This window comes from Myodes glareolus, chromosome 7 (genome assembly GCF_982192425.1).
Source record: "Myodes glareolus chromosome 7, mMyoGla1.1, whole genome shotgun sequence".
NCBI lineage: Eukaryota > Metazoa > Chordata > Mammalia > Rodentia > Cricetidae > Myodes > Myodes glareolus.
In genome coordinates this window covers 62219337-62288427 of record NC_142032.1, presented here as the reverse complement: position 1 = coordinate 62288427, position 69091 = coordinate 62219337, and the positions used below count along the sequence as shown (strand labels likewise).

Genomic DNA, 69091 nt, shown 5'->3' with positions numbered 1-69091 from the left:
AGGGAGGCCTGAAGTGAGGACTGAGTAGCCCATGGGCAGCCCAGGATCAAGCACGTTCCTCACTCCAGTGCTCAGAGCTCCAGACCTCATCAAGGGCAGGCACATGGAGGGCAGCAGGGTGAGCATCCCTAGAGCAGACACTTTAGAGGGGGGTAATATGCCTTTTGGACCCAGACATTTGCTTGGAGGCTGGAGCTATCTCTTGGCAGGGCAGGTGATAAACAGTTAGACCTTGTTGGATGCCCGGAGAGATCCTGGGGCTCAGGCTAGGGTCTTCAGATCTGCAGTCACTGGGCAGGTGGGAGGTGTGTTCCAACTGTCTAAATGTCTCTGGTGCGGCATGAGGGGAAGAACACAGTTCCCACATCCAGGTCTTTGTCTCACCCACCAAGGCAGCATGCTGGTGGCCAGCCTAGAGTACACGGGAGTCGGGACTCCTGTATACAAACCCAGCCTCCAGGAATCCAATGTCCATTGCTTCTATTTTATGCTGCCTCAGATATAAGAACCAGGCTCAATTGGTCTGGTTTGGGGCCTAGTGGCCTGTAACCCTTCATGGCCTGTCCGGAAACCTGCTCTGGGAGTTCAGCTGTGTTCCTCAAAGCCGCCATAAGGTGGTGCAAGCTCAGCTCCGTACCTTTGTAGTGTTCTGGATCTGGGCTTTTGTTCTTGGGTGGACTGTCCCTTGAGAACAGCCCAAAGCAGAACTGAAGCGCCAGAGGGGACAGGCATTTCCCGGGATCTCAGGGCTCCAGGGCCCGGAGGAGAGAGTAAGGACAGACCTTCAGTTCTTCCCAGGCATTCCCACTGGACAGGCAAGCTTTGAGTTCAGCTGGAGAACCACAGTCCTTCCATCCGTCTGCCTGCTCTGCCAGTAAGGCTTGGGCTGGCCCCTAAGGCACCTTCAGGTCCTTTCTGCCTGAGTGTAGCCTTCAAGCTTAGGAAATCAGGGGTCACCAGAGACACACCCAATCCCTATCGGATTCCTTGGTCACAAAGGGTTTTGCCCTAATGGCCAGTCTCACAATATTTCCTGGCACTGGGTTTCAGGCAGACAAGTCCTGCCTGTGAGTTATTAGGAGTTCCATACTTCTAGGTGAGTCCTGCAGCTGCTCTGCTTGCATGGACTATTTACTTACAGTGGCACGGGCCCCCTCAAAACCTGATTCCTATCCACGGTCAGTGCTGATACGGCCACTCCCTGGCTGAGACCCTGTGACCCTTTGCATGAACCCTGAAGCTCGCTGGCTCTGCAGGTCTGCTTGGCTGCCTGGCTCACCCCCTGACCTCTCAGTGGCTGCCAGGCTCTAATCAGTGTCATTGCCCCTGGAGAGGATCAGGTATCCTAGAGAGCCGCCTCTTCCTCTCAGAGTGGGTAGTGCGGTGGTGACTAATCCCCTAGCTCTTGGAGTACCCGTAGGCTGAGGTCCTCCGTCTGCGTCACTTCTGCCTAGAACCATGGCAGGTGTGCTGGCAGGAAGCTACCGGATCGCATGCCTCTGGGTGGGAGTGGTTACCTTCTTTACCTGTACACCCTGCCCACCGCAGCCTCGGCCAAATTGTGCAATGCACTGTTTCTGGAAAGAGCTGAGGAGCGGGACAGGGGCCCACACACACCTTGGTAGTCTACACCCTGACCACAGGGGTAGCCCACACCCTGACCACAGGGGTAGCCCCTTGACCCCCACACCCTGCACTTTACACGGAACAGGGAAAGAAAAACATATCTGAATGAGGCCCCCTAGACCTGAGCTGCCCGCCTCTCGAGCAGCTCTTGAGAAGAACTAACTTTAGGAGCTTGTAGGAGGCACAAAGTTGAGTTCCACCCTCCATGTTTTGGGAGCTTCCAAGTTGAGAACAGGATAGACAGAGGGCTGGGTAGGATCCTGACCCCTCATCCAGTACCCCCAGCACCTTGCTTTACCGCAGTGGGAAACCTGCTTAGTCTGAGGCCAGTTCCCTGTGACTGCCCTGGGAAGGCAGAGTGGAAAGGGAACCCCAGTCTAGCTGTCTGTGGGCAGAGGGAGCAGCAGCACAAAGCTGAGAGAGGATGGTGGCCCTGGAGGGTCAGTCCCATTGCCTAACACCAGTGGATCTGTGGTCTTCCAAAGGTTAAGATAATGATAGGCTGGCACTTGAGCCCTATGTCCTATGCCCTATGTCCAGAAGTGGGGATACAGGGCTACACTTAGGTCTGCCCCTGACCCCCACGACTGAGTTCTGGATTTCTGGGACCAGGTGGGATTGTCAAGGAGAGTATAGGCATGCAAATGTCCCCAGGATGGATCACAGCTGACACAGCCAAGTAAACTCATCTTCCTTCAAGGCAAACAACTTGGGGTTCTGTGACACTCTAGCTCAGCTGCCAGCAAGCAGTGACCAAGTGCACTTTCCCATCAGCAGGTCCCCAGGCCTGTGCCCAGCTCAGGCCCACCTGACGATATCCTTTCGCAGTATCTCAGCCCATTTCCCCATCTAAGAGTACAAAGGGTTCCGGCCTTAGAAGTCTGAGCTGGGGACACTGAGGGTGACAGAAGTATCTAAGGGCACCTGCCGGGACAGCTTCATTGTACCCACACCCTGGCTCCATTCTCGTCCTTCCACCCAGAGGGGCCCAGAGAGCACCTCAGCTTTGCTGAAGAGTGGGCTAGCCCCCCAGAGACCACACCTCTGACATTTCCCAGGGAACAGGGATGCCTTACCTCACATACTGAAACACAGGGGGATAGGACAATCAGATGTTCCTGTCGCTTCTGGAATCAGTAATACCAGGATGGGGCAGATTCATCCCCATCCAGCCTTGCTTAACATGAAGCCAGATCTGGGGCTACATCAGTGACTCTGTGACTACATCAGTTTCTGACTGATCCACTGCCCAACAAACTCCCACAGTCTGAGGCTGTGTCCATCTTCAGCAGGCAGCTCTCAATCCCTAATGAGCACCCCTGAGACTCCCTTTCCTACTGTGAACCCTGGGGGACCTGGGAAGAAGGACTCCAGTATAGAAACCATGTATTCAGAATGTGCTTTAGGCCTACGTTCCTGGTTCCCTGGTAAGGCAGCCCTGGTGGGACCAGAGCCTGTGTTAGCTTAGGAAGTCCCTGGCAGCTCCCTGAAACCTGGGATGTTAAACAACTGTCCTGAGATTGCATCCACACCTCCAAAACGTCTCTGCAGTGAAGATTGGGCTGGTTTGCAAATTCTGCTTCTAGAGAGCTCGGTGCCGTTGCTCACTTGTTTGCATGCGGGGGTGTGTTCGGTCATACCTGCAGGTCTCAGGCTGATGTGTGGATGTGGACGCTCAGGTTCACCTGGGCAGTCTGGGCCCCGCAGGAAGGAACTCCCTCCACTCCTCAGACAGTAACACAATTTCTCTTCTTCTCAAGGAGGGACGTGGCAGTAGCTCCGAGGTGATTACCTCTGGGCCTCTGCTGGCAGCCCCTCTCCAGGCACAGGAGTCTGAACTGTCTGGGCAGGAGACCCTGTGACTAAGTCATCCTTCAGGTATCCATCGTATCCTTTTGACTTTCTCATGACGACACTGGTGACAGCTCAGAACATTCTGGCCTCAGGCAGCGCTGACCTTGTGTCCCTGGGAGCATAAACTCACAGGCCATGTGCTTCTTCTCCTTGCCCCTTCCCTGCTGTGGGGGGACATGAGAGGGCCCTGGGACAGGGAGCATCTGAACATGATAGTGGAGTTCTCTGGATCCATGTCTCCGACAAGAGACCAGTTGTGCAGGATGGCTATGCCTTCCCTTTCCCAGTGCCCGGACCTGAATGGGGTGTGTCCTTTGGCTGGATTGGGGCCTCCATAGCCCAGTCACCACAGGGGCCCTGAGACTTGGTGGTATGAGCTTGTTGGGGAGAGGCCAGTGCAGCCTGGATGTGGGTATCCAGCTGGCTTTTGCACCAGACATCTCTCTCAGCACAGGGCCATAGCGGGAGGAGGTCAGCTTCTCAGTAAACCTCGCGGGTAGCAAGTCAACAACGGGGTTCCTGGAGGGGAGGGAAGGGCCTGTTTGTCCACTTGGCATCTCTGTTCAGGGACAGGACATTGAGGTCCTACTCTTGTTTGCTTCCCTCGATCTGCCTAATCCTGAGCAAACCCAGGAGCGGGGGGCTGCTTCTCACTTTTTCCTCTACACCAACCCCACACATGTTGCAATCTGCCCATCAGGGCCAGAGTCAGACTGCCCAACTGCTAAGAGCTACCATAAGGCCTTGGCCCTGGGTAGGCATGCTGGGAATGGGCAGGGGCCCTAGGCCATGGTTGGGACATAGGCTGTAGCTGGGACACCTGGGACACCTGCCCCATCCTTTAGCTGCCTTGACTCCTGGACCACCCACTCCTGGATGTCAGCCTGGAGACATACCCCTCTCCTTTTCTGAGACCCCACTTTCTCCCTGGCCCTTGTCTACATCTCAGCTGGGCATTCATGTCCAGGTGAGGTCTGAGGCTGCCCCTTTCTGTTTTTCTAGCCACCTGTTCTTCAAATCACAGTCAGTACTATACATTCTGAGGGACTTTTTAATCCTGATGGGATTTTGAATTTCCAGGTATGTTGCAAAAATATAACCAAGAGCTTCCGTGTGCTCCCTCCCTGGATTCACCCATGTGTGCCTTGCCGCATGCGTCACCTTTTGCTTACACACACTCTCTTTGTACATAATAGTCCTTCTTTCTAAACCACCAGAGTTTAAGACGTGTGCCCCTTCACCTTGTAGGTACGGGTGTGTATTTCTGGAAACAGGACAGGGGTGACACCAGAGGAGCTCACTTGACCACAATGCCACCATTCAGACCTGCTGGGCTTCCACTGTGGCTTCATTGGTCACTGCAGCTGTTCACTCCCATGTGGAGCCTCTCATCTTGTCCTTTGTACCCTACACCCCAACCTGCTCATCCATGCTAGGGCCAGGCTACCCCATTGCTGAGAGCCTTTGCAAGACTTTGACCCCTGCCCCCAGCCGCTGCGGCTGCGTTTGTCAGGGTTATTGACTCATGACTAGAGTCACAGAAGTGCCTGTGGGTAGTTCCTTCGCCCTGGGATCTGTCCTCAGTGCAACTCTGTTTCTTCTTTCTTTTTGTTCAAGGCCAGAGGCATCGGATTCCCCACAGCTGGGATTATAGGCGGCTGTGAGCTGCCCTACATAGGTGAAACTAAACTCAGATCCTCGGCAGGAGCAGTGCATGATCCTAACCCCCGAGCCACCTCTCCAGCTCAGCTTCTGTGTTTCTGAACCTTGATCTCTTAAGGGGTGCAGGTTTTTGCATAGAACCCTAAGATCTAGCTCTCTGTGTTAGGGAACATGAGTTTAGCCTGATCTTCCTTCCCTCTCAAGTCCAGGGGTGTCCCCCAACTCGAGCCAGACAGTCACTGGGACACTTGGCTTATGTCACTTGGCTCACGGTTTTCTCACTGAGAAGTTGCTCCCCTGGAATGTGTAAGTGCCACGTGGGGATATGTGGGGCCCAATGTCCCTTCTGACTCTGCCTGAGTAGCACCCACCAGGATTTCCTGATCCTTCCCCTTTTCTTGTTGACTTTCTTCTATAGGAAAGATTTTCTCTTTCATCCCATTATTTATTATTTTTAAGAGTTTCATATATATAAACAATGAAATATAATCATATCTACTCCTAATTTCCCCCTGTAATCCCATTACCACACCCCCTCAACTTCATGTCTTTTTTTTTCTGATTACCCACTAAGTCCAGTTAATGCCTGCATGGGTGTAGATCATCCATTGGATCATGGGAAGCTAACCAGTACCCACACGCTTAAAGAAGAATGATTCTCCCTCCCTCAGGTGCTATAACTGCCAATAGCTCTACTTTCTGCCTCTGTGCCAGAATTTTGGCTGCCTGGTTCTGGTGCAGACAACCATGGACAGCCATCGTGAGCTTGTGAGTGTGGGAGCCATGCTGTGTCTAGCAGACAGCATTTCCCGGCATTCCTTCCATTCCTTTGACTCCAATATTTTGCCCTCTCCTCTTCCACAACCTTCCCTGGGCCTTAGTAATGGGCGGTGATATAGATGTCCTGTTTAGGGCTGAACACTCAGGCACTGGTCCTCAGAACTGTGACTAGTGATGGATCTCTCTGATGTATCTCACTGTTGTCGGCTATAAAATCAAAAGTGGTAGTTTGAATCTAAATGACCCCTGCAGTCTCACAGGGAGTGACACTGTTAGGAAGTGTGACTTTGTGGGAGTGGATATGACCTTGTTGGAGGAAGCGTCTCACTGTAGAGGTGGGCTCTGAGGTTTCCTATGCTCAGGATACCGCCCAGTGTCTCCATCGATTTCCTGTTGCCTGCAAGATGTAGGACTCTCAGTAACCTCTCCAGTACCATGTCTGCCTTCACGCCGCTATGTTCCCACCATGGACAGAATCTCTGAAACCATAAGCGAGCCACTCCAATTAAATTCTTCTATATAAGAGTTGCTGTGATCATGGTGTCTCTTCACAGCAAAATAAGAACTCTAAGACAAGTTTCTCTCTAACCGAATTTCTGAGGCGCCCATACCTGCCAGCATTGGGAGCTGGGTAGACACCAGATGTTTAGGCCTTATTTATTTATTTATTTACCCAGATTCATAAATTTTTATTTTTATAATCTTTAAAAGGAATTAACCAGTCAACAATAATGGCGTACTGGAAAACTTTGCACACCTTCTTCCACAGATATGCCAGGGTCGGAGCAAAAGCAAGACACTGCCTAAACGGACTTGGCCAGAGTTCTAGGAAATTGTCCATTTTCCAGAAATAAAGCAAAGAATCGAGAAGACTCCATCTCTAAAACAGTGTCACAGGTCTGTACTTGTGCACTGGCAGATCAGGCGCTGAACACCAGGGTCCTGCCTCCTCCATCTCCCTACACCAGGAAGAGCAAGCAGATGGTGCTTAAAGGGCACCGTGTGCGTGTGTTCTGACCTGCCAGCATGTACTAAGGTGACACAGTTGCTTCTGTTCTGCTTGACTTGGAACTAGGGCCGGAAGAACAGCTTACACAGCTTATAAATGCTTCTAGAGATCACAGACTCCTGGAGCAAAGGACACAGCTGGAAAACCTCCTGCGAGCCATCTAAGGCCTGGGGGAGGGGCTGGAGGAGGTGTCTTTGAGAACCGAGAGCATCTACAAGCATCTCCGTACTAGAAATACACCGCTAGGGTCCATCCCACCTTGGGCTTGACAGTGTGGTAGGAGGCCTCAGCGTAGAACCAAGGTGCAGATCTGGGAGAAGCCCCTGGCATTCAAGAAAATATCTGTCAAAAATACTAGTGGAGGTGTAAGTTAAAGAAACCACATAATGACTTCGGGGCAGAGAGCTCAGGAGGTGTAACACTTGCTGAGGAAGTGTGAGGGACTGATATTGAATTTCCAGAATCTATGTAAAGTCGGGCACGGTAGCACACACCGGCAATTCCAGTGTCCTGTGGTGAGATGGGATGGATCCAGAACAATCTCTGGAGGTTCACGGACCAGCTAACTTAGGGTATGCAGTGGCAACTCACAAAAGAGACCTGTGTCAGCCAAGATGGAAGATGAGGCCCCATACCTGAGGTTCTCTCTGACCTCCTGCACTCATCCAAATAAACACACATACGTGTGCTCGTACACATCCATGCACACATATCATAAATGCATAGCGCCTTCAGTGACCACACAAGATGAAGACAGTTTTTGCAAAACTAATTTGGAAGCATCTCAAACAAACAGACCAAACAAAACCCAAGAACCGAGCATGTCCTTCTTTGGGTTCCATATCCAGGCCCACACCTTCGACTCCTTTAATGGCGGCCAGGCTGTTCCTAAGGAACTCAGGTAAGACATTGCCCACTGCCTGCGGCACCTCTTAAAGCCTATCCAACAACTCCAGATTTCTTTCCCTCCACTGGGCTCCATATTTTGGCAAAAACTTTTGGCAGAAGACTTCTTCTTTACTAGAGGCCAAGCCGGATCTAGGACTCAAGGTAAGACACCACCCGCAGCCCACTAACACTACTTAAAGCCCTCCCAGCATCCCCCAACAACACCCCTAGCCCCATATTCCAGTCCACAACTCTGACAGCTTTCCTGAAGGCCAGGTGGATCCCAGGGACTTCATGTAAGACATCACCCACTCCCTGCTAACACAGCCCCAGACTGCACTCCTTCCTCTGGGCTCAATATTCTGGTCCCACAGCATCAGTGGAACACTTCTGCCTTATCTGAGGTCAAGTGAATACTAGGAACCCATGGTAAAACGCTGCCCACAGGCCAGCTAACACTGCCTAAAGCTAGCCTAACAGCCTCCAACTGTGTCCCCTCCCCTGAGCCCCATATCCCAGCCCACAATCTCAGCAGGAAACTTCTGCCCTGCAGGAAGCCACACTGCACTAGGAACCCCAGAGGCAAAGTAGACACTCAAAAACCCAAAGGTCTTGCAAGCCACAAAACTCCCCCTGGAGACACCCTACTGGACCAGAAACCCTTGGTCACTTAGGCCAGAAGACCAGAGAGAAAACAGAAACCAAGGAACAAAACGCCCATTCAACAAAGACAAACTCAGGAACTAACACCTAGACCTACAATCATCCCCAGCCCAGATGCCTAAACACCTAAGAACACAATCAACAACAGAAAGGACAATAGGGCACCACCAGAGCACAGCTACCCTGTGACAGCAAGACCTGAACAGCTCAACACAGCTGAAGCACACACACACAAAACGACCTTCCCAGGGGGATCCATAGACAAGATCTCCTGAGAAAATTGGGTGTGTGTGGGGGGGGAGTAAAAAGGGAAGGGAGAGGGGAGAAGGGGAAGGTGGAGAACATGAGGGAATGGGATGGTTAAGATGGGGAAGGGCAGAGAGGGAGAACAAGGAAAGAAATAGCTTGATTGAGGGAGCCATTATGGGACTAGAGAGAAACCTGGAACTAGGGAAATCCTCAGGAATTCACAAGAATGATCCCAGCAAAGACCCTAAGCAATAGTGGAGAAGGAGCCTGGACTGGTCTTCCCCTGTAAGCAGATTGATGACGACCCTAATTGTCATCATAGGACCTTCATCCAGCATCTGATGGAAGCAGATGCAGAGATCCACAGCTAAGCGCTGTACCGAGGTTCCAGAGACCAGTCAAAGAGAGGGAGGAGCGACAATACAAATGAAGGGGTCATGACTATAATAGGAGCACCCACTGAAACAGCATACTTGACTAGTGGGAGCTCACTGACCCCGGACTCATAGCAGTTGAACCTGCATAGGACTTAACTAGGCCACCTGAATGCAGGTGACAGTTGTGTGGCTTGGGCAGTCTATGGGGCCACTGGCAGTGAGACCAGGACTAATGCTTTAATTGGCTTTTTGGAGCCCATTCTCTTTGGAGGGATACCTTACTCAGCTTAGATAATGGGGAAGGGTCTTGGTCCTGCCTCTATGTGAAGTATCAGACTTTAATGACTCCACTTGGGAAGTCTTACCCTCTCTGATGAGTGGATGGGGGCTTGGGGTGGTGGGAAGGTAGGGGGAGTCAAAGGAGGAGAGGGAATGGGAACTGGGATAGGCATATAAAATGAGAAAAGATTTTTTTTAAACAAAATTAATTTAATTTTTTAAAAATAGGTTTTTAAATATTTATTTATTTATTATGCATATAACATTCTGTCTGCATGTATGCCTGCAGGCCAAAAGAGGGCACCAGACCCCATTACAGATGGTTGTGAGCCACCATGTGGTTGCTGGGAATTGAACCCAGGACCCCCGGAAGAGCAGGCAGTGCGCCCAACCTCTGAGCCATCTCTCCAGCCCAATAAATTTAATTTTAAAAAGAAAAGAAAATGACTTTAAAAGCAATTTATTTATTTATTTATTTATTTTTAAATATTTATTTATTTGCTTATTATGTATACAGTATTCTTTCTTCAGTCCAGAAGAGGGCACCAGGCCTCATTTCAGATGGTTGTGAGCCACCATGTGGTTGCTGGGAATTGAACTCAGGACCTTTGGAAGAGCAGGCAATGCTCTTAACCTCTGAGCCATCTCTCCAGCCCCTTTAAAAGCAATTTATGAAGAGGTCCCTAAAGAGGAAATGAAAAAAAATCTCTTAAAGAAATTGGCAAAAAGACAAGCAAAAAATTGAAGAGAATCAATAAATCTCTTAAAGAATGCCAAGAAAGCCAAGAAAAAAACAAACAAATAAATGGAGGAAACTGTTCAAGACCTGAAAATGGAAATAGAAACAACAACACAAACACAAACAGAGTGAATTCTAGAAAAGGAAAATCTGGGTAAGTGATAGGAACTACAGACACAAGGTTTAAGAATACAAGAGGTGGAAGACAGAATCTCAGGTGTTGAAGATACAATAGAAGAAATAGATTCATTGGACAAATAAAATATTAAATCTAAAAAATTCCTAACACTAAACATCCAGGAAACCTGGGACGCCATGAAAAGACCAACCTAAAGAAGGATATCCCTAGGAAAGAACAAGAAGCTTACAGAACACCAAGTAGACTGAACCAAAAAGTCACCTCACCATATAATAATCAAAACACTAAACATACAGAATAAAGAAAGAATATTAAGAGCTCCAAAGGAAAAGGGTCAAGTAACATATAAAGGTAGACCTATTAGAATTTAGATTTATACCTTACTTCTCAGTGGAGACTCTAAAAGCCAGAAGAGCCTGGACAGATAGATGTCTTGCAGACTCTAAGAGACCATGAATGCCAGCCCAGACTACTATACCCAGCAAAGTTTTTAGTCACCATAGATGGAGAAAAGATATTTCATGACAAAGTCAAATTTAAACACTATCTAACCATAAACCCAGTCCTACAGAAGGTACCAGAAGGAAAACTCCATCCTAAGGAGGTTAATTACATCCACAAAAAACAGGCAACAAATAACCTCACACCATCAAAACCCAAAGAAGGAAAACACACACACACACACACACACACACACACACACACACACACACTATCATCACCATCAACAACAAAATGACAGGAATTAACAATCATTGGTCATTAATAACTCTCAGCATTGATGGACTCAATTCCCTAATAAAAGACACAGGCTAACAGAGTGAATATAAAAACATGATCCATCTTTCCATTGCATACAAGAAACACACCTCAACACCAAATATAGACATTACCTCAGAGTAAAGGGTTGGAAATTTTCTCTTTCTAAGTAAATCAACCTAAAAAACAAGCTGCTATAACCATTCTAAAATCTAACAAAATAGACTTCTAACCAAAATTAATAAAAAGAGATGGAGAAGGACATTGCACACTCATCAAAGAAAAAATCCACCAAGAAGAACATTGTAATTCGTAACATCTGTGTCACAAATGCAAGAGCATTCACATTCATTAAAGAAATATTACCAAAGCTTAAATCATGCATCGGACCTCACACTTAATTATAGGAAACTTCAATACCCCACTTTCACCAATGGACTGGTCATCCAGACAAAACTAAACAGAGAAATAATGTTATGACTCAAATGGACCTAGCAAATATCTACAGAACATTGTACCTAAACACAAAAATATACCTTCTTCTCAGCATCTCACACAATATTCTCCAAAACTGACCATATACTTGGTCACAAAGCCAGTCTCATCAGATGAAAGAAAATTGAAATAACCCCTTGTTCCTTATCAGACCACAATGGGTTAAAGCTAGATTCCAACAACAGAAACAGCAGAAAGCCCACAATCTCATGGAAGCTGAACAGCTCACTAGTGAGTCAACAGTGGGTCAAGGAAAAAACAAGGAAATTAAAGACTTCCTAGAATTCAATGAAAATGAATGCACAACAAACCCAAACCTATGGGACACAATGAAAGCAGCCCTAAAAGGAAAGTCCTTAGCACTGAGAGTGCTTTCATAAAGAAACTCGAGAGATCTTACAGTAGGGACCTAACAGCACACATGAAAACTCCAGACCAAAAAGAAGCAAGCTTATCCAAGAGGATAGAAGTCAGGAAATGATCAAACTGAGGGCTGAAATCAATAAAATAGAAACAAAGAGAACAACACAAAGGGTCGATGAAACAAAGAGTTGGCTCTTTGAGAAAATCAACAAGATAGACAAACCTTTATATGAACTAAAAGGCAAATGGAGAATTAAAATTAACAAAAATCAGAAATGAAGAGGGAGCTATAACAACAGACACTGAGGAAATCCAAAGAGTCATTAGATCATATTTTAAAAAACATATACTTCACAAAATTGGAAAAATCTGAAAGAAACGGACAGTTTTCTCAATAGATACCACTTTCCAAAGTTAAAGTAAGATCAGATAAACAGCCTAATTAGACCTTGTACTGGATGGTTTTGTGTGTCAACTTGGCACAAGTTAGAGTCATCAGAGGAAGGAGCCTCAGCTGAGGAAATGCCTCCTGGAGATCCAGCTGTAAGGCATTTTCTCATTTAGAGATTAATGGGGGAAGGCCCAGCCTATTGTGGGGTAGTGCCATCTCTGGGCTTCTGGTCTGGGGTTCTATAAGAAGGTGGGCTGAGCAAGCCATGGGAAGCAAGTCGCTCTCCTCCATGGCCTCTGCATCAGCTCCTGCCTCAGGGATCCTGCCCTGTTTGAGTTCCTGTCCTGATTTCCTTCAGTGATGAACAGCAATGCTGAAGTGTAAGCCAAATAAACCCTCTCCTCCCCAATCTGATTTTTGGATGGTACTTTGTCACAGCAATAGAAACCCTAACTAAGGCAGACCTATAACCCCTAAGGAAATAGAAACAGTCATTAAAAGCACCCCAAAAGTTCAGCACCAAATGATTTTAGAGCAAAATTCTACCAACTTTCAAAGAAGAGCTAATTCCAACACTCCTCAAATTATTCCACAAAATAGAAATAGAAGGAACATTGCCAAATTCATTTTATCAGGCCACACTTACCCCGATATGCAAACCACACAAAGGCTCAACGAAGAAAGAGAATTGCAATTTCCCTCATGAACATTGATGCAAAAATCCTTAATAAAAAATAATGGCAAAGCAAATCCAAGAACACATCAAAAAAATCATCCACCATGATCAATTTGGCTTCATCCCAGAGATGCAGGGGTGGTTCAACATATGAAAATCTATCAATGTAATCCACCATGTAAATAAACTGAAAGAAAAATAACATGATCATCCCTCTAGATGCTGAAAAAGCATTCGACAAAAATCAAACACCTATTCATGATAAAGGTCTTGGAGAGATCAGGGATACAAGGAACATAACTAAACATAATAAAATCAATATGCAGCAAGCCAACAACCACCATCAAATTAAATGGAGAGAAACTCAAAGAGATCCCACTAAGATCAGGAACAAGACAAGACTGTCCACTCTCTTGATATCTATTCAACATAGTCCTTGAAGTTCTGGCTAGAACAATACGACAACAAAAGGAGACCAAGGGGATTCAAATTGGAAAGGAAAAAGTTAAACTTTTGCTATTTGCAGATAACATGATAGTATACATAAGTGACCCCAAAAACTCTACCAGGGAACTCCTACGGCTGACAAATACCTTCAGTAATGTGGACGGATACAAGATCAACTAAAAAAGAAAAAAAAAAACCCAGTAGCCCTCCTATATACAAATGATGAAGAAGCTGAGAATGAAGTCAGAAAAACATTACCCTTCACAATAGCCACAAATAACATAAAATATTTTGGGGGTAACACTAACCAAAGAAGTGAAAGACTTATTTTGCAAGAACTTTAAGTCTTTGAAGAAAGAAACTGAAGAAGATACCAGAAAATGGAATGATCTCCCATGCTCTTAGATAAGCAGGATCAACATAATAAAAATGGAAATTCTACCAAAAGCAATCTATAGATTCAAAGAAATCCCCATCAAAATCCCAATACAATTCTTCACAGACTTTGAAAGAATAATCAATTTCATATGGAAAAACAAACAAACAAAAATCCAAAATAGCCAAAGCAATCCTGTACAATAAAGGAACTTCCAGAGGCAACACCATTTCTGACATGAAACTCTATTATAGAGCTTCAGTAAGGAAAACAGTTTGGTATTGGCACAAAAACAGAGAGGTTGACCAATGGAATCAAATTAAAGACCTGGATATTAATCCACACACCTATGAACACCTAATTTTCTTTTTAACAAAGAAACAAAAACTATACAATGGGATAAAAAGCATCTTCAACAAATGGTGCTAACATAACTGGATATCAACATGTAGAAGAATGCAAATAGATACAGATCTATTCCCATACACAAAATTCAAGTCCAAATGGGTTAAAGACCTCAACATAAAACTAACCACTCTAAACCTGATAGAAGAGAAAGTGGGAAATAGCCTTCAATGTATGGGCACAGGAGACCATTTCCTAAATATAACACCAGTATCACAGATACTGAGAGCAAAAATAAATAAGTAGGACCTTCTGAAGCTGAGAAGCTTCTGTAAAGCAAAGGACACAGTCAATAAGACAAAAAGGCAGCCTACTGAATGGGAAAAGATCTTCACCAACCCCACATTAGACAGAGGTCTGATATCCAAAATAGATAAAGAATTTAAGAAAGTAGACATCAAAATCCCAAATAATTCAATTAAAAATGGGGTACAGAACTAAACAAAGAATTCTCAACAGAAGAATCTCAAATGACTGAAAGACACTTAAGGTAATATTCAACATCCTTAGACATCCAGGGAATGCAAATCAAAATAACTCTAAGATATCATCTGACACCAGCCAGAATGGTTAAGATCAAAAATACCAAAGATACCTTATGCTGGAGAAGATGTGGAGTAAGGGGAACACCCATCCATTGCTGGTGGGAATGCAAACTTGTACAACCACTCTGAAAATCAGTATGGTTGTTTCTCAGAAAATTGGTAATCAGCCTACCTCAGGACTCAGCAATACCAGTCTTGGGGATATAGCCAAAGGATGCTCAATCATGCTACAAGGACATTTGTTTAACTATGTTCATAGCAGCATTATTTATAATAGCCAAAACCTGGAAATAACCTAGATGCTTCTCAACTGGAGAATGGATAAGGAAAATGTGGTACATTTATACAATGGAGTTCTTTTCTACTCAGCTGCTAAAAACAATGACATCATGAAATTTTCCAGCAAATGGATGGAACTAGAAAAGATCAGCCTGAGTGAGTTAACCAAGACTCAGAGAGATGCCCATGATATGTACTCACAGGTGGATATTAACTGTAAAGTAGGATAACCATGCTATAAACCACAGATCCAAGAGTTCAAGGGGGAGGCATATGAATCTCACTGTGTAGGGGAAACAAAATAGCCATCACAGGTTGATGGGGGGAGAGGTCTCAGTGTGGGGTGGGGTGGGCATGGAGACAGAAGGAATCCGGTTGGGGGAAAATGGAGAGAGAGAGAGTACTGGGAAAGACAACTGGAATCCAGGACATCTCGGGGATGAGCTAGAAACCCAGCTCAATGGAAACTCCCAGGAATCTATGAGGGTGACCCTAGCTAAGACTCCTAGCAATGGGAGATACAGACACTGAACTGGCCATCTCTAGTAGCTAGGGAAGACTTCCAGTGGAGGGATTGGGATCCCAACCCAGGCACATAAGCTCTGACCTAAAATTTGCCCTGTCTACAAGATATGATGGGACAAAGGTGGAGCAGAAATTATGGGAGTGGTCAGCCAATAACTGGTCCAACTTGAGATCCATACTATGAGAGGGAGCCCACTCCTGCCAGTACCTGGAGGGTCAGGGCCCAAAGGCTAAACAGTTCAGAGACTTAGGATAGAACTAAACATGACTGGCAGAAAGGGAAAAGGTCAATGAAATGATATCCTAATGATATCTGCTATACTCATAGACCATTGCCTAACCCAATTTGTCACCAGGAAGGCTTCACCCAGAAACTGATGGAAGAAATAGATGCAGAGACCTATAGCCAAACATTAAACAGACCTCAGGGAATCCTGTGGAAAAGGGGAAGGAAGGATTATGGAAGCCAGAAGGGCCAAGGACACCATAGGAAAACACAGTCAATTGACTCGGCTTGTGGGGATACATGGAGACTGAACCACCAAACAGAGAACTTGCACGGGACAGACCTGGTCCTCTGCACATGCAGTTGTGTGGGTTGGTCTTGTGGGACTCCTGGCCGAGGGAATGGAGGCTGTCTCTGACTCTGGTGCCTGCTCTTGGGACTCTTTGCTCCCGCTGGGTTGCCTTGTCCAGCCTTAGTAGGGGAGGAGGTGCCTAGTCTCGCTGCAACTTGATATCCCACAGATGGCTGATGTACACAGAAGGCCTGGACTTTTCTGAAAGGAAGGGAGAGGGAGTGGGTGGGAGGTAAAGTGGGGAGGTTGTGGGGAGGGACTAGGTGGAAAGAAGAGAGGGAGGGAGGATCGAGGGGAAACTGTGATCAACCTGGGAAAAAAATTAATTAGTTGATTAATTAATTAAAAAAATCTATAAACCACTGTAACGTCCAACAATGTTGAAGAAAGAGAAGAAAAGGCACAGCAACACTGGAAGGTGGAATCGGGTTTGTAGTCACTACATTCTTACAGTGAACTCCCGGCTTTCAACATAAAATCACAAGGCTTAATGGAAACTGATTCAAGATGTGGCTCCTGCTAGGTCAAACACGCTCCAGTGACGGCCTCATATCCGAGAGGATATGGGAAGTACAAATTGGATTCCATAGCTTAAGAGAAAGAGAACATGATGTTGGCAGTGGGTAGGGTTAAAGGGCATGGATCTGAGAGCACTTTGATGGAAGAGTAGGGAATAGATTGTATGTGCATGTGAAATTCTCAAAAGGTTAACAAAAATACTACACGAGGATCATAAGGCCTATAAAGAAAGAAGGAAATTGGAAAAAAAACATATAAGTTGACAGGAACCTTGGTTATTTTCAGATGCTCTAGCAAAATGACCCTTCAGAAAACAGGGAGAAATCATTACCTTCTCAGACCAAACGCTGAAGGGATCGACTGACACCAGAACCGCCCCGCAAGAAATGTTACAGAGGTTCCCAAGTTGAAATAGAAGACCTTTAGACAGCAGCTCATAGCTGGACCAAGAAATGAATATCTTCTATGAAACTAAATATGTGGACAAGTACAAAGGCTGGTATTGTTATAATTTTGGTTTGTAACTCCATCATTCCATTTATGTTTTCAGCAGGCTTTAGAAGACGAAGGCATAAAATAGTTATACATCGTTGAGTGCACAAGGCTATAAAGATAAAATTATGACACCAGCCACATAGGAGACAATGGGTAGAGTTTCCTGAAGTTCAAGTTAATTTGGCACTGATTTGAGATGATTATATCTTTAGGGTGCTACACGCGACTAAGGAAGCAAGCACACATCTACAAGAAACATACAAAAGGAGATGAGAAGGATGTCAGAGAGAGCCGCTTTAAAGTCCAACTAAACCGAAAAGACTGGCAAACAGAACCAGGAGCAGAGAGGCTAGAAGACGACAGATATGGAAGAGGGGACGCCAATCTCTTTGTCTTTTTAAAAGACTTAACTTTTATTCTCTCTTTCTTTCTACTTCTCATTCTTTCTCCCTGAGAGAGGGAGGGAGGAGGAGAGGGGAGGGAGGGAGGGATGGAGGGAGGGAGGGAGACAGAGAGAATGCGTGTACACACAGATGCACCATACGAAGGCGCCCACAGAGGCAGAGGAGGGTATCAGAGGTATCAGAACCCTTGAAACTGGAGTCCCTCTCAGTTGCCCAGCAATCATGTGGGTACTGGGAAAGGAACTGGGGCCTCTGCAGCGACAGCAGGTGCTCCAACTTTACAGAAGGAAAAATGACAAAGAGAATATTCTGAACAACGTATGTCAACACACCTGATAATCTAGAATAAATGGACAAATTCCCAGAAATACACGACCGGCCTGAGAAGGAGCTGGTAGGTGAATAGACAAAGCTGCTACAGATCGTGGGAGGAATGCAAAGCTCCCTGGGACCTGATGCCTATATTGGTGAATGTGACAGTCCTCGTTTGCTTCCTCTTGCTGTGATAAACCACCACAAGCACAGCAGCCTGGGGGAGGAGAGGGCTTCGTTCACTTGTATTCCATGTCACCGTCTGTCACTGAGGGCGGTCGGGGCAGGAACTCTAGGCAGGAACCCTGAGGCAGAAACTGCAGCAGAGACCATGGAGGAGAGCTGCTCGCTGGCTTCCTAGCCTTCTTTCTAGGAAAGAATCTTGAAAGCAGTTGGAGAAGAATGGTTTATCATGTTCAAGGGATTCTCAGGAAAACCAGCAAAGGATTATCACCAGAATCTGGGGAGGCCAGAAAGATAGCCTCATTGGTAATTTTACCTTAAATATGAATGCGTTTAAACTCCAGGGATTCTCAGGAAAACCAGCAAAGGATTATCATCAGAATTCGGGGAGGCCAGAAAGATATCTGGTAATTACCTTAAATGTGAATGCATTGAAACTCCTCCTAGGCGGGCAGAGACAGGAAGAATTGATTAAAAACTGCTGATCACACCAGACATGAAGGAAATCTACAGGACCTTTCTTTTAGTACTAAAGATACAAGCATGCTGTAAGTGGTACAATGGAAGAGACAGTTCTTACAAATCATAACCAAAGGAGGGTTGAGGGGTCATACAGCCATACAAGACAGTTTACACAAAATGTTCTGGTTTCCTTTCGGTTGCGATAAAACACTCTAGCCAAATGCAACTTGGGGAAGGAAGAGTTTACTTGGCTAAAACTTCCAGGCTATAGTCCATCATTGAGAGGAATCAGGGCAGGACCTCAAACATCTTTCCCAGGGAACGGTGAACCCACAGTGTACTGGGCTCTTCTACATCAATTAATAATCAAGACAATCCGCAACAGACATGCCAATCACATCAATCTGACTTGGGCAATCTCTCATCTGAGACTTCCTTCTTGAGTGACTAGGCTGTGTCAAGTTGACAACCGAAGCTAATTAGGAACAAAAGTTTATGTGAGACAAATAAAGGACTCATGTGTTGACAAAAGCAATGACTCAGTGGAAGACAGATCAGTTGTGAACATGTATGCACCAAAGAACGGAATCTTTTTTTTTTTTTTTTTTTTTTGGATTTGAAAGTTGAGAATTTGTATTTTTTTTTCCTGTTAATTTTTTTTTTTAGTAAATTTTATTAAATTATAAAAGTTTCCATTTCCGCCCCCCCTCCCAACACCCTCCCACTCCCCCCACTCCCCCCCTCCTTCCCCTCCGTCCCCCAGGGCAGTCAGGGTTTCCTGCCCTGTGGGAAGCTCCAGCTCCCTCCCCCTCCCTCCAGGTCCAGGAAGGTGAGCGTCCAAACAGACTGGATCCCCAAAATCCAGCATATGCAGAGGAAACAGGTCCCAGTGTCATAGTCAATGGCTTTTCAGAAAGACCCCGGGCCAGCCACAGTCAGAGAATCCGGCCAAATTCCGAGAATCTGGCTAGATCACGTCCTCGTTCAGTCCCAGTCCGACTGGCCCTGGTAAATTCTCATCAGATCCGTTCCCTTGTATCAGTGGGTGATAGCATCCCTCGCAGTACTGATTTCGTCTTTCATGTTCCTCCTCCTTCCGCTCCCCCTCCGGACCTCGGGGGGCTCAATCCGTTGCTCCAATGTGGGCCTCTGACTGCATAGCCGTCCTTCGCCAGATGAAGGATCTATGGTGATAAGCAAAATATACATCAGTATGGTCATGGGCCACGGCCGATTCAGGCACCCTCTCCTCTGTCCAGAGAGCAATCTGGGGGATTTCTCCTTGGACCTGGGATCCCATATATAATCAAGTCTCCTGTAAACCCTAAAATGGCTCCCTTAGTTGAAATATATTGTTCCCTGATCCCATATTCATCCTACCTCCCTCCCCCCGCTTCCCCGGCCACCAAGCTTTCCCCGTTCCTCCCCTACTCCCTTCTCTCTAGCCCTCTCCCCCTCCATCGACCCTCCCACCCCCCCATGCACCCGAGGTTACCTGGGACTCTTGTCTATTTCCTACCTCCTGGTGGATAGCTAAATAATCTTCATCAGGTTCATCTTCTTATTTAGCTTCTCTAGGATCACGAATAATAGGCTCAAAGACCTTTAATTATGGTTAGAATCCACTTATGAGCGAATACATACCGTGTTCCTCTTTTTGGGTCTGGCTTACCTCACTCAGTAAAGCGTTTTCTATTTCCATCCATTTGCATGCAAAATTCAAGATGTCATTGTTTTTAACCGCCGAGTAAAACTCTAATGTATATATGTTCCACACCTTTTTTAACCATTCTTCTATTGAGGGGCACCTAGGTTGTTTCCATGTTCTGGCTATTACAAATAGTGCAGCTATGAACATAGTTGAACAAATGCTTTTGTAGTATGTTAGGGAATCTTTAGGGTATATTCCCAAGAGTGGTATTGCTGGGTCCTGAGGGAGGTGGACTCCCAGTTTCCTGAGAAACCGCCACACTGATTTCCACAGTGGCTGCACGAGTTTGCATTCCCACCAACAATGGATGAGTGTTCCCCTCACTCCACATCCTCTCCAGCATAGGCTATCGTTGGTGTTTTTGACTTTAGCTATTCTGACAGGTGTAAGATGGTATCTCAAAGTGGTTTTGATTTGCATTTCCCTGATCGCTAAGGAGGTTGAGCATGACCTTAAGTGTCTTCTGGCCATTCGAAGTTCATCTGTTGTGAATTCTCTGTTAAGTTCAGTACCCCATTTTTTAATTGGGTTAATTAGAGTTTTAGTGCCTAGTTTCTTGAGTTCAAAGAACGGAATCTTAAAACACACGCAGCAAACTGGCAAAATTGATGGAGAGATAGGAAGGATGTCAGAAGATATCAATATCACACTTTCAAATAATAGGTTGATTAAGGACAGAGAAGATCCAGAAAGACTCAAATAAGACTGTAAGCCTGGACTCAATGTGCACACACAGGACACTGCAGGTGCCACATTTTATCACGGAACGTTCTCCACAGCCTATACTGGATGAATTCATCACCTTTCTCATTGCCAGGTCAAATGAGACCTGGCAGCAGGAGGAGGGTCATGGCAGCAGTGGTGTGTGTGTGGGGGGGTGTCACGGCAGCAGGAGGCAGCTGGTCACATGGAATCCACATTCAGGAAACAGTGAGATGAATGTTGGGGTTTAGCTTGCTATTTTATTTAGTCCAGAACCCCAGCTCATGGAATGAAACTGCCCCAAGTGGATCTTCCCATTTTAGTTAATCTCATCTAAAAACTCTGTTGCAGACATGCCCAGGGATTTGTTTCTGTGGCAATCTAAATCCCATCAAGTTGACAAGATTACATATCACACTGGAGATGCTCCAATTTGGATATTACTTTGGATGTTTGGGAAAAAAATTAATAAACATAAAGAAGTTGCTATTGGGGACTGGAGAGATTACTTAGGGGTGGAGTCATAGTGTTCTTGCAGAGGACCTGAGTTTGATTCCCTGCACCTACGTTAGGTGACTCACAACTGCCTGCAACTTCAGTCTAGGGAATTTGATGCCCTCTTTTGGTCTCCGCACCCACCTGCATCTATGTATACATATATGCATGTACATCATTTAAAAATAACAATACAAATAAATCTTCAAAAGAGATTGAAATCATACTAAGTATGTGTTCCAATCATGAAGGAATAAGATTAGAAACTAATAACTGAAAAAAAACCTGAATTCACGGATATGTAGAAATTAAAAACGCTTTTACAGATCTAGTAGGACAAAGATCAATCACAAGGGAAGCTAGACAATACTGAAAGCTAATGAAAATAAAAACACAACAAACCCAAACTCGACATCACACGGAAGCAGGAGTAAAGAGGAGAGTCGGCAAGTCACAGTGGGTGAATGTGCTTGCCACCAAGCCTGGAAACCTCACTTCAACCCCTGGGACCCACATGGTGGGGAAGGAGAACCAGTTCCTGTAAATCATCCTTTAAAAAGGAAAAAGGAAACAGAACAGTGAGTGCTGTCGTTGGTTTTTGTTTGTTTGGGGTTTTTTGTTTTGTTTTTTTCTCTTTGAGGGTCCACCACCCAGCTCCCACATAAATACAGAGACTTATTCTTACTTATAAACGCCAGGCCTTAGCTTGGCTTCTTTCTAGCCAGCTTTTCTAACTTAGATTACCCCGATTCTCTTTATCTACATTTTGCCTCTGGACTTTTCGCCTTTCTTTATTCTTTCCTTCTCACTCTGTGACTAACCGTGTCACTGGGTGGCCAGCCCCTGGCATCCTCCTTTCCTCCTGTTCTTAATGCTCTCTCCTTGCTGTTCTTCTCCCCTAGATTTCTTCCCTATTTCTTCTCTCTGCCTGGCAGCCTCGCCGACCCCTCTCCTGCCTAGCTATTGGTAAGTCAGCTCTTTTTTTAGGCCAAACAGGTGTCTTAGGCAGACAGAGTAACACAGTTTCACAGAGTTACACAAATGCAACAGAAAAGGATGCAACACATCTTTGCATCGTTAAACAAATGTTTCACAGCATAAATGAATGTAACACATCTTAAAATAATATTCCTCAACAGAGTGCCTGCACTAGGAAGAACAGCCCTACCTCATAACCCAAGCCGGGATTTTAAGGAGCCAAGGAAAGAAAAGGAAACACAGCTGAAACTAGCAAAGGGGAAACGGCATTGGAAGTTAGAGCAGTGACCAAAGGGCGGAGCACAGACAATCCCTGTGGAACCCTCAGGAGCAAAGCTGGCTCCTCAGGAAGAACAGCAAATCTTGGGTTTGATTAGCTAAGGAGACGGGAGAGTAGACAAGCTACAAACTTAGGAAAAAGGGTTTGCTATCAACTTTACAGAAGTAAAAATGACAAAGAGAATATTCTGAACAACGTATGTCAACACACCTGATAATCTAGAATAAATGGACAAATTCCCAGAAATACACGACCGGCCTGAGAAGGAGCTGGTAGGTGAACAGACAAAGCTGCTACAGATCGTGGGAGGAATGCAAAGCTCCCTGGGACCTGATGCCTATATTGGTGAATGTGACAGTCCTCGTTTGCTTCCTCTTGCTGTGATAAAACCACCACAAGCACAGCAGCCTGGGGGAGGAGAGGGCTTCGTTCACTCGTATTCCATGTCACCGTCTGTCACTGAGGGCGGTCGGGGCAGGAACTCTAGGCAGGAACCCTGAGGCAGAAACTGCAGCAGAGACCATGGAGGAGAGCTGCTCGCTGGCTTCCTAGCCTTCTTTCTTATATCACCCAGGACCACCAGGGTGACACTGTCCATGGTCATGTCCATGTGCAATGACTTTGCACAGCAATCATTAACGAAGAAAATGCTCCAGACTTTTGTCACAGGCCAATCTTGTGGAGGTATTTTCTCAGTCGAGGTTCCCTTCTCTCAAATGATTCTAGTGTGTGTCAAACTGACATAAACCTGGGCGGCACATCTACCAAATGTTTAAGGAAGAATTAATAGCAATTCTCCTCAAATAGCAGTGTCTCCTCTAAGACACTGGAGAGGAAGTAACACGTCTCAGATCTCTCTATGAAGCCAGGACTACACTCACATCTAAGCCAGAGGACATACCACAGTACAGGAAATCTAATTATGAATTTTAAAAAAAGACTTTTAAAACTTTTGTATGTCTGTGAGTGTATGCCTGCATGTGTATATGTGCTCCACATGCTAGAAGTGCCTTGCCAGGCAGTGGTGGCGCACACCTTTAATCCCAGCACTCAGGAGGCAGAGGCAGGCAGATCTCTCTGTGAGTTTGAGTTCAGCCTGGTCTACAAAAGCTAGTTTCAGGACAGGCACCAAAGGTACACAGAGAAACCCTGTCTTGGAAAAAAAGAAGAAGAAGACCTACAAGACCAGAAGAGGCATTAGATCCTTTGGAATCAAGGTAACAAAGACTTGTGAACTGTCATGTGGATGCTGAGACCAGAACTCAGGTCCTCCACAAGAGCACCAAGTACTTTTAAACCCTGAGTCATCTCTCCAGTCCACTCCACTGATAAATCTTTTTTTAAAAAGATTATGTGTGTGAGTGTGTGTGTGTCTGAGATTTATGAGAGAGAGGTAGTTCTTGCCAGAGACCAGAAGAGGGCGCTAAATTTCCCTGAAACAGGAGTTATAGGTAGTTGTGAGCTGACCTGTGTGGTTGCTGGGAACTGAACTACAGTCCTCTGCAAGAGTAGGACTCACTCTGAACTGCTGAGACCCCGAGTATCACATTATAAATTTTGATGTAGAAAGTTTCCCCATCATAATAACTAGCTAAGTGAATCCAGCAGTCCTTAACAACTACCAGTAGCGGCTTCACACCAATGGACATTTGGGTAGTAATTACTGAGGTCAAATACCTGACAAGAAACCACGTAAGAAACAAAGGGTTTATTTTGGCTCATTGTTTGAAGATGCACTCCATCATGATGGGGAAGACATGAGAGCAGGTGTGTGACAAGGTTGGAAGGAGGTGGGGGATTCCCATAAGGAGTTGGAGGGGCAGATGAGATGCTGATATTACTAAATTAAATTGTCTACACGTATGAGATTCTCAGAGAATAACATTTAAAAGAAAAGGATTATGCAGCATGGCCAGTGGCTGCATTCATGGGCTGCAAAGATGGTTCTGGATATGAGAAATCCACCAGGGAGACAAGTCACATCCATAGAATGAAGAACAGTCACTGCTGTCACCTCGACTGATACAGAAAAAAATTACAAAATTTCAAAACTGCTTTATGATTTTAACAACATTCTCAACTGGAGGGAAAGGCTCAGACATAACAGAGATCGTGTGTGAAATCCCCAGTTAACCTCATATTCAGGGCAACAAAAACCTCAGCCAGCATTCACTTTTCTTTAATGTTGTGTTTGAATTTCTCGACAGAGAAAGGCAAGAAAAAGAATTAAAAGTTACCAACTTAGAAAAGAAGAAGTGAAATTGGTCGGTTGATAGAAACATCACTTTACTCACCACGGAGCCATTCAAGCTGATAAAAGCAGAAGTTGGATGCTATCAAAGAACAAGCAGAGAAGGAAATTGAAAAAAAAAACAATTTTGAGGTTGCTTGGTGGTTAAGAACACAAGTTGTTCTTGCGAAGAACCCAGGTTCAATTTCCAGCACAGATGTGATGGCTTGCAATTGTCCGTAACTCCAGATCCAGGGGCTAACACACCCGCTCTGGCATCCATGGCTCTGCGTGCATACAAACACCCATACACATAAAATAAACACTTTTTAAAAGTTTAATTTTTTTTTAATTTTCACAGCATCAATAAGAACAAAATATTTAGGAATGAATTTAATCAAGGAGGTCACACTGAGAGCAGCGAGAGAAACTTTCCACAGAGTGGAACCATGGCAGATTTCAAGACGGTATTGATGGAGCGTCGTTCAGAAGCTAGGTTCCAATGTTGGGGACTGGAGAATGGCTCAAGGGTTAAAACACTTGTTCTGCCTGTGCTAGGAGCGCATTTGAATCTTCAGTACCCACATACATATTGGGCAGGAGTGATCTCTGGAGCAAGCTGTCCAGCTAGACTAGCTGTGGGAAGTTCTGGGCTCAATGAGAGACCATCGCTCAAGATATAAGTGGAGAACCATCAAGGATGATATTTGGCACCAACCTCTGACCTCCACATGCATGTGCACACACTTTCATGCATGTGTACCTCCACACTTGCAAACATATATACAAATACATGCACATCACACAATAATATCTTTTTGATAAATTGAAAAGCCACCCTAAGTTCACATTGAATATCAGGAGACTCCCAAGATATGTGAAAACAATATGTATGATCGATCTATCTATCTATCTATCTATCTATCTATCTATCTATCTATCTATCTATCTATCTATCTATCTATCATCTATCTATCTATCTATCTATCTATCATCTATCTATCTATCTATCATCTATCTATCTATCATCTATCTATCTATCTATCTATCTATCTATCTATCATCTATCTATCATCTATCTATCTATATGTAGTTGAAAAAGAATAATATAACAACTAAGACAGCATCTTGCCATCATGGGGTCAGACACATGTCAAGGGCTGGAACTGAGCATCAGAGGCAGACTCTCATGGCCTATTGATGGTTGACCTGTGTGCCAAGAACTCTGGGTCTTTTCGACAGATGGTGCAGGAAAAACTGGATGACTAGAAACAGACAGATGCCAAAGAGTGAAATTGGATCCTTTCATCAGTGGCACAAAGACCTCCAAGTAAACCAAAACATAAACATCAGAGCCAATAAGCCAATATTATAAAGTGCTTAGGAGAAAACAGAAAAACTTTTAAACCATTGAATTTGGCAATGATTTACCCCATAGCTTTTTTCTTTTTGAGACAGGGTCTCTCTAAGAAGCCATGACTGACCTCGAACTCTCTATGTAGACCAGGCTGGCCTAGAACTCACAGAGATCCATTTATCCCTGCCATTTAAAAATGCACCACTATACCTATCTTGCACAACATATTTATGTAAAAAAATGTTCTAAGTTTTGACTATTTTAAAATAAAGCATCAACAAACTCTAAAAACCATCAAAGATGTTCTATGTCTTGCAGTATCAAATGTTTAGCCAAGATGCAATTCTTCATGCAAAAACAAGCATACCCAGGGCTGGAGGGACAGCTTAGTAGTTGGGAACACTTAACTGCTCTTCTAGAAGACCAGAGTTCATTTCCTACCACCTACACCAGAAGGCTCATAACCACCTTGTAACTTCAGTTTCAGGTCTCTGAACACAACACACCTACACACACATATACACACGTGCACATGTGCATACACACTCACATGCATGCATATATGCATATGTACGCATACACAGTTAAAATAAATTAAATATTTAGTAAAAGCCCAAGCAATTCATCTCATTAGCATGTTAAATTTGCTTTCATCTTTAATACATGATAAAATTATGTTTACCCAGGAATTGCTTTTAAATAAATTTCCTTATGAGTTATCGTCAGTAATTATTTGATTTGTACCAATTTTACGTAGCCAATGCCACATATCACACAGGTATAAAGATTTCAGGAGCAAAGCCCAGGGAATGAAAGAAAACAGAAAAGTCAAATTTCATCAAAATTAATTCCTGATGCTTTTTTCAGAGATGCTGCCTCATGTAGCCAAGCTGGCCTCAAACTCTCTATGTTTGTGGATGGCCTTGAACTTCTGATCCTCCTGTCTCCAATTCCCAAGGGCTGAGATTACAGGTGTGCACAGCCATATCTACTTCATGTGCTGTTGGGGATGGACTCCAGGCCATTCTGCATGCTGGGCAAGCATTCTACCAGCTGGAGCAGAGCCCCAGTGCGGAGTCGGTGGTTAAGAGCACTACCTACTCTTGCAGAGGACTCAGGTCTTGTTCCCAACATGCATATGGCAGCTCATCACTATGTGCAACTCCAAATCCAGGGGATCTGGTGACTTTTCCAGATTGCAAGAGTACTGCATACTCATGAAGCAGAGATATATATCCAGTCAGACTTTCATACGTATATAAAAAAATAAATCCTCCTTTGTATGAAGTATGAAAAGAAAAGCCCAGAAGAGGACAATGACTAATCACATGTTAGATAAAGGATTAATATCTAGAATATGCAAAATATCGAGTAACAAAATCAACAATAATCGACAGTTGGGAGAAACAAAACCAGGAAACTCGAGTTAATAATAAAGGACACACATACACATTTTCAAAGAAGGGGTATGATGGTCCAGTGAGTACATGGAAGGTTCTTACTGTCACCCACAGATGGGGAAATGTAAATGAGGCCACAGTGAGACACTACCTCACACCAACAAGGTGGCTGTTATCAGGGGGAATATTGGGGGCACAGGGTTGAGAAAGTTACAGATAAGCTGGAGTCTCACGCATGCCTGGTGGGAATCTAAGACGGTATAACTGCAAACAAAAACAGTCAGTGGGGTTCTCAAAAAGTTCAACAGAGAGGCTGTGCAAAATCATCCTACAGCCCAGCAACTCCCCCTTCTAGTCTTTGTCCAAAGGACTAGAAAGTACTGATTCAGATACTTGGACACAAGCATCCATGGCAGTATTGTTACTCAATAGCCAAAGGCAAGAGCAGACCAAGCATGTCCACTACAGATGAACAGACCGGCAGGTGTGGACTAACACAATGGACTATTGCTCAGCCTTAAATTCTAGCACATGCCACTGCGTGGGTGAACTTAGAGGACATCAAACTCAGATAATTGAACCAGTCACAAGAGGACACATACTGCATTACCTTCTTCTGAGGCCTCCAGAGCATCAGGAGATGAAGGATGGTGTCTTAGGTTTTCTATTGCTGTGAAGAGACACCATGGTATGGAAACTCTTATAAAGAAAACATTTAATTGGGGTGGCTCGCTTACAGCTTCAGAAGTTCGGCACATTATCATCATCCTTGGGAACATGGATGTCAGATGTGGTGTTGGATCTGAGAGTGCTGTATCTTGCAGGCAGTAAGAAGTCAACGAACACACTGAGCAGTATCCTGAGCATAGGAGACCTCAAAACCCACCCCTACAGTGACATACTTCCTCCAACAAGGCCACACCTCCTAATATCCCTATGAAATTATGGGGGCCAATTACATTCAGACTGTCGCATTTCACTCCCTGACCCCCAAAAAGCTTATAACAATATCATAATGCAAGATGCATTTAGTTCAACTTTAAAAGTCCCCATAGTCTATCACAGTTTCAATAATGCTTTAAAGTCCAAAGTTTGAAGTCTCTTCTGAGATTCATGTAATCTCTTAATTGTGATCACATATAAAAATCAAAATCAGAAAAGCAAATTACATACTTCCAACATATATGGTACAGAATATACATTTCCATTCCAAAATGTAGGGCAGGGAGCATAGTGAGGAAATACTGGACCAAAGCAAGACTGAAAACCATCTGGGCAAACTCCAAATTCTGCATCACCATGGCTGATGTCAAAATGCTCTTCAGATCCCCAACTCTGTTCAGCTTTGTTGACGGCAGCACCTTTCTTTTTCTTGGACTGTTTCCACTCCCTGTTAGCAACTCCCCTTGACAGGTATCCCATGACTCTGGCATCTCTAACATTTTGGGTTCCCTAAGGCAATCCAGGCTTCAGCTTCACAGGTTCACACAATGGCCTTTCTGTTAAGCCTCCATTCAGGGACACCCCTGACACAGGCCTGGCCTCAGTGGCTTTCTTTAGACACAGAGGCAAATTCCAGAACCATGAGCTGAAGCTGCCAAGTTCTGCGGCTTACTGGGGCTGGAACATGGACTGCTAGTTCAATTACAACTTCACCAACTTTTTGTCCTTCCCTGCCTAAGCTTGGCTGTCCTGAAACTTGTTCTGTAGACCAGGCTTTCCTGAAACTCAGACATCTGCCAGCCTCTGCCTTCCTAGTGCTTGGTTTAAAAGTGTCCTTATCACACCTAGCTCTGAGCTATTCTTTAGTTCCTTTCCATAATGTGGAAACTTAGTGGGTTCCCTGAGGTCATCGCTCCCTATATTCCATTTCTTAATCCATTTATCTCCTTGAACAGAAACTTGAGCTCCATTCCACTTTCTGATGCTCTTTTTTTTTCCTGAAAATTTTTATTTCGTAATTTACCCTGCTCAGCTTGCCCCTTATCATTATAAATCTTCATGAGAGTTATCACTAATAATCACACAACAGTATCTAGACTACATTATTTTGTGTTTTTCTTTGCCAGTGGAATTCATCTAAAAATTCTCATTTTCGCCTCAGGCAGACTCTTCAAACAAAGGCAAAGGGCGGCCTCTTTTCTCACCAAAACATCACAAGAATGAGCTCTAGGCAGCATACTAAAATTCTTCTCCTAGGAAACCTCTCGAGTGAGCACAGCACAATTGATCAAATCACACTCAGCACCACAGTCTTCCATGTTCCTATTAGCATGATCCATTAAGCTGCACTTAAAGCATTTCCTAATCCACAGTCCCCAAGTCCATATTCCTCCAAACAAAAGCATAGTCAGGCCGATCCCAGCAACACCCCAGTCCCGCTACCAACTTCTGTCTTAGTTAGGATTTCTATTGCTGTGAAGAGATGGTGTCTTTATAAAGAAAGCATTTAATTGGGGTGGCTCTCTTACAGTCAGAGGTTCAGCCCATTACCATCATGACAGGGAGCATGGCAGCATGCAGGCAGTCACGGTGCCGAGGCTGAGATTGCTACATCTTGCAAGCAACAGGAAGTCAACTAACACACTTGGTGGTATCCTGAGCATAGCAAACCTCAAAGCCCACTCTCACGGTGACGCACTTCCTCCAGCAAAGCCACACCTCCTAACAGTGTCACTCGCTATGAAATTTTGGGGGCCAATGACATTCAGACTGCCACAGATGGGTTGCCATGGCCGGAGGAAGCGAGATGTGCTTTAGTTTGAGAAGATGGGAAGTTCTGGAGGTAGATGGTTTGGATGTCTTCACGGCGCTGTAAATACACTTCATGCTCCTGGTTGTATGCTTAGGTGTGATTTTATGTTAGATCCGTTTTACCTAACTCATATGACATATAGTTCCACTTAAACATTCCTGTTAATATCGTTAACTTCTCCAACTAGAGAAAACCCTGAAAGTCCCCCCTTTCCTGACCTGCTCATTTGTCTTGCTCCCTCACTCTATGCGCCAGTCCTAGGCGCATAGGCTCCCTGCACCTGCCAGTCACTGCTGGGGCCTTTGCTCTGCTGCTTGATCTCTGATGTCACCATCCTACAGTCTCCAGGAGGCTGCCCATCACCCACCTGCCCTGCTACAGCAGGGTGACCTCCTCTTGGCTCCTGGATAACCGTGTTGCTGTCTCAAATAGCCCAGCCTTGGTACAGGACTTAAAGGGACCCCATGGATCTTGTCATATCCCTGTCAGGATCAGCACCAGCTCACAGCTAGATTATCAGTTAGAAGGGTACAGAGGGAAAGAGACCAGAAAACAACTGTGTGAGGTCCATGGTGGAGGCTAGGGAGATCAAGGTCCTTGGAGGAGGCAGGGGGAGCCAGGCATGCTTGTGAAACGTGGGTCGGGGGAAGCCAGGCCTGCTCGTGAAGCCTGGATCCAGGGTTGGAAGTGCATACTGAGCCTTCCTCATGTGATGATGACTCAGAGGAGCAGGATGTCAGAGTCAGGGTGACTGGTGTAACCTCCATAGCTTCTCCAGGGTCATCATGCAGTGTCATGTCTGTGATGACAGGCTAGAGTTTGGAGGCCATGAAAGCCTTGTATTCTCCATCTGTTTCGTCTTAAAGACTGGTCTTGCTAGAAACCTCTGAATGTACTGGGTGCATGGGCCCAACAGTGCCCAAACCAAAAAGCACTGTTTCTAGGATGGGTCAGCACAGGCTCTCTGTGGCCCTGGGGAACCTTTGTCCATAGGGACCATGTTCATCCCCGAGTTCTGTGTGACCCAGTGCAGTTCCCTTTGTCCTGGCTGGCCCTGGACTCAGAGACCAAGATGAAGGACAGGGTCCCGCCCCAGGCTCTGTGGTCAAAACCACAGAGCTGGTTCCTGGCATAGCCGAGGCACCCACACACACACACTCTGCACTCCAGGAGGCGGCTGGCCATCCGCTTGCTCCCCTCTCACCCCTGCCAAGCAGGAACAACCGTATCCCTCCCATCCCTCTCCTCGCTGTCCACAGTTTCCAACTCCTTCAACTGTGAAGAGGTAAACTCGAAAGGCTGTGCAAACAGGCCGGGTGGCCACCACATCCGGGATGTCTCAACAGCCACGACCCCAACAAGCTGTCACTCACCCTCCGTCCCCAGAGGTGTGCCCAGTGCCAGAACAAGGGAAGGACAGGTGGGAGCTGCAGCTCCCCTGGTGCAATGTGTGTATCTATTGGGTGCCTACTGTGTGCCGCTGTGGGCACAAAGGCTACAGTGCTTTGTTTTCTTTTTTTCCAAGTGAGGATAGACAGGAGTTGGCAATGTCACCTGAGCCGGGGGTGGATGAGGCCCACTGGGCCCAGATCAGTGGACACAGGGTGCCAGGTCCTGGGCATGGGAGAGAAACCAGTAAGGTAGCCAGGGGCACTCCAGAGGTGGGAGTCTATGGGATTCTCCCCTTGAGACCAGCTCAACAGTGAATTAAGTGAAATTGAGCCCTAGCTGTTGCCCAGCCTGTGAGCAGGAAGGAAGGCCCAGAACAGGTTGCAGCAGAGGCCTAGGCAAGCCACAACTGGTGACACAGACCACCTAGGAAGGGGACATTCCACTCTCCAGACCACCCCTGGGTGTCCTTCGGCAGTGGAAAGAGGAACTCATCACGGAAGAGGACATTGCAGATCTGAAGATCCTGATGGGCAGCATACAGAGCAAAGGTCCAATATGCAATACCAGACCCAGCACCAGGTCTCTAAGCAGGAGCCATGGGCCCCACGTGCTATACACATGCACTGGGCATTAAAGAAATTGCAGACAAAGATGAACAACAGGGGCCAGCCTGAGCACACCCAGGAACCTGGGGGCATCCGCCACGTCAGGAGCAGATGTGAGCAGACTTGACATCATTATTGATGAAGTCCACATTGTATACTTTTATCCATGCTGATTATGGTAAAGGACGCAACTTAGAAGCATGCACAGCCGCCCACATCCACCTCTAGAATGTTCTATCTTCCCAGCGGACACCCCTGGCCCCATTAAAGACACACTCACTCTTCAGCCTCTGGCATCCCAACTTACTTTCTGTCTCTGCAATTTTGACAACTCTGGGGTCCTTCCAGAAGTGGGACCCTGCAGGATTCTCTCTTTAGGGCCCGGAATCCTCAAGGTCCACCCAGGTTGTGGTGGGTATCAGAATGCCCCTCTCTGTTTAAGTCTGTATACTATTCCACTGCAGGGATTCGCCATCGCTTGCTCAGCCATTGTCCAAGCCATTGGGGCACCCCTGTTTTAGCAGTCATGGATGGGGTCACTACATGAGGGGTGACAGTATTAGTCATTGTTTTCTCTTTTTCTGGGGATGTGCCTCACAGTAGAACTACTAGACTATATAGCATTTCTGTTTTCAACCTAAGCCCCACTTGGCTGCCCACTGACTGAGCGGGATGCCCGCCTCACTGCATCCTCGCCAGCCCTACCTGTGTTCTGTTGCTTGATGGCAGCTGACCTCTAGGTGGTGAGACAGTTCAAAGGCTTTTCCTGCGGACAGTTCCCTTTCCCAGCATTCCATCTCTAGGAATTTATCCTCAGAAAGATAAGTGCGGGGACAGTCAGGGAGGGACTTCCAGGATACTGCAGTCACTCGAACACCGGACACTCCCCCAGCCTGGCCCACCCCCAGGAACTTTCTCAGGCTGCTGTGGTCTGGTGCGCATTGCTGGTGGCTGCGCGGCTGTAAGAGAAGGGATGAAAACACAGTCTGCGCACCTAACGGGAAAGCGATGCTACGATATGAACATCCTGCTCTTTGCACGGCCTAGAAATGGCATTGGTGGGTTTGTTCATGGTCAAGGAACGGGCTCCCCAAAACCCTCAGGAAGCCCAACCAACACAACTGAGAGAGCTGAGCCTCTGGGACTCCCCTTCAGGGTGAGCAGTCGAGTCAGGAAAGTCCCAGTCGTTCCCTCACCCCACTGTGCCCCCGAGGTTCACCAGTTCCATCGGCTGTGGCCCCAGGTAGGTCAGGGCCTTTTGTTAAGACCTAGGGTTAATAAGCCGGCCCTGGAAAGAGGTCGAGTTCACCAGGGGAAGTCTGTGGCCTACATTGGCCAAAATCAGTACAGAACCTCATTTTCACTACGTGCTTGAGCCCAGCAGCAGACAGGAGCCCAGAGATGCTCCTTTCTCAGAGTTGGTGAGGGGTTCCCTTCTCCTGGGACCCCCAGAAGCTGCAGAGACTCTACCAGATCCATGGCCATCTGGAATGTAACCAGAATCTCATTTTCCAGGCTGAGGAATGACCCTTGAGGAGTAGGCCCACCCTCAAGTCTTGCCCATTCTTTAGGGACTCAGTGCCGATCACCTGGGGTCAGTTTCCTGAGCAAACACAAGGCAAGGTTGCTGACCTTTTGACCCTGATCCTTGTGGTGTCCAGGCTCCCAGAGGAGCTGGCATAGGACTGCCTGACCAAATACCCACTCCATAGGCCCAGGGCTTCAAATCCAGAGTAGCCAGCTCCACCCCCTGGCCAAGCGCTGGCCCTTCCCTGCCCCATCTACTCCCTCCCAATTCTCAGAAGCCGCAGGGGGTGGGGGCCCTCTGTCTGGTGGCACAAGGCTGCAAATCCTTCCTCCTCCACGGCCTCTTCCTGCCATAGCCCCTCCCCAAGAGCAAACACACGTGGCTGTGCAGGGAGTAGACAGTGCCTTACCTGGCCTAGGAACTGGGCACTGGGCCAAGGTCTTCTGCTACATAAGTCCAGGCCCCCAGAGAGCTGTGCCTTGTCTCAGTCCCTCCTGCCTGCCCTCTGTGCTGTCCCTAGGATGGGCAGCAGGAGCTGGAACTGGGCTCTGGTCTGGGCCTCTGTGGCCTTATTCACGATATGGCCAACAGGTAAGGTCGAAGCCCCTTGCTCTCTAAAAACCATCTTCCCAGAGAGATGACTTCCACCTGGGGATTTTCCCTCCTGAGACGACAGGCATCTCCCACTGTCCCCAACTCCATGGTCCCAGGTCTTGCAGTTCTCTGGGCTCTGGATCCTATGTCCCACCCTCTAGCCCCGTCAGCAGCCTAAGGGCCTGGCTTGGATGGAGGCGTCTCGATGAAGTTGGGTGCTTTAAGCCTCAAGGTATCAACCCTGTGGGTGAAAACCCCATGACAGTCTTGGCTTTGGAAATGAAACAGAAATGAGGTCTTTCTGAGTCAGAGAGGTCTGCATCAGAATTAGAAAGGACAGAGACTCCTAGCAAGGACAGGCCCTGCTCTCCCACCAACTGCTGGGGGTCACAAGAACCAAGGCTGGGGCCTCCTTGGTGAAGTAGATTCTGCCTCTGGGTCTTAGGGCTGGAGCCAGATCAGATGGATCCGATACCCAGAGCTGTGGTCTGAACCCAGAACTGAGTCAGGTGGGCTGTGTGACCCTTGTCAGCAAAGCTGCTTTCCCTGCTGGTTTGCTCTTGAGAAAGCCGCAATACTAAGGCTGTCAGCAGTATTGGAAAGACGGCTCCCACGGGGCTCAGCTGTAAGCAAGCAGAGCTAGCTTGAATCCCCAGGTGTCATGACCCCTCCAAGCTGTACTCCCTAGACTAGGGAACCTCAGCTCCAGGCTTCCTGAATCTGTGAAAAGAAGACAGACAGTGAAGGAGGGTGGGGTCCCCAAAGCCCATTCTTGGAGAGCAAGAGAGGCCATGGTTGTCTCTCTTGCTTCCAAGGCTATCTGCTGACTGGGAACTGCTCTCCTGGGCCTTCTCCCTCCCTCCACAATGTGGCTCTCCCTAAGCCGGGTCCTGTCTGTCAGAGTGCTGCGCCTACCTGGCGAAGTCAGCCCTCCTTCCCACTCGCTTTACTTGGGAAGGGCAACTTTAAGCCCTGGGTTGGGGGAGCGTGTTTCTGTGTCAGCTGTGCCTGGGGTAAGGGCGAGAGGCTGGGCCCTCACGTAAAGGGGATCTGGTTTTTGTCCGGATGGGAAGCAGTAACCCAGATCAAGATGTTGTGTGTGTGTGGGGGGGGCGGGGGTGGCTGACAACTCTCTGGCTAAGTGGAGACGGAGAGATCTCAGCCTGAGGGAGACTAGCATAGAGCAGGAGTGCTTGGGGTGGGGGTGGTACCCTCACCCGTGGAGCCCTCCAGCAGATGGCAGCGGAAAGGCTGGGCCAGGAACATTTGGGAGAGGCTGTGGATCTGGGATCAGTAATGGACAGAGGGAGAGGCCATGCCCTCTGGGGAATGCAGTCAAGCGGGGCCCTTGAGGAAGGATTAATGCACAGGACGGTCCCTGCGGTTTCCAAATGTCAGCTGGACACGCTGGGAAAATCAAACAGGAAGCCGCGCTGCCCATGGCACTGGAGCGAGTGGCCATCTGGGTCAAGGCCTGGGGGCCATGGTCTCCTGCAAAGTGCTGGCCTTAAGGAGCCATCGGGCTTTGGAGGCTTGAGTTGTGGAGGTTGAAGCTGTCTCTTGGGCCTCGAGCAGTGAGGGTGTGGAGGTGGCCTTGCCCAGAGGCAATGGACCATCCAGGCCGCTGAGAGTGGACATCCTGCACCAAGAACTGAACCCCTCCTGCCACCTGCCCTGACCCATAGCTCCAGGCTGGGGCTGCCTCTGATCCTAGGTTTCTTTCTTCTGTGTCCCTCTTGGAAACCTCTGACTGGCTTCTCCCTCACAAAGCCAGTTTTTGTCTTCCAAGGGCCTCAAGTGAGGGGGCTGACCGTCACCTCCCGACAGATGGTCACAGTTCCAGTACCAATGCGGTTTCCTAATTGACTTCTTCAAGCCCCTGGGCACATATGCCCCACTCCTGGCAAGACCAGGTGTCACTCCATAGGTGCAGGTGGTGAGGGCCACTGCAGGGGAAGGACTGCCTGGGCTGGAAGGGTCAGAATTCCTGAGGACACCTGGCTCTTTGGTGATGGTTAGTGACTGAAAGCTACTACAACTGATGGGGTTGGAATCGCCAGGCCCAAGTCTGTGCAGGGTTTTGGAGATTACAGGAAGGTCTTGACCTGGGAGCAGAGCCAGTCCACGAGCCTCACACTAAGCCAGAGCAGTGGCCACGGTCTGATGGCTTCTTCTTGACTTGTCTTCTCCTTTCCTGCAGAGAGCCAGAGTCAGGTAGAACTGAGCTCAGAACCCCCCGAACTCACCGGAGATGGTCAGAGAGTGTACAGTGGTACGTGGCTCAGGCTCTGGGTTGGGGAGTCATATTCTGGCGGCAGGGGCAGCGTTGAGTGGGGTGGGATTCAGGTGGGCCAGGCAGATGGTCTCCCCACACCAGTTAACACAATGAGACTCCTGACTAGTCCGTTCTGCCCGAAGGCAGCGCTGGGCACACACAGACAGGAGCACCCAGAAGAGAAAGAGCTCCTGGGTAGACAGGGGGATGTTTCAGGGGGAGGGTCGGGGGTGACCATGGAGAAACTGGATAGCCTGGAACCAACCTGTTAGTCCTAGGCTTTCCGATTTCCTTGAGGTGGGCATTGAAGAGAGTGGGTGGTCAGGGAGGAGATCCCCAGCCCCAGCCTCAGTCTCAGTGTAACCTGGCCCTTCCTACTGCAGCACCCACATCCTCGTCCACCCAGCACGTCACCTTCATCCCCCCCATGACCGTCTTCCCGACCATGAGCCGTAAGTGGGCAATACCTACGCCTGTCAGGCCAAGAAGCGTGGCGGGGGGGGGGGGCTTGCCAGTCTGATTGAAGCTGACATAGCGTGAGGCCTCTGCACAGCTATGAAAACCGTCTGGAACTTGACCTGTGAACATCCATTGACTACCTTGGAGTGTCTGGACTACAGCAAATGAAAGGGATGAGGGATGGGTCTGGGTCTTCAGGTTTTATCCAAGCAACTGAGGGAGTGGAATAGCAGAGAACTGGCCCATGGAGCTATTGGTAGTTGGTTTCTCTGCTCCAAAGATACTGCTGTGGCCCCAGGAGATTGTCCCTTAGGTAGCTGGGTAAGGAGTGCTGGCTATCAGTGGTGACTCCGTCTGTTTCCCTGTAGCCGCAAACCTGGCGCACAATGGGAGGGTGTGCAGCACGTGGGGTGACTTCCACTACAAGACCTTCGACGGTGACATGTTCCACTTCCCCGGCCTCTGTAACTATGTCTTCTCTTCACACTGCGGGGCCACCTACGAGGACTTCAACATCCAACTGCGCCGTGGTCTTGAGGGCTCCAGGCCCGTGGTCACTCATGTGGTCCTCAGGGCCCAGGGGCTGGTGATTGAGCTGGCCAATGGCTCTGTCCTGGTGGACGGACAGCGGTGAGTTGGGTCTTGGGAAGAAGCATGTTCAAGCCAGGCCTTTAGACCTTGCTCTGTCCCCACTTGGTCCTCTGGGGAGGGGTCAGGAGCAGAGCAAGTGGGGAGGACAGCCCCTGCTCATACCACACTGAAGGAAGACCAGAACTTTCTGCCTAGGGTGGGGCTGCCCTACAGCCGTGCAGGTCTTCTGATGGAGAAGACCAGTGGGTATGTGAAGGTCAGCATCCGGCTAGTCCTCACCTTCCTGTGGAATGAAGACAGTGCTCTGGTAAGGACATTAACCCACATTTCCCTACAGCCCTCCCAATAACCCTATATAAGCCTTACACAGGCCCTTACAGCCTCACATAATCCCCTCTTAGTTCCACAGATCCCCAGAATCTCCCGTTTCCCACACCCCCCCATTCTCCTCTATAACCCCTCACAGTTTCCATAGACCCCACAAAGCTCCCCACAGATTTCATAAACTCTCAGAGTCACCCCTGGCTTCCTACAGTCTCCCCCATAACCTCACAGTTCACCCACAGCTTCTCTAGGGACCTATTATAGGGCCCCTACAGATTATCGGGGGAATATCTCCTATGGTCCCCTGGGCAAGTGGGGTGGGAAGCTACCAGGTAAGCCTTAGAGCCAAAGCAGAAGCCCTGAGGCTGGAGTTGCTCTGTCTCCCCCTCTCAGCTGGAGCTGGACTCCAAATATACTAACCAGACGTGTGGGCTGTGCGGCGACTTCAACGGGCTCCCAGCTGTCAACGAGTTCTACGCCCACAGTGAGTACCATTGAGTCTTCAGGCTAGGTGGTCCCAAGGGACAGAGAATCAAGGAAGTCCAGGAGGGACGGGGGTGTTGCAGAGACATTGAGGATGGAAGTGTGTGTGTGTGTGTGTGTGTGTGTGTGTGAGAGAGAGAGAGAGAGAGAGAGAGAGAGAGAGAGAGAGAGAGAGAGAAAGAGAGAGAGAGAGAGAGAGATCCAGATAGAGTCCTCTGATAGCTACCTCCGGAAGTCTATCTCCTGACTGTGAGTTCTCCCTCCTGCAGACACCAGGCTGACCCCTATACAGTTTGGAAACCTGCAGAAGCTGGATGGTCCTACTGAGCAGTGCCAGGACACCCTGCCCTCAGCGGTCAGCAATTGCACAGATAGGGTGAGCACCTTGATCATACCACAGCTCCCAAGGCTGGGGACAGTGCGCGGCATGCATCAACTGATAGAATACCAGAGAACTTCCTGGCCAAAGGCTGTGGAACATCTTTGGGTGACAAGACAGTGAGAGCTTTCCTGCTCCTGAACAGTCAGAGAATGGCCTCTGGCCTCTGAGCCCTCAGGAAATTGCTGCTGGGGCCTGAGGGAGGCGGGCCAAGTTGGCTTTCCCCCGTGGGACCAAATGGATCACATTTTTGATGGAAGTCACAACCCACTCACCATACAAGTTCTCTGTGTGTAAGTGATGTGTGTGGAGATGTGTACCCACCACCACACAGAGGTCCAAGGTGGACCCTCAAGGAACCCCTCCTATGAGCAGGGAGGACTCATCCTTAGGGTCTGACTCCAGAAACCCTGAAGCCTGATTCCTACCTAAACTGTGAAGTGAATGAGAATGTTGTCAAATCCTGGCCGAGTGGGGGTACTGGAGTAGGAAGGGGTTAAGTAGCAGCACTGAGTCCATGGGGGCCACCTGAGGGTTGGCGTTATCTTTATTTCTCTGTCTTCTGAATCACAACACTGGAGTGCATTCTGCACTCGCCTGGGTGCACAAGTCACAAGTCAGCATGTCTTGGAGCCTTGAAATAGGAGGTGGGAGGAACAGAGAGCCCTGGGTCACTCCCTCAGAGCCAAGCAGAGCTCTATACCCAGGCACAGCACAACATTTGGATAGCATAATGTATAAGGAAGGTGGATGGATAATGGGTGGATGGTTGATGGATGGGTAGATGAGTGATAGATGAGTGGATGGATGGATGGATGGATGGATGAAGTAGGTGATTGGTGGATGGAGGGGTAGCTGAGTGATTAATGAATGACAGACAGATGGTAGATGGATGATGGGTGGATAATGAATGGATGGATAGATGATGGATGGACAGACAGACAAATGGATGTATAGGTGGAAGGAACCTCCAGGTGAAGAGGGGCTTCCTGTATGGCCTAGGAAGGGCAGGGTTCCTATTACAAGTGTCATGGCAATCCTGTTTGAGGGTCAGAAGATGCTTAGCCTCTCTGTACTCCCCAGGAGGACATCTGCCGCCGCATCCTGCTTGGGCCTGCCTTTGCCGAGTGTATTGCCCTGGTAGATGTCAACATGTACTTGGATGCCTGTGTCCAGGATCTGTGCCGCTGCCCCACATGCCCATGCGCCACTTTTGCTGAATATTCCCGCCAGTGTGCCCATGCAGGAGGCCATCCGCAGAACTGGAGGAGTCCTGATCTCTGCAGTGAGTTCCTCACTAGAGGTCTTGAGCTTAGACCATGACTAGGAAGTCAAGATAAGAGAATCACTTAAGGGCCACAGAAGGGGTGAATGCCAGGGAAAGAGAGGTAGTGGAGAGGTTGAGAGGAAGATGCTGTACCTGAGGGTTCTGCTGTTGGTCTCAGAGTGGGGACTCAGTTGTGTCCCTGAGCACAGCAACAAGATATGGTTCCAGAACCTTGAGGCAGGACCTCCTGGAGAGCAGTGGCCTCAAGTGGCCATAGGTAGAGAAGGAGGTATGAGAAGTGTTGGGTCCCTGCTCTCTAGCCTGCTGCTTTACTTAGCAGATGGTGCTCTGGGACCTCAGTGGACATGGGAGCAGAGAGTGGGCATGGCTCCCACTGACTGCAGCAGTTAGGACCCACTTCTCCTAGGTCAAGAGCTATCTCTGTTACAGACTGGACATGCCCCTTCAACATGGAACACCAGGAGTGCAGCTCGCCCTGCGTGGATACCTGCTCCAACCCCCAACGCTCTCAACTCTGCGAGGATCACTGCATGGATGGCTGCTTCTGTCCCCCAGGCAGGCCCTGTGCCCCTCCATGGCTACCTTTGGGGTTATGGTCTCCCCCTCAGCTGATCCTCTCCACTCCTAATGGCAATAGGCCTGGCTAGGGGTTGCATCCCAAGGTTAAAGGCAGGATGGACACTGATTATTAACAAGGATGAGATCTGATGATCTATGTACAGAAAACAGGTGCTTTTAGTCCTTGAGTTCAGGTGGGGAAACTAAGGCCCAGAGGAGCTTATACCAATAGTTCAGGCTGGGGCAGCATTCTAGACGAGGGGCCCTTCCTGCTGCCTAGGACTGGGATTGTCTTGGAGGCAAGCTGCCCCATGTTACCTGTACCGGGAGCATCTGTAACCACTGTCCCTTCCTCCAGGCACTGTGCTGGATGACATCAGACACTTGGGCTGCCTGCCCCTGGAGCAGTGCCATTGCACCCATGGTGGCCACACTTATGCCCCTGGAGAGTCTTTCAACACCAGTTGCAGCTCCTGGTAAGCTTAACCACCTTTGTGGAGGTGTGCAGGGTGAGGCTTGTCTCTTACCGCTGTAAACCCTTCTGCTAATGGACTCCCCCACAGCACCTGCTCTGGGGGATTGTGGCAGTGCCAGGACCTGCCGTGCCCCGGCACCTGCTCTGTGCAAGGCGGGTCCCATGTCTTCACCTATGATGAGAAACTCTACAATGTGCATGGGGACTGCAGCTATGTTCTGTCCAAGGTACGGCCGCAATCCTGGCCCACAGGGTTCTGTGAGGGTCCACAGCAGGGGCGAAGGTCATGGAGAACCTCTATGCTGACAGGGAAGTCCCAGGCCCATAACAAGCTCCCTATGGTGAACCAGGGACCCGAGGATACCTCCAGAACCCCTCCAGGCCTTGAGAGGTCATGCATAAGAGAACTCCACATCCAACTCCACATCTTGGGTTTCTTGACAGAAATGTGCAGATAGCGGCTTCACTGTGCTGGTCGATCTGCGAAAATGTGGATTGACGGATACTGAGAACTGCCTCAAAGCAGTTACCCTCAACCTCAATAGCGGGGACATGGTGAGCACTGGGACTCTGATGACCACCACATTATGGGCTGCAAGTGACAGATTAGGGAAGCATGGGGAGTAGAGACTGGCCAGAGTAAAGAGAGGTTGCTACTCCCTCTCTAAGTCCTCAGGTAGGAACAGCCACCACCCCTGTGGAGAGAACCTACTGCTAGGGCGGGCCTGAGCTTCCATCCTAGCTCTGTCACTGGGTTGGGGAGGAGGATTCTGCCAGAATTCTTCCTATAAGTGGCTGGCTGGGCCCTGTGGGTACTGACTGTGTCCACCACACGCGACCAGGTCATCCGGATCCAGGCCAACGGTGCTGTGTTCCTGAACTCCATCTTTACTCAGCTTCCCATGTCAGCAGGTGTGTGGCTCCCTGGGACAGCAAGCCAAGGCTGGCACTTTCAGTGTGCAATCATATTTCAGCACTGAGTAGAGTCTAGCTCCCAGTGAGCTCTTTGTGGCCTCAGGCAGCTCTAGCGTTTCCCCTGGGGTGACAAGTTGCTATCCCTGCTTCAATGGGAATCCTACATCAGGCAGTGCAACCATGCCCCCTCGGGGCAGCTGGCAGCCATTTATAACCATGCACATTCGGGAGCTTTGAGCATGGGATTTTTTTGGTGCCCCCCTCCTGGGTCAGCCAGCACTGCCGTGTGTGATGGGCCAACTCCCAGCGTGTCTAACCCCTCTCCCCTTACAGCCAATGTCACCATCTTCAGCCCATCATCCTTCTTCATCGTGGTGCAGACAGGCATGGGACTGCAGCTGCAGGTGCAGCTGGTGCCCATCATGCAGGTGTTTGTCAGGCTGGACCCCTCCTACCATGGCCAGATGTGTGGTGAGGCACCAGCGGGTTTGAGGGTGGGACCGTGGCGGGGAGACTGGTGGGGATGAGATCCACCCTAACTCTAGGCTGTGAAGTGGGATGTCCTGTGGAGGGGATTGGGAAGCACTGGCTCCAGAGCTCAGTGGAGACCCCTGAACCACCCAGCACACTTGACATCTGCCCAGTAACCCGTGGAGTGGCCTGGGAGGGCAGATTCGCTGGGGGCTAGCTATTAGGGGCTCATCTGTGGGCAGTTGTAGAATGAAGCACTAGAGAGGGTCTTTCTTCCCAGTCCTCCTTTGATGGTGCTTAGAGGGGCGACAACCCTGGGGAGAGTGGCCAGGTTGAACAACCTGCTGACCTCCTGACTCCGGTCACTAGGCCTGTGTGGTAACTTCAACCAGAACCAGGCTGATGACTTCACAGCCCTCAGTGGGGTAGTGGAGGGCACAGGAGCCGCCTTCTCCAACACCTGGAAGACTCAAGCCTCCTGCCCCAATTCTAAGAACACCTTTGAGGACCCCTGTTCATACAGCGTGGAGACGGGTAAGCACCCTCTCTAGTCTTCGGCCATTCCAACAGCCCTTCCTGATCTCTGGGGCTACAAAACCCCTGGGGGAAGGGCTCAGAGAATTCCCACATAGACAGAAAGGCATGAGGCGTTAGGGTTGAAGAGGAAGCAGGTGAGAGGCAGCCAACATTTCTTCCTTCCCTAGAGAACTATGCCCAGAAGTGGTGTTCCATGCTCACCGAAAGCTCAGGAGTCTTCTCGGCCTGCCATGCCACTGTCAGCCCGGTGCCCTTCTACTCGGTGAGACCACGGTCTGCTGGACCTGGGTGGGGCAGGTATAGGAGCCCTGGGAGGCTGGACTCCCAGGTCCACCCACCACTGCCCACGCTGGTGTTTACTTCTCAGTTAAAGGGTTCACCAACAGAGAAGCTGAAAAAGAAGGTCCTGGGAGCTCAGAAAGGTCCTTAGTGGTCCTAGTGTATGCCCAACCTCCCTCTTGTAAGGACAGCAGGTGCTGGAACCGAGCTACTTCACGGCCTTGTCTCCCTAGGCTCCCCCATAAAGGCTTCTTTCTATGTTGACCCCATTCAGACGTGATAAGAGCACTGCAGAGTACCTTTTAGGGGACACACTTTAAACAGCACTCCAAAGCTTTAGTACATCATTCCATCCCCGAGGGTGTGTCTCCAGGTAACCCAATTCCATGACACCTTGCTGACACACCCCGCTGAGCCCATCCCATCCAAGCCCCCTATGTGCAGCCCAGTTAGAACAATGCCCTTGTCTTATGGAGATTCTTCCCCAGGGCCCCTGCCTTAGGCTTCAGGCCTTCCTGAACCCTGGTTTGCTCTCCATTCTGGCTGCCATTTTACCCTGTGGCTTCTGACACTGTCCCTAATATGAATCCCAGGCCACACCTCCAAGACCCTGCTCGTCAAAGTTTCTGACGGGGTGGCTCCCGCTAGGAAGCCACAGGTCCAGCCTTGAGCAGGGTTTGACGGATGTTGATGGGAAAGTCCAGTGAGCAATAAGGAACCTAGGAGACAGAGGTACCTGACTTCCTGATGTCTTATCTCCCAGAACTGCATGTTTGACACGTGCAACTGTGAAGACAGCGAGGACTGCATGTGTGCCGCCCTGTCCTCCTATGTGCACGCCTGTGCCGCCAAGGGCGTGCTGCTCAGTGGCTGGAGGGACAATGTCTGCTGTGAGTGTTCTGTGGGCCACCAAGGCTCCTTGGCACAGGTTAGGCCTCCCCACGGTAGGCACCTGGATCCTGTCACTCTGGCACAGGGGCACTTGGGACCCTGGACAGCAGTAGCCATCATATCCTGTCCCATGTCTGCAAGAACCTTTCGTCCTATTGTGTCAACAATGGTGTCACTAGTCTACGTCAGGGAAGAACAAGGGCCATGTCAGTTCCCACAGCCATTGATCTCCCTGTACCATTTCTTCCTCCTATAGTCAAGTACATGAACAACTGTCCCAAAACCAAGAGCTACTCCTATGCAGTGAGCACTTGCGAGCCTACCTGCCGCTCTCTGAGTGAAGCTGACGTCACCTGTGGCATCTCCTTTGTGCCTGTGGATGGCTGCACCTGCCCTGAAGGCACTTTCCTGAATGACAAGGGTCACTGTGTGCGTGATGAGGAGTGCCCCTGCTTCTTCCATGGAACTGTGGTGGCCCCCAGAGAGTTCGTTATGGACAATGGGGTGGTGTGGTAAGAAAGACCATCCTTACCCATCCTTTTTCCTCACAGGTCTGTGTTAGGGGGGTTGCTAGTGGTCCTTCTATACCCGGAAGTTTGTGTGGCCTTCTAGTATTAGCATAGGCTGGAGACTAAACCTTTAGTGTATGGGAACATGGGGTCCAGGGTCTTCCCAAGGACCCCTAACAGCAGGCATCCTCTTGGTGTTGGGAGGAGGCAAAGAGGCCCAGACCTTGGTGGGGTATGGAGAGTACTGGGGTAGAATGTGGGAGATACCGGGCCTGGAGCAGGGGTCCTACTGTCTTTTGTAGTTCATGTGAAAAGGGGAAGCTGACCTGTCTTGGAGCCCTGATGCAGCAGAACACAGGTACCATTCCACCCTGACCAGCCTGTACTTCACCATGGTTGCTGTGCCAAGATGCTCGAGGGGAAGAGAGCCTGTGGGCTCTGCGGCAGTGTGGCTGTAGGGCTCTTGGGGATGTGGGATATACCCTCTGGGGCAGGTCCATACAGACTGGGTGCTTGGGACAGAGCACAAAGTCACGCAAGACCTAAACTTTCTACAGTCCAAGCAGCAAGACAGGGTCAGGAGACCGGAGACCACAGAGACCAGGAATGTCCTGTTCCAGGCCTCTCTCACATGCTTGTCCTCCCCAGAGTGCCAGGCACCTATGGTATATCTGGACTGTAACAACGCCTCAGTTGGTGACCAAGGGTCTGAATGCCTCAGAAGCTGCCACACACTGGATGTGGAATGTGTGAGTTCTCTTGGTGCAACACCAACCTTCATCCACCATTCTAAGCTACAGGAAGAGTGGGGGGGGATATCACTGAAAAGTCAGTGGTTTTGGGTTTTGGCCTCCTCTTGGGCGTTCAAAGGACAAGCGTCTCCTTGCTTGCTGTCCTGGGCACCTGAATAGGGCTGAGGGAACAGGATGTTGTTTCAGTCCCTGACCAGGCTACCTGTGTCCACAGTTCAGCACACACTGCGTCTCAGGCTGTGTGTGTCCCTCAGGGCTGGTAGCAGACGGGAATGGGGGCTGCATCGCAGAGGAGGACTGCCCCTGCATACACAATGAGGCCACCTATAGACCTGGGGAGAGCATCCGGGTAGACTGCAATAACTGGTAGGTTCAGGGACCCTCACAGGGTATCTGCAGGGTCACTGGTCTGAGATGTCCTTGCCATGTCAGAGGTTCCAGGACCCTCAGAGGGTATCTGCAGGGTCACTGGTCTGAGATGTCCTTGGCATGTCAGAGGTTCAGGGACCCTCACAGGTTATCAGCAGGGTCACTGGTCTGAGATGTCCTTGGCATATCAGAGGTTCAGGGACCCTCACAGGGTATCAGCAGGGTCACTGGTCTGAGATGTCCTTGGCATGTCAGAAGTTCCGGGACCCTCAGAGGGTATCTGCAGGGACACTGGTCTGAGACGGCCTTGGCATTTCAGGGGCCTCAGCATGTTTCTTGGGAACCAAGGTACTCAGAGGACCCCATTCTGGGAAGGAAGGGCTATTTCTCCAGTGGGGGTGACCATATACACACCCATACAAGACCAAGGCTTGATGTAATCTGAGCTTGATCCCCTAAGTGAAGTGGCACGCTGGCACAGGACAGGGACAGCCAGTCTCAGGGGACAATACCCTTGTCAGTAATGACTTCTACTTTCACAGTACCTGCAAGAACCGCCGGTGGGAGTGCACTAACCAACCTTGTATGGGTTCATGTGTGGCCTATGGGGATGGCCATTTTGTTACCTTTGATGGTGAACGCTACATCTTTGAAGGCAGCTGCGAGTATACCTTGGCTCAGGTGTGTGGTCCCTGGCCCCTGCCAATGAGTCACCATTCTCTATCCTTCCCACCACTTATTTCTGAGCTGTGACCAGAGCCTCATCTTTTTCCTTCTCAGGACTACTGCAGAGGCAACACCAGTACTGATGGGACCTTTCGTATTGTCACTGAGAATGTCCCTTGTGGGACCACAGGAACCACATGTTCCAAGGCCATCAAGATCTTTGTGGAGGTGATAGTATACTTAGAGCCACCGGGGACTGCGTCCCTCCCTCTGCAGTGTTACCTCTGGTTGTCCAGCCATCAGCTATTCTCAAGGACAGGATAGCAAGTGACCCAAACCCAGGACTTATAATAGCAAACTATCGTCTTCCAAACTGGAGCCAGGATTAGATCAAGGCAAGCAGGACTGCGTTCCTGCCTTTCTGGGCTAGAGGTTCCAGCAGTCCTTGGTTTGTGGCATCACTCCAGTCTGCCTTTCTACTCATGACCTTCTGCTCTGTGTCTATATGTCTCTGGTCATTGTTAGGACAGTCACTGGGCTTAGGGGACACCCAGGTAATTTCAGAAAACCCATCTCAAGATCCTCCAAAGGCTCTTTTTCTAGTAAAGTGTTATTTTAAAGTCCTCAGAATCATGTGTATATTTGGGAGGGATATTATACTCAGTACCCCACTTCTGGCAAAAGGAAGTCAGAATTCAAGGTAGAAAGCAGAGCTGCTGGCTTGGGGTGTATCTTAGTTAGGGTTTCTGTTGCCGCAATAAAACACCATGACCAAAAGCAAGTTGGGAAGGAAAGGGTTTATTCACCTTACACTTCCAGATCATAGTCCATCATTGGAGGAAGTCAGGACAAGAACTCAAGCAGGGCAGGAACCTGGAGGCAGAAGCTGATACAGAGGCCATGGAGGATGCTGTTTACTGGCTTGCTTCCCCTGGCTTGCTCAGCCTGCTTTTTATAGAATCCAGGACCACCAGCCCAGGGATGGCACCACCCACCATTGACTGGGCCCTCCTTCACTGATCACTAATTGAGAAAATTGAGACAGTTGGGTCTCAATGAAGCATTTCCTCAGCTGGCTCTGAGGTGGGTGGGGGATGGTATAAGGCAGCGTTGCACATGTGAGCCTTTGGAGATCTATAAGTGTGCGGCCTGAGTTTCCCTACTCCTCAGTGAGTCTTCATCTGTTGAGTCCTCCTCCAAGGGCAGCAGGCAAGCTCCCGGTCTCCCAATTCCCTGACACTGTTGCCCTATATCTCTCCATCTACAGAGCTATGAGCTGATTCTTCATGAGGGTAACTTCAAGGTGGTAGAGAGAGGGCCAAGTGGGGACCCTCCATACAAGATCAGATACATGGGCATTTTCCTGGTCACTGAGATCCGCAGTGGGATAGTCGTGTCCTGGGACAGGAAGACCAGTGTGTTTGTCCGACTGCAGCAGCATTACAAGGCAAGTGTGGCCACCATGCACCCTGCTTCTAGACCCAGCTAAGATTGGTCTAGGGCTGACAGCTGACATTGAAAGCCCTCATCACCGAGACCACACACAACACCAGGTTCCAAGAAGGACAAGTTAAAATCGCAATGCATAATGGGTGTGCTGGAATCATGACTGATAAACCAGCCCACACAGGCCTGTGCAGAGACAGAATCTTCTAAAGAGAATAAGTTCAGTTCACCCACCTGCCCCAGGACCCACTTCCCACATCCATTTGCAAGTTCGCAGGGTACAATCCAGGGGAAATGGGTTCTCCCTGTGTTCTACTCCCAAGCCAGGCTCTGTGCCAGCTCCCCTAACCTTCTCAAGATTCTCTCTGCTCGTGTGTCTGCAGGGAAGGGTCTGTGGCCTGTGTGGGAATTTTGACGACAACGCCATCAATGACTTCACCACACGCAGCCAGTCTGTGGTGGGCGATGTGCTGGAGTTTGGAAACAGCTGGAAGTTCTCTCCATCCTGCCCAGATGCCCCAGTTCCCAAGGACCCCTGCACTGCCAACCCTTACCGCAAGTCCTGGGCCCAGAAAAAGTGCAGCATCATCAACAGTGCGACCTTTGCCGCCTGCCACTCCCAGGTAGGACCTGGCCTTGGTTCCTAGGGCTTGCAGTTGCCTGCTTCTTCCTGGGAGGAATTGAGTCTCATTGGACTAGACACCCAGAGGGCCTCTGAGGACCACCTTGACCCAGTCAGAGCATATGGTCCATGACCCTGGGTTTTCAAGTTCTAGGTCTAAATCTCCCACGAAATAGGTGGGAATTTATGCATAGATCCCCAGCATGGAGTCCCCTCCACTATTCTGGGACCAGTCCTTGACTACAGTCTCCAATCATGGCTCTCAGTGAGGCACCTTCTTCATCCTCCTGGATGATCCCCAAACCTGTTCAGTGTGCATCAGGAACACCATCAGAACTCTCCCAGAGGAAGTGGGAGTTCCAAAGTCTATTCCCCGTTACTAAAGCCAAGACTCAAGTGTTCAGCTAGGAAAGTGGTTTCACAACACAGGCTTTCTGGCCATGACCAGAACGTGCTCATGCAGGGTCATGGGTACCCAGTGCGACTCATTTGTACCGAGCACCCCAGGTCTCCACAGCTAACCTTGTGGGCAGGTGGCCAGCAGTCTTTCTGGCTACCCTGCTCCATGGCTTGGTTCACCATGGCCTGACAATGCTGACTTGGATGTGCCTTTAGTGGCAAAAGCAAGAACTTGAATTTACTCTGGGGTCTTCCAGCTGGCACAGTGTGAGTAGTGGGCCCTCTGCTCCACAGATTAGACAACTCTCCCATGCTGGGGTGTGCTAACCACATGTCCCACAACTGCGCCAGTCTGGAAGTTAAGCAATGCCAGATGAGTCTCCATCACTATTTCCTTGGGGCATGTTCTCAGGGGTATGGAAGTTCAGGTGGGTTCCAGGTACCAGCTATCTCAAATGGATAAGAGACAAAGTTTGCTGTCTCCTAGTGATCCTCCACTGGAGTGAGGTAGCAGGGTGGTCATGGAGAAGCTAACACCAAAAAGCCAAGTAGAAAGCCACTAGGAATCATGGGAACAGCAGTTCAGGGGACAAGTCAGCTATAGGAAGGCATCCTATATGAAGTTATAGGATGGGGCCAGTGCACTGAGGCAGGAGTAGAAGGACAGAAGTAGGACCACAGTGCAAGACTGTAAACTGGGCGACCAGACCCAAGTCAAAGGATCCAAAGACTACTAGTGAGGGTGTACAGGTGGGCAGGTGCAAGTGGGAAAGTGGGGCAGATGTCTAGGCATGCAGTGGTATGGGTGAGTGTGCAGGTAGAGTCTATGCAGGTGTAGGTAGGCAGGTACACAGTGGTATGTAGGTGAGCAGCTGTGCAAGTGGATGGGTGCACATATGGACAGGAGGGGAAGTGCACAGGTCAATAGACAGGCAGATATGCAAGTAGTTAGGTAGGCAGGTACACACGCAGACAAATGCGAAGGGTCACAGGTAGGCAGGTACACCGGTGTACAATCAGGTATGTGCACAGGTGGGCAGGTACATGGTTTTCCAGCTGAGCAGGTGCACAGATGGCCAAATAGATAGGTACACATGTGGACAGGTACGCAGGTATATATTCAGGCAGGTGAATCGCTGCACACGTGTATGGGCGCACAAGTGGCAGGTTATGGATATGTGGGTGTACAAGTCTGTGGGTGCACAGTGAGTTGGAAAGGTAGTGTTGGACAGTTCCCACTTGGGACAATCTGATAGGAGCCACAGTACCAAATCACCATTCCCATAGTGCGGGGACTGGACTACAACTAGCTCCGTATCCTCCCCCACATTCATCTGTCTCTTGGGCAGACTTCGCTGTCCTCCCTGAGTGGCACCCTGGCTCCTCCATTCCAGGTTGACTCTACCAAGTATTACGAAGCTTGTGTGCATGATGTGTGTGCCTGTGACTCAGGGGGTGACTGCGAGTGTTTCTGCACTGCTGTGGCTGCCTATGCCCAGGCCTGCCGTGATGTGGGCGTGTGCTTGTCCTGGAGGACACCAGACATCTGCCGTGAGTAGGGCACTGTCCGTGGTACTGAAGGGTGGGACTGTGAATGAGGTGGGAGGCAGCTCTGTACTTCCCTCCTGGTTTAGATTCTGGCCACTATGATGTGTGTATGTGTACATGTATGTATTTATATAGGTGTGCACAGATCTAGATACACACATGGTTCTTTGACACGTGATATGAAGTAGCTGAGGTGGGGGGCCCCAGGATCTGGGTTAGGGAATGGACCCAAGGAGGCCATCTGCCTAACCCAAGGCCTGTATGTCTGGGTGTAGTCATGAGGTATAGTAGACTCTCCCTTCTGTGCTCAGCTCTTTTCTGTGACTACTATAACCCTCACGGGGAATGTGAATGGCATTACCAGCCCTGTGGAGCCCCCTGTCTGAAGACCTGTCGAAACCCTGCTGGACACTGCCTTGTTGACCTGCCAGGCCTGGAAGGTAAGGGCAGAATGTGCTGGTGGAGGCCTTCAGGCCTCTAACTCCATGCATGGTACTAGGGTAGACCACTGGGTTCTCTGCCACTGATTGGGAACTGGGCAGCTGGATACATGCCCAAGAGGATAGAAAGTCAATGTGATCCCTGCCTGCTCTAGGCTGCTACCCACAATGCCCACCCAGTCAGCCCTTCTTCAATGAGGACCAGATGAAGTGTGTGGCCCAGTGTGGATGCTATGATGATGATGGAAACTACCATGATATTGGCACACAGGTCCCTACAGCAGAGAACTGCCAGAGCTGGTGAGAGGGGACCCAGAGTGTTGGGAAAGGGCAGGGGAGGGCAAAAGCATGCATCAGCTAGGGGATGCTCGTGGGTCCTCAGAGCCCCTGTCTTCCCTCCAGTCTCTGCACCCCTGATGGCCTCAAGTGTGTTCACAACCTTACAGGTAAGCAAAGCCTGTGGGTTTGGGGTTGGAAGAAGGCTGAAGGCTGATAAAGCTGAGCCAATACATCTAACCCCCAGCCTGCATATGCACCTATGAGGGCCGTACCTACCACTACGATGATGTTGTCTACAACACCACGGATGGCCTTGGTGCATGCTTAGTGGCCATCTGCAAAGACAATGGGACAATCATACGCACAACAGAAGAGTGCCCTGCAGTCTCGTCCACCACACCGTTCATATTCACCACTACCTTGGCACCCCATACCACAACAGGTGAGACCATACCAGGTTCACTGGAAGCTCCTGAACATGAAACTATTATGTCAACCCAGGGAAAGGCTTGGCCACATTGACACAAGGGAAGATGACAAGTGGCCAATGCAGGGAACGCCAGTTACAGAGATATCTTGGGTCCTGATCCATTGTTCAGTTGCCCAGGCTCTGCCTGGTGTCCATGGTCCTCACCCCTCTATGATTTCCCTGGAAGCCTTGGCACAACAGCTGGAGCTGCCATCAGGGAAACAGAAATCCCTAGGCTCCATTTGCCCTTGGAGCCTTGAATTAATGAGCTCTCCCAAGACTGTTAGCTGGGTCCTGGAACAAGCCAGCATTAGCCCTAACTTGTGCTAAGGGAAAAGTCATCTGTTCCCTTGCCCTGAGACGAGAGGGGCTGAGAAGGGCTTCTATCGCTTTCACACAGGCTCAGCTCCCACTGTATCCACTGTGTCCACGGTGTGTGTCCGCGAGGTCTGCCGCTGGTCCATTTGGTATGATGAGAGCCATCCAGAGCCTGGCATGACAGGTGGGGACTTTGAAACATTTGAGAACCTGAGGCAGAAAGGGTACCAGGTGTGTCAAAGCCCTGCTGCCATCCAGTGCCGTGCTGAGAAGTTCCCCAGCATGGACTTACAGAAGCTGGGTCAGAAGGTGAACTGTGATCCATCCTGGGGGCTGAAATGTCTTAACAGTGAGCAGAGTCCACCACTCTGCTACAATTACGAGCTGAGGGTTCTGTGCTGTGATTACGTGCCCTGTAGTTCTACCTTGACCTCAGGCACAAGCACCACTCACTCCCAACCTGAGATCAGCAGAGAGTCCTCTTGGCCCACTCACAGTACTCAGACAGCATCCTCAGTGTCAAAGTCCACACCCTCGTGGACCACCGAAGGGAAAGAGACATCCCTGGATACAATTCACAGCTCAAGACAAACAGTGACATTCACCTCAAAAAGGAGGGCCACTTCACATCACATTGGGTCCACAAACTCAGCCACCAGCCCTGTCACATCCAGCCCAACATCAGTATTCACCTCACAAACAGAGTCCACTTCAAGAGCCAGCACGATCACACACACGGTCAGCACGCTTGTGACCTCTACCACCTGCCAACCCCAATGTCAGTGGACAGGATGGCTTGACACAGATTACCCCACGTCTGACAGCGAGGGAGGAGACATTGAGACATATGAGAAGATCAGGGCCACTGGGGCAGATGTCTGTGAACAGCCTCAGGGCATCCAGTGTGAGGCCCAGAACTACCCTGACATGAGTTTGGACATGTTGGGTCAGGAAGTGACATGTGATGTCAACTTTGGTCTGGTGTGCCGCAACAGGGACCAGAAAGGCAAATCTGACATGTGTTACAACTACATGATCCGGGTGCTGTGCTGCAGTGTGAGCCACTGCCAGGGACCGACCACCACTGCAGGCTCACCCCCCACACCACGGACTGCCACCACTGCTACCCAGACCCTGTCCTCCAAGCCTTATCCCAACACCAGTCCAGTTGAGACCCGGTCTCCTTCAGACTCCACCATCAGTGTCTCCAGGGGCTCAGAGATGCCCACCTCTGGGATCCTGACTGCAAGTGTGTCATCCCGACCCAGCACTTCTCTGACAGCCACCTCAAAGACTACTCAGCATCCCAGGAGCCCAGAATCCTCTGGGACCCCGTCAGTGGTGACAACCAGGTCCACCTCTCAAGGGCACTCCCTACTTCCCAGCAGTCCTCACGCCACCAACACATTCTCAGCAACAACCTCAAGGACTTCCCTGGCCAGAGGGACAACCTTCTCTACCTCTCTGACCACACCTGGACCATCCTATTCCCCTCCTGGAAGCACCACCATGAGCTCAGCCATGGCGACCTCCACGAGCAGAGCAATTACACATTCCAAGACTACCCCAGAGCTCACTGGCGCTCCCTCAGCCAGCACCACAGAAGCACCCAGGACACAGACCACGTCCACTTCAGCAGCCGGCACGATCACACACACGGTCAGCACGCCTGTGACCTCTACCACCTGCCAACCCCAATGTCAGTGGACAGGATGGCTTGACACTGATTACCCCACGTCTGACAGCGAGGGAGGAGACATTGAGACATATGAGAAGATCAGGGCCACTGGGGCAGATGTTTGTGAACAGCCTCAGGGCATCCAGTGTGAGGCCCAGAACTACCCTGACATGAGTTTGGACATGTTGGGTCAGGAAGTGACATGTGATGTCAACTTTGGTCTGGTGTGCCGCAACAGGGACCAGAAAGGCAAATTTGACATGTGCTACAACTACATGATCCGGGTGCTGTGCTGCAGTGTGAGCCACTGCCAGGGACCGACCACCACTGCAGGCTCACCCCCCACACCACGGACTGCCACCACTGCCAGTTCCAGGTCAATAACACATACTTCCTGGCCTGTGTCCAGCATATCCACCAGCACCAGCACCACAGAATCTATTTCATCCCCTGGAAAAACCACAGTCCTCAGCATGGCTTCTTCCACAGCCACAACCACACCCAGAGAGACTCAAACCTCATCATGGCTATCCACTGGTCTCTCGCCAGCCCTTACAACTACAAGGACCACTTCCACAGGCTGCAAGTTTCAATGCACCTGGACAGATTGGCTGGACAGTGACAAACCTCAACCTGGCCCGTTTGGGGGAGATATTGAGACCTACTATCATATTAGAAACAAGACAGGTATCCAGGTATGCAAGAAACCTGTGGACATTGAATGTGAAGCCATCCTCTTCCCCAACATGTCCTTCCAGCAGCTGGGCCAGGAGGTGGTGTGTAATGTGGACTTTGGACTCATCTGCAGGAATAGCAAGCAGGCCAACAACCAAACCTGTCTGAACTACCATGTCCGTGTGCTCTGCTGTGAGGAAGACATGAGCTGCTTGAGCACAACGGGAGCACTGTCCACCACCTTCAGTCAAGTGACGGAATCCCCTCAGACGGCAGCACCACTGTCGTCCACTTCCACACCATTATCTGGATTTCCCAGTACAGTCTCCATATCCACAAACAAGAGGCCGTCCGAGGAGCCAATGCCCTCAACTTCATTCACAACACTAAGGAGAATGTCTTTCCCTAGGACAGACAGGGTGGTCTCCATTGGCACAACTGGGACTACTGAGAGTTTGTCTGTCTCTAGTTTGTCAACAAGTTCAGCCTCTCCAACTACCTTCCTCCAAACGTCAAAAGAGCAACACTCAGGTAAACCAAACACAACTTCAGGGACAGCTTCCTCCAGCGCTCCCAGCACTGCCAAGCTGACAACATCCACTGGCACCTCAACAGGGTTCTCTAAAACCATAACCACACCTACCAGATCCACTAAACCCAACTCTACCTTGATGACAACAAAGAACCCTCAAACATTGATCACCAGTCACACGTCCAACAGTCACTCTAGGCTGATTACTAAAACCCATATCACCAGAGCATCCTCTCCTGCAGAAATGAGTACAGAACCGGTCAGGAAGTCTTACTCGTCTGCCGCTCTGACCACACCTGGACCATCCTATTCCCCTCCTGGAAGCACCACCATAAGCTCAACCATGGCGACCTCCACGAGCAGAGCAATTACACATTCCAAGACTACCCCAGAGCTTACTGGAGCTCCCTCAGCCAGCACCACAGAAGCACCCAGGACACAGACCACATCCACTTCAGCAGCCAGCATGGTCACACACATGGTCAGCACGCCTGTGACCTCTACCACCTGCCAACCCCAATGTCAGTGGACAGGGTGGCTTGACACAGATTACCCCACGTCTGACAGCGAGGGAGGAGACATTGAGACATATGAGAAGATCAGGGCCACTGGGGCAGATGTCTGTGAACAGCCTCAGGGCATCCAGTGTGAGGCCCAGAACTACCCTGACATGAGTTTGGACATGTTGGGTCAGGAAGTGACATGTGATGTCAACTTTGGTCTGGTGTGCCGCAACAGGGACCAGAAAGGCAAATCTGACATGTGCTACAACTACATGATCCGGGTGCTGTGCTGCAGTGTGAGCCACTGCCAGGGACCGACCACCACTGCAGGCTCACCCCCCACACCACAGACTGCCACCACTGCTACCCAGACCCTGTCCTCCAAGCCTTATCCCAACACCAGTCCAGTTGAGACCTGGTCTCCTTCAGACTCCACCACCAGCATCCAGGGCTCAGAGATGCCCACCTCTGGGATCCTGACTGCAAGTGTGTCATCCCGACCCAGCACTTCTCTGACAGCCACCTCAAAGACTACTCAGCATCCCAGGAGCCCAGAATCCTCTGGGACCCCGTCAGTGGTGACAACCAGGTCCACCTCTCAAGGGCACTCCCTACCTCCCAGCAGTCCTCACGCCACCAGCACATTCTCAGCAACAACCTCAAGGACTTCCCTGGCCAGAGGGACAACCTTCTCTACCTCTCTGACCACACCTGGACCATCCTATTCCCCTCCTGGAAGCACCACCATGAGCTCAGCCATGGCGACCTCCACGAGCAGAGTAATTACACATTCCAAGACTACCCCAGAGCTCACTGGCGCTCCCTCAGCCAGCACCACAGAAGCACCCAGGACACAGACCACGTCCACTTCAGCAGCCAGCACGGTCACACACACGGTCAGCACGCCTGTGACCTCTACCACCTGCCAACCCCAATGTCAGTGGACAGGGTGGCTTGACACAGATTACCCCACGTCTGACAGCGAGGGAGGAGACATTGAGACATATGAGAAGATCAGGGCCACTGGGGCAGATGTCTGTGAACAGCCTCAGGGCATCCAGTGTGAGGCCCAGAACTACCCTGACATGAGTTTGGACATGTTGGGTCAGGAAGTGACATGTGATGTCAACTTTGGTCTGGTGTGCCGCAACAGGGACCAGAAAGGCAAATCTGACATGTGCTACAACTACATGATCCGGGTGCTGTGCTGCAGTGTGAGCCACTGCCAGGGGCCGACCACCACTGCAGGCTCACCCCCCACACCACGGACTGCCACCACTGCTACCCAGACCCTGTCCTCCAAGTCTCAGGCCAGCACTAGTTTATCTGTGACCAGAACTTACTCGACTTCCACCACGGTAGCAACAAGCTTCTCAAAAACTCCACCTGGCTCTAGCTACACGGCCACTATTGTTACATCCTCTACCAGAAGCACCCCACATGTTTCAAGTGTCACGGAAAGTAGCAGCCCAGGAACGGTCTCCTCTATCCATACAACACTCACCATCATGCCTAAAACATTCCAGCCATCGACACCTGCCTTGACAACAAAGCAAACTTCCTCGACTGGAATCTGGACCAGAATACTTACTGGTACAGCTGGCACTGTCTTTTCAAAACTTCCACCCACAAGCCTAACCACAGTCATAGAAGAGCTGTCTACCAGTACACCAAGGATGCAGACACTACCAGTAACCATGACTACTGCCACCACCAGCCAGGGTACAACCCACTGCCAGCCCAAGTGTACATGGACAGAATGGTTTGATGTGGACTCACCAACCTCAGGGGTAATAAGAGGAGACATGGAGACCTATGAAAACATCAGAGCTTCTGGTAAGAAGATGTGCCAGGCACCAGAAAAGATTGAGTGCCGGGCAGAGAACTACCCTGCAGTGAGCATTGATAAGGTTGGCCAAGTAGTAAGCTGCAGCCTGGAGACAGGGCTAGTCTGCAAAAATGAGGACCAGACAGATGATTTCAAAATGTGCTTCAACTATAATATACGTGTGCTTTGCTGTGATGACTATAGCCATTGCCCAAGCACAACTGCTGTTCCACCTACATCTACCACAAACAAGCCTAAAGCAAGTAATGAGGTACCCACAATGGCCACCAGTTCATCAACAAGACAAAGGCATTCCACAAAAGCTACCACATCTTCAAAGACTTCAGACAGCCTGGTGACCAACGTTATCCATACAAAATCCACACCTTCCACACACTCAGTCAGTAGCCCTGTGACCTCTACCACCTGCCAACCCCAATGTCAGTGGACAGGGTGGCTTGACACAGATTACCCCACGTCTGACAGCGAGGGAGGAGACATTGAGACATATGAGAAGATCAGGGCCACTGGGGCAGATGTCTGTGAACAGCCTCAGGGCATCCAGTGTGAGGCCCAGAACTACCCTGACATGAGTTTGGACATGTTGGGTCAGGAAGTGACATGTGATGTCAACTTTGGTCTGGTGTGCCGCAACAGGGACCAGAAAAGCAAATCTGACATGTGCTACAACTACATGATCCGGGTGCTGTGCTGCAGTGTGAGCCACTGCCAGGGACCGACCACCACTGCAGGCTCACCCCCCACACCACGGACTGCCACCACTGCTACCCAGACCCTGTCCTCCAAGCCTTATCCCAACACCAGTCCAGTTGAGACCTGGTCTCCTTCAGACTCCACCACCAGCATCCAGGGCTCAGAGATGCCCACCTCTGGGATCCTGACTGCAAGTGTGTCATCCCGACCCAGCACTTCTCTGACAGCCACCTCAAAGACTACTCAGCATCCCAGGAGCCCAGAATCCTCTGGGACCCCGTCAGTGGTGACAACCAGGTCCACCTCTCAAGGGCACTCCCTACCTCCCAGCAGTCCTCACGCCACCAGCACATTCTCAGCAACAACCTCAAGGACTTCCCTGGCCAGAGGGACAACCCTCTCTACCTCTCTGACCACACCTGGACCATCCTATTCCCCTCCTGGAAGCACCACCATGAGCTCAGCCATGGCGACCTCCACGAGCAGAGCAATTACACATTCCAAGACTACCCCAGAGCTCACTGGCGCTCCCTCAGCCAGCACCACAGAAGCACCCAGGACACAGACCACGTCCACTTCAGCAGCCAGCACGGTCACACACACGGTCAGCACGCCTGTGACCTCTACCACCTGCCAACCCCAATGTCAGTGGACAGGGTGGCTTGACACAGATTACCCCACGTCTGACAGCGAGGGAGGAGACATTGAGACATATGAGAAGATCAGGGCCACTGGGGCAGATGTTTGTGAACAGCCTCAGGGCATCCAGTGTGAGGCCCAGAACTACCCTGACATGAGTTTGGACATGTTGGGTCAGGAAGTGACATGTGATGTCAACTTTGGTCTGGTGTGCCGCAACAGGGACCAGAAAGGCAAATTTGACATGTGCTACAACTACATGATCCGGGTGCTGTGCTGCAGTGTGAGCCACTGCCAGGGACCGACCACCACTGCAGGCTCACCCCCCACACCACGGCCTGCCACCACTGCCAAACTCTCTAGTACTGCCATAACCACTTCTTTGGTTTCTCCTAGTACCCTCAGCCACACTTCAGCTATTTCCACACCCACTGGTACTTCCAAAGAGAATCTGTCCTCCTCTCTGCTGAGTAGCAGCACTACAGTCATCTCTACTCCACTCTCCAGTTCCACGGGCTGCAAACCTCAATGTACCTGGTCAGATTGGCTGGACCACAGTTCACCCATCCCTGGGAGTTCTGGAGGGGAATTTGAGACCTATGCCAACATCAGAGCAGCTGGAATTGCTATATGTGAAAAGCCCCTGCACTTAGAATGTGATGTTGCTGACCATGTGCCTCAGCAGGAGTTGAATCAGGTGATCAACTGCAGTTTGAGCTTTGGTCTGGTGTGCAGGAACCTGGACCAGCCGGGGCCCTTTAGTGTATGCCTCAACTACCGCATCCGTGTGCTTTGCTGTGATGACTATAGTCACTGCCCTAGTACCCCTTCCAGCACCCGAACGTCAGCACTGCCCTGGTCGACCCATAATCCTCTGGTCCCTTTCACAACCACAGTGGCCTCAAGCACTGAGTCCACCTTTCAGACCAAGCATTCCTTCAGCTCCCCAGTTCCAAGTACCCAAGCATCCACAGGGGCCACACTTACTGACTCGGGCTGTGCACCTCAATGCACATGGACAGACTGGTTTGATGCAGACTTCCCTAATCCTGGTCCCAGAGGCGGGGACTTTGAGGTCTATGCAGTGCTACGTGAGGTTGGCTTTGTGTTCTGTGAACAGCCCAAGGACATCCAGTGCCGCTCTGAGAAGGAGCCAGACAAGCCCTTGGAAACTCTAGAGCAGGTGGTCCAGTGTGATGTGCGATTTGGACTGATATGCAAGAATATCAACCAATCGGGGCCTTTGCAATATTGTGACAACTACCATGTGCGCCTCCTCTGCTGTGATAACACCACCCACTGTACCACCCCACCCATGGCCACCCCCTCCACTGTTCCTTCTACCTCTACCGTGTTGTCCACTCACACTTCCCCAACCTCAAACACCATGACTTCTTCCCCTGTGGCCACCAACTTCACTGTGCCCCACTCCTCTTCCCTAGTGCCCACTCCCACCTCTCCAGTTCTGACCACTGCAACTTCACCTGGAGCCACGGGCCCTACTGCAGCCCCCTCCTCCACTGCAGAGACCACCCACACCCCTGAACTTTCCTCCAGTAGTCAGGTGACCTTCAGCATGTCTACTGTTTCCCCCGTGCGCCTCAGTACCCTTAGATCTACTGTCTTTTCCAGTCAATCAGTTTCCCCGTCACCCTGTTTCTGCCGGGCATTTGGACAGCTCTTTTTACCTGGTGAGTAGAAAAATCCATGTTTTCCCTACCTCATGTCCCTTGTCCCCTGGGTCTGTCAGCCTTGGGAGCTATGAGCCCTTTCATGCATGTAAAGTTCAGTCTATGCCATCTCTGGATAATCTTCTCCCTCAGGCAGGCTGCCCCTATGTCTCCCCCAATGCTACCGTGCCTCTTCAGATAGGGTGTGGCTATGTCTTTCTGTCTTTTTTTCCTTCTACAGGAGATGTCATCTACAATAAGACTGATGGAGCTGGCTGCCAATTCTATGCCACCTGCAACCAAAACTGTGAGCTTGACCGCTTCCAAGGTGCCTGTCCCTCCTCTTCACCTCCAGTGCCGTCTACCCATGTACCTTTGTCTACCCTGCTTCCTGGCTGTGATAATGCCATCCCTCCCCGGCAGGTGAGCCTCCCTTCTCCCTCCACCTCCCTCTGATGTGGTGTGGATATGGGTTCTCAGGAACAAATGCATTTGGGTTGAGTCATGGCTAATGTCCACCTAAAGCACCACCTCAACCATGTAGCCTATCTCAGTGACCCATCTTCCAGTGGCTCCTGTTGAGAGAGGCGCATGAGATCTGGGGTTTTGATCAGCAGAAGCTGGCTGCCTTCTGTGATTCATATCTGTAGGGACCTGGGGGTCCAGAAAGGACAGAACTTGGATCTCCACATGACCTCAAGGTGAACACCCTGCATGTCTTCTGCCTCAGGTGAATGAGTCCTGGACCCTGGAGAACTGTACAGTGGCTAGGTGCCAGGGAAATAACCAAATCATCCTTGAAGAGCCAGAGCCTGTGGACAATGTCACCTGTGTCAACAAGCACTCGCCCATCAAAGTGTGGGACCAGGAGCCTTGCCACTTCCACTATGAGTGCGAATGTGAGCAGAGGGCGGGCACGGGACAGTCCAGCAAGATGGGACAGGATTGAGGCATCTGATCTCAGCGTGTCAGTCTCAAACAGCACATGTAAATGCTGTGCCAGCCTGTGGGCATTGTATGCACAGGGATGCTGGTAACATGAATGGGGCAGAGGAAGGGGCTGTGTGACCAGGAAGGGGTAGGGTGCAGAAAGCCACAATGGAAGTCCTTTCTTGCGGTCCTGATGACAACTTCTATTAGTGAGTGTTAAGTGACTCAAACTTGGGACTTAGAACAGCAAACTCAGGGTCTCACATTTCTGAGCTAGAGTCATATCAAGACAGGCAAGGCATCTCTGTGGAGAACCCTTCTTGACTTTCCCAGTTAAGGGCTACAGAGTCCTTGGCTTGTGGCTTCATCACTCTATTCTGCTCCATGTCTCTCTCTCCTGCCATTTCTAAGTATACTATCATCAGGTTCAAGGAACACCCAGGTAATTTGGGATTATTCCATTTTAAGACCAACACCATATTCACAATTCCCCAGGTAGATATGATTTGGGAGATAACTACTTTGTAGATGAAGCAACTGTGTTCCCCTGAAGGAACCATCCAGAGGTGGTGCTGGGTAACAGGGCTGGGAAGGGAGCCTTCAACTGTAGTCTCCCGTAGGCTTCTGCAGTGGATGGGGGCAGTCACACTACCTGACATTTGATGGCACCTCCTATACTTTCCTGGACAACTGTACCTCGGTGCTCATGAGAGAGATCCACCCTCGCCATGGCAACCTGAGCATCCTTGCTCACAGCTACTACTGTGGGGCTACTACCAATGCCACCTTCTGTCCCCGTGCCCTCAGTGTGAACTACAACTCTATGGAGATTGTCCTCACCATCACCACCACTGGCAGTGGGAAGGAGGAGAGCCTGGTGAGTCTTCTGGCAGGTAGAGCCCCAAGGCCATATTGCAAGCATGGGGCAACACAGGCAAAGATGAAAAGCCCTCAGGACCAAGAGTATTCTCCCCTCTGCAGATATGACCTGTAGGAGCTTTGCTAGGCAAAGAGTAAATGCCTGGCTCTAGATTGAGGAATAGAATGTCCTTAGTGTTTGGCAAAGAAGCATCCACTGCTGCCTAGTTGGCTCCCTGGTTACTGTTTTCCTCTGGACATCCCTAGGTCATATGGGACCAAATGTTGATAAACTCAGGCTACAGTAAGAATGGTGTGACAGTGTCCTTGAGCGGCACCACCACAATGAGTGTCAACATTTCCACCATTGGCACCAGCATCAGTTTTGATGGGCACATCTTCCAGATATGGTTACCCTACAGATACTTCAGCAACAATACTGAGGGCCAGTGTGGTGAGTAGGCATGGCCAGGCTCATTCTGCATTCCTAAGTCGGGGGAAGGAATGAGTCTATGGAAAACAGCAAGAAACTGATTGTAACCTCTACCCTATTCACCAGGTACCTGCACCAATAGCCAGACAGATGACTGCCGCCGGCCAGATGGCACCATAGCTTCCAACTGCCAGGACATGGCCAGACACTGGCTGGTTCCCGGGAACAGCAACAACAGCTGCTTAGCTCAGCCTAGCCCTGCCCCGAGCACCACTTCCCAGCCCCCAGTATCCAGCACATCCACCTCTACCCCATGTCCCACTGCACCCCTCTGTCAGCTGATGCTGAGCCAGTGAGTTGGCCTTTGGGGTGGTGGGCTTGGGCAGTCCCCTTGGCTAACCTCCCTGCTGGGTTCTGAGCTCCCAGTCCTGACCACTCATTGCCATAGGGTCTTCGCTGAGTGCCACAGGCTCATCCCTCCAGATACCTTCTTCAGTTCCTGTGTCAATGACCACTGCAATGCCAATGTTACTGACATGCTCTGTCAAAGCCTGGAGGCCTATGCAACACTCTGCCGGGCCCGGGGTGTGTGCATCAACTGGCGCAATGCTACTGAAGGGCTATGTGGTAAGTAGGGAGTATCCAATTTGTCAGGACCCCAGTCTCCTTGGTCCTTCCAAACATGTCTGATGATGCTCTCTGCACCCACAGACCTCTCCTGTCCACCCACTAAGGAATACAGGCCTTGTGGACCCCTGCATCCAGCATCCTGCAGCTCCAGGTGAGTACAATCTAAGTAATAGTATAGCAGCTGGCCTTCCATGTCTGAAGGGTCTAAGCTCTGGGACCCCCACGACTGGCTCTTGGAGGTATCACCTCATTTCTGATCCTCACTCTGCTGCTTGCCCCTCCTCACACTAGGACCATGAGTATTTCAACTGAGATGCTGGCAGAGGGCTGCTTCTGCCCTGAGAATCAGCTCCTCTTCAACTCCCGCATGGACATCTGTGTGCAGGAGTGTCGTAAGTGCCATTTACCTACCATGGGACAAGCCTTGTCCTGCCCCTGTCCCCCATAGGGTCCTCACCTGCCAGGCCAGGCCAAGATCCAAGACATCTGCAGACCCTCTTCTGCCTGACTATTATGTGAGAGGAGCCTGGAGCAGATGTCTAAAGGCCTTCTGTGAGCCGGCCACCATTCTGTCTAAACTCTGCTGCTTGAAGCTGGCCAGAGAAGCTGCCTTCCTTTGCCAAGCGCTAGACTCTCAACATCCAACTTCACTACCGCTTCAGGGACTTGACACCCTCAGAATTCTCTAGGGCCTTCTGCTCCACCCTGGGAGAAGACAGAGGTCTTGGCTTGGGGTACAGGTGGCCAGGACTAAGCACAGTTCTCTCAACCTATGATCCCCTTCTGCATGGCCTTGAACCCCAGTATCTCCAGTAACAGTTTTTTCGGTTTTTTTCCAGCCTGCGTGGGACCTGATGGGCTGCCCAAGTTTGTGAGTGGTGCTGTTCCCCTGCCCCCACTTGAGCTCAAGAAGAGAAGGGAGGAAGGAGGGAGGGTGGCTGACTCCTCATAGCCCAGGAGGCTGACGTGGGGCTCCTGGGCTTCCTTCCTGCTCTCACCCTGGACAGCAGAGGGCTAACCTGCTGAGGGCAAACAAGGACTTGGAGTTGAGTGCAGGCAGAGAGGCCAGGGACTTTAGAACCTCAGAGCCTTCAGAGATCTTGACTTGGCCTGTTTCAGCCGGGAGAACACTGGATCAGCAACTGCCAGTCCTGTGTGTGCGACCCCAGCTCTGTGTCGGTACACTGTGAGCCAGTGCAGTGTGAGAGCCAGGAGCTCCCACAGTGCACAAAAGCTGGCTTTGTGACTGTGACCAGGCCCAAGGCGGACAATCCATGCTGCTCCGAGACAGACTGTGGTGAGCACCTACTGGGAACACAGGAGAGACATACTCTAGCTTAGCTGCACTGGACCATTTAGGTGGGGGATGTCTCAAGATGCTTCAGCTTTTGACCTAAAAGTACCACTGGTGACCTCTGGTCTGACCTAACAGAACAGACACTTGGTAAGGACCAAGGAAATGAAAGAGTGAGGGAATCTTATGACACCCAGAAAAGTCATGAAGCCTACTAAGTCTCAAAGAAAAATGACACTAGAGGCTAGTATTTCCCGAAAGGGAGAAGATTGGGGGGGGGGAGGGAGGACAAAATGGGCAGTATCCTGACATGGCCATTTCTCTACAGTCTGCAATACAACCACCTGCCCCAAGAGTCTGTCCAAGTGTGAGCCAGGGCATGAACTGATCCGTATCTACGAGGAGGGCAGCTGCTGCCCCAGCTCCATCTGCCGTGAGTAGGAATGGGGCTGAAGCGTAGGGAAGTGTGCACTGAGACTGGCTGCAGGGGAGTTCAGGGATGGGGAGGAGCCAGGGTTTCTGCTCCACTGCCCAGATGTGTAATCAACCCCCTTTCCTTTCAGGACCCATGATGTGCACACACAATGACACCCTCTATGGGGTAAGGGCTCAGCCCAGGCAGGGTGAACAGCAGGGGTAGGCCGAGGTGGGTGGGAAGTCCATGTACCCCAGTTCCTGATCCTTGCCATAAAGGTAGATCTGGAGATGGGGTCTGGGCCCTTAAGACATAGAACATAAGGCCATTGTGTGTGTGTGTGTGTGTGTGTGTGTGTGTGTGTGTGTGTGTGTGCGTGTGCGCATGCAGGAGCTGTGGAACGAGAGGTTACCACATCTGCTACATCTGAGTGGTCAGCTTCTGAGTCTCCCAGCTTACTGCTGTCCCCACCCACTGAATATCTGTGTTCGACTATGGAAACAATTACACTGTGGGGAAAAGAACTGGGCCCATGGACATGTCTGGACTCAGCTGAGTCGATCTGATATGTGCTCACCCCTGCCCCCACCTTCTCTTAGAGCTGCTCTCCTCATCTGCTCTAGGTTGGTGCAAACTTCCCAGGGGATGTTCCCTGCCAAACATGCACCTGCTTCTCTGTGGGCAATCAAGAACCAAAAGTAGAGTGTAGAAAGATCCTTTGTACCACCTCCTGCCCCCAGGTGAGTCTGTGGCCCAGCAGACATCTTGAGAGGCTACCCATGGAAGTCCATCATTGAGAGTTTTCCAATTCACTATAATTTTGAGGTCTTGTTTCTTTTCTAAATGGAAAAGTAGGAGATGATGAGGACTGGAGGACAGGTCCTGCAGGTTGATGAGCTGACTAGAAACAGATCCAGTATGGTACCAGTAGACCAGCAGTTCTCAACCTGTGGGTCAGGACCCCATTGGGGTTGAATGACCCTTTCATAAGGGTCACATATCAGATGTTCTGTATGTCAGATATTTACATTACAATTCATTACAGTAGCACAATTACAGTTATGAAGTAGCAACAAAATAATTGTATTGTTGGGGGTCACCATAACATAAAAAACTGTATTAAAGGGTCACAATCTTAGGAAGGTTAAGAACCACTACAGTAGACAAAGAGGCTAAGAAGCAGGGTAAGCTAAGCTGCAAGACCTGGGAAGGGGGTATAACACAGAACAAAGACATAACCTCTCAGGAGTTCCTGCCAAGGAGGCCCAGGACCCTTAGAAGGATGGCTGGGATGAATGAGAGACCTGACTACCTCTCCTGTCCCCACAGGGCTTTAAGTACACGCTGGTGTCAGGGCAGTGCTGTGGCGAGTGTGTACAGGATGCCTGCTTCACGCCAGAGGGCCAGGCAGTGAAGGTAATTGGAGATAGTGCAAGAGATCCTCCCCTGAGCAGGTCTCATCCACAACTGGGTTCCTGTCTGGACCTCTATTGTGTGTTTTGATTTCAGCCCAGTGAAACCTGGGTGAACAGCCACGTGGACAACTGCACGGTGTACATCTGTAAGGCTGAGAATGGAATCCATGTACTGACTCCACTCCCCATGTTATGCCCTGATGTGTCCAACTGTAAGGTATGTATCTGAGAGGCACTGCCTTTGGGTGGTTCACCCTTGTCATGCCCCTGGAAGGTTCTGACCCAAGAAGTCTGTGTTTCCATGGCTTCTACCCCGTATCCTGGCTCTGTCCCAGTTCTATTCTGCTCTGTTCTTGGCCCTGCAGGGAACCATAAGGAAAATAGGTTGCTGCTACTCCTGTGAAAAAGAAGGTAAGTTGAAGATAACTCTCATCTAGTCCTCCAGCTCCATCCAGTTCCCACCAAAAGCAATCCAAGTTTTTCCCATGAGTGGCAGATTCCACCAAAGTCCCAGGCGGGTTGCCCAGGAAAGGTGTGTCAGTTACTTCTCTCACTGCTGTGAGACTGTGACAAAATACCAGACAAAATCAGTTTAAGGAAGGCTTTCTTTGCCTCATGGTTTGAGTGTACAGTCCCACCATGTTGGGGAGACATGGCAGCAACAGAAGCAGATGGTCATATATGTCTGCAGCCAAGAAGCAGACAGGGATAAAAGCTGGGGCACACTTTTTCCTTTTCAGTCAGTCTGAGGCCCTAGCCCATGGGAGGTCCTGCCCACATTCAGGGTGGGTCTTCCCTCAGAAGTTAGTTTAATCTAAACAATCTCTCAATCTCTTTGTCTTTTAAGTGACTCTGGATCTTGCTGAGTTGGCGGTCAATATTAACCACCACAGAGGGCCAGTCTTACCAGGTCCAGGGTCTCTGAGTTAGGGTCTATGGTCTCTGCAATGGCCTGTCTTTTTTTGTAGACCCAAGTACATGTCAAGTACGTGTAAGCACAACCATCCTGCGGCATAAGGGCTGTGAAACAGAGATGGCAGTCAACGTCACCTTCTGCGAGGGTTCCTGCTCTGGAATGTCCAAGTGAGTGGGGGGGGCCTTACCTCCCCAAGAGTGTAGCAGAACCAGTTGCTACCTTGTCACCTTAGGTCTTACAGAGACTGTCTCCTTCTTGGTGTCCTTCTGGACCTTCTGGACACAGAGGTCACACATACCTGTCGGCATAAAATAAATGGCCCATTTCCCAGTCATGTCAGGGGCAAACCTTGCTTAGCTGTACAGAATTAGGTTTTCTCCATGGACTTGTGTCCAGGAATCTGAAAGTGTCTAGGAAAACAGGTAGCATCAGATCCCTCTGTGGTCCCCAGATGGCCCCAGGCTGCAGTCAGCTGTGAACAGGAGTGGTCAGGAAAGTTGAAGAATCTGTGGTTAGAGTAGGCAGGAGGAAGGGTACCAGGTTGGCTCCAGGACTTAAGGTGACTGTCCAGAGGAAGAGTCTCAATAGGGTCAGCAGGATGGAAGGAAAGGGGAATCATGGGAGGTGATGCAAGATGAAGGTGGTTTTTAAAAATGCCCAGGAAGGGCAAGGCTGTGTGTTCAAGAAAGTAGTCATGGTGGATAGACAGACAGCTTTCAAGAGCCCACAGAGGACCATGAATCACTGTACTGCCAAGAGGATCATGGATGGGAAACGCTGACCTCCCATGCCCACAGGTACTCCTTGGAGGCCCAGGCCACGGAGCATCAGTGCACCTGCTGTCAGGAGAGCAAGGTCCATGACGTAGCTGTGGCCATGCAGTGTCCCAACGGTACAGTCATCCAACACACCTATACCCACGTCGATGAATGCAGCTGTGCCCTGGCCTGCAGTTCCCTGCCCATGGCATCCATGAACACTCCCTAAAGCCCAGTGCTGGAAGGCAATTGCATCCCCCAACCCCTCATGTCCCTCCACTTGGAGCAGAACCTGCACAACTGACAATGAAAACCTTAGGCATGCATGCTCCATGTGGCCCACAAGGACCCTCTGTGGTTCCCACTGCCTCTGTTCCACCCTCTGCCTGCCATGTGGTGAAGCCAGCATCATGGAGGGTAATGGGACAATTAAGATCCGCTTGAGGAGGGTGCCAGGGGAGGATTTGGCCCTTGGAGACCCTCTTGACTGTCTTGGCTCATCCTCTGTGGTGACATATAGATGTCTTGGAGAAAAACAGAAAGCCTGTGGCTATACGACTCCCCACAGCAAGGCTGTGTGCCCTTTATCACATAAAGAAGCCCTTTGCCAGTCATCTCAAGTAAACACAGGCGGATGGGACTGTCCAAGAAAGACAAGCTACCAGAGAGCTGTGTCAGGCAAGATAGCTGCCTGCTGGAGGGGCCCTGAGAACTGGGGTTAGAGAGGGGCCTGTGCTCACCCAGCCCGAAGCTGTAATAAACCCTGGCACTGTGTGTTTCTTCCTGGTGTCTCTTCCTGTCCACTCTGCATGGCTCCCTGCTTATGGTCTGGAGTTGCCAGGGATGAAGCTAGAGCTATCAACAGGAACATGAGGGATGAGAGACTGGCTAAGAGAAATAGGGGAGAGGTACCTGTCCATTGGCTGGACACTGAGAGCATGGGCAGGAGCAAGGT

At 49.8% G+C, this 69091-nt stretch overlaps 1 protein-coding gene across 1 annotated transcript; it reads left to right on the top strand.

Moving 5' to 3' along the window:
- Positions 1-34433: 34433 nt before the first annotated feature.
- On the top strand, positions 34434-68798 carry Muc5b (mucin 5B, oligomeric mucus/gel-forming). Its single transcript, XM_087908691.1, has 52 exons — positions 34434-34503; positions 36707-36778; positions 37165-37233; positions 37609-37870; positions 38027-38138; positions 38549-38639; positions 38908-39014; positions 40101-40302; positions 40735-40860; positions 41222-41339; positions 41427-41565; positions 41783-41893; positions 42181-42250; positions 42587-42724; positions 43094-43258; positions 43429-43523; positions 44304-44430; positions 44688-44943; positions 45243-45298; positions 45589-45689; positions 45907-46058; positions 46604-46742; positions 46842-46955; positions 47995-48174; positions 48557-48796; positions 50589-50745; positions 51054-51182; positions 51338-51482; positions 51585-51628; positions 51706-51903; positions 52331-54852; positions 55071-55132; positions 55458-55580; positions 55632-60508; positions 60729-60910; positions 61218-61386; positions 62038-62294; positions 62543-62729; positions 62835-63060; positions 63157-63335; positions 63420-63489; positions 63630-63730; positions 64178-64209; positions 64458-64635; positions 64961-65065; positions 65196-65233; positions 65671-65787; positions 66377-66463; positions 66557-66679; positions 66828-66873; positions 67431-67545; positions 68176-68798. The coding sequence occupies exons 1-52, from the start codon at positions 34434-34436 to the stop codon at positions 68363-68365; spliced, it is 13971 nt and encodes a 4656-aa protein (XP_087764817.1). The 3' UTR covers positions 68366-68798.
- The last annotated feature ends 293 nt before the right edge of the window (positions 68799-69091 follow it).

Bases quoted from the DNA above. Each gene is read 5' to 3' on its own strand.
- Muc5b (XM_087908691.1), top strand. From the start codon at position 34,434: ATGGGCAGCAGGAGCTGGAACTGGGCTCTGGTCTGGGCCTCTGTGGCC. The intron at 44,431-44,687 runs GTGAGTGTTCTG...TTCCTCCTATAG, and splicing joins CTGGAGGGACAATGTCTGCT to TCAAGTACATGAACAACTGT. The intron at 63,061-63,156 runs GTGAGTTGGCCT...TCATTGCCATAG, and splicing joins TGTCAGCTGATGCTGAGCCA to GGTCTTCGCTGAGTGCCACA.